Genomic DNA, 60,948 nt, shown 5'->3' with positions numbered 1-60,948 from the left:
TAAAAAGGATTCTGTGGCTTCCCCTTAACCTGCAACCCAACAGTACAACATATTCCTGAAGGGATGTTAATAAACTTACCTCAAAATTCTATCATTCTGTACAAAGATGGATTATTTCTGTAGGAAATGTGCAATATTACAAATGAGTTGACAGCATATTATGTAGAATTTTTGATGAGTTACTTCTTCTGAAGGTGCAAGTGCCATGAATGCATAACGAAACATAACAAATCCTACAGCTGATTTAGCTTGGATGCTATTTTCCTTTGTTAACATAAAAAAAGAGTTTATTCACCCAGACCTTCCTTTAAGACTCTAAAACCCTCTAAGTTATTGCCAAGTTCCCAAGGAAACAGGATAAAACCATTTTTACGAAATGGGTCCATTAAGAAAGTTTATTTTAAGCCAGGTGTCCTGAAGCTGGAGTGGATTTTTCCTTTTCCCCTTTTAAATAAACCATAAAATATAGTTGGTGATATGGTTTGGCTGTGTCCCCACCCAAATGTCATCTTGAATTGTAGCTCCCATAATTCCCACTTGTTGTGGGAGGGACCCAGTGGTTATCTTTTCAATACACTCTTTAAGTACTCATTCCTATTAGTGTACGTTACTACAGACTCAAGAACAATGTTGTTGATTTTTTAATTAGAAAGCTATAAAGGTGTAAAAGGGTTCTGAAACTGAAGTGTTAAGGAACTCTGTTATAAAGCCCACAGTTAGCAGCAAGATATGGTTATGTGATTCCCACCTACCTCACCCCGAAAAACCTTTCTTTGTATCTAGATAGGTATAGAGTATTATTTATTTAATTTTAAATAATTATTTAAAATTGAGCCCCAGAGATCAAACTGATAGAGTGTGGCTCAAGTGTGGCCTTACTATATAAATTACACTGTTGATATAAGCTAGCTAGGTATACAAAGACACTCTTATCAGGCAGGACATTCCAATAGGTTAGTGGTCATCTTCCCAGAGCTGGTCAAGAGCCAACTTCTTTGGAAGCTGCAGGGTTTGAACCTCCCAGACTTCCTTGTTAGCCCTTTATTGCATAACAGTTTTAGACAAGATTGGGCATGTTCAGGGTGGTATGGCCATAGACTATTGCATAAGAGTTTTAGGATAAGAAAGCGTCATACAGGTGATAATCATGGATGCGGGCACAGATTCAGCTCTAGTTCGAGAGCCTCTGCAGCATTTCTACATTTCCTCAGAAAGGTTGTATTGAAAATGATATACAGTCTAACAATGTTTCTAACTAGAACAGAGGTTCTAGTTAAAATGAGGTAGAAAGCAGCTATAAATGAAGTTGGGAGAAAAAGATAGGAAGGTTGTTCTTTTCCACTCCTCTGTTAATTGCAGGCCCTGTATTGAGGCAGGGTGAGAAGGAATTCCTGGCAACTGTGGGACCTGCAAGGACCAGAAGAGAGGGAAAGGAGAGAAGGTACAACTCAAGTGGTCCTGAGAAGGAAGTTAAGTTCCTATAACCACCTTGCTGGGAAGTATACTCCTGTGTAAAAGGCAGGGCATATATAGTAAGAACTCAATCTACTTAAGATAGTCAAAACATCTAAACTGTGGCATTACTAAATGAATGTGCTCAAGAAAATTAGTACCCTAAGTTACTTTTTTCTAAAATGTACCTTTCAAATGTGCGTTGGCTCATATTATGAAAACAGATTTGAAATATGCTCCTAAATATTGAGTTCTTGCATATCATTACTGCTGGGAAATTTCCAACTGTATTAGCCATCTTCATGCTGCTGATAAAGACATACCTGATACTGGGTAATTTATAAAGACAAGGTTTAATGGACTCACAGTTCCATGTGGTTGGTTGGGGAGGCCTCACAATCATGGCAGAAGAGCAAGGCAGAGGAAAGAGAGAATGAAAACGAAGCGAAAGGTGCTTCCCCTTATAAAACCATCAGATCTCCCAAGACTTATTCACTACCACGAGAACAGTATGGGGGAAACTGCCCCCACCATTCAGTTATCTCCCACGGGGTCCCTCCCACAACAAGTGGGAATTATGGGAGCCAAAATTCAAGATGACATTTGGGTGGGGACACAGCCAACCATATCACCAACTATATTTTCTGATTTATTTCAAAGAGAAAAGTAAAGCAAAAAACTCACTTGTAATTCATGACAAGAATAATGTATCATATTAAGATTGAAGTCAGCTTTGAACCATAACCATCCTGGCTTTGGAAAAAAGCTTAAGATTGAATGTACTAATTTTCCTTTTTCTGCTGCTCTTAGTTTATGTGATAAAAGCTGTCACCAACCTATCAATTCCATACAACAAAACTGTACTCAACATAATGCCTAATCTCAGCAAGCATGCAGATAGTAGGGAACACAGATATATAAACTGGCAAAGTCTGACATCAAAGGAGAATTATACTACCTAAAAAAGTGGTAAGTGTAGCACAGAGGAATTTGTTTAATTCTGTAGCAGGATGAAGTAAGCTTGGTTTCGCATGATAAATAGGATTTTTCCTACTATTGAAAAAAATGACATTCTAGGTAGAGGAAACTGGAAGGTAGGCAGGGTTCAAAGTACAAAGGACTCTGCATGCTATGCTAAGGAGTGAAGGTGTTGATTCAGTCAGGAACATTGATCACCAGAAGGAGAAGAGGGCAGTGCAAAGACTGAAATGGAAGGAATCAAAATGAAAGCTACTGACAGAAACTCCTGGAATTGTTCAGATAAAGCTAGTGCTTGGAAACAGAAGAAGCAGAGATAGGAAAATTTTTCTTTAAGAAAATGAAGACTTGGTGGTTTATTGGCTGTATGGAAATAAAGGAAAGGATAGACCATAGGAATCTTTTGTTTTCTGATTCCTGGACATTCAGCTTTATTTAAGGAAGTCAAAATCCAGTTTATAATATTGATATTGTTCATGAAATTGCAGATTAGTTTCTGAAGAGCCTATTTTCCTTCGGATTGTCCACATGTATTAATGTGGATCAAAGTTAACTTACGACCACAGGAAGCAGGACATACAGGACAAAAATAATGACAAGGACAACTTAGAATGAGTCTGAAATATTAAAAAATCTTTGCAAACGAGGACTTTACAATTCTGCTATGATAGACCTTTGGTGACATTTCTCTCTTTCAATCTTGGTGAATTCACCTACCATACGTACATTCTGGTGATTACTTATAGAAAAATACATTTGGTCATCATTTTTCTTGCTTTGACACAGGTAAACAGAATGCAAAGTTTACTCTATTCTCATTTTTAGCTAGAGGGCACAAGTCCTAGTACATAAACTCAAATGAAAACATAAGCAAAAAGATTAAAGTAATGTGCACTGAGTCATGAACCCAGAATAGACAGCTCTGAAAGAAAATTAGAGTATGGGTGAGCAAAAACGTTATTTCCTAGAGATGATACCACCTTAAACACAACTTTGGAACTCTAGATTATAGACAAGTGGAATTTCAGAGTTTGCTTTTTTCAAAAGACAGAAAAATAATCTGCACAAGCCTCTACAAGAGGAGGATGAGGGGGCACACTATATACAGTCCCATCTCGTGGGGCATCTAGAAAGTTCCATCTGCTCCCACTGTTCTGCATCCGTAGCCTTAAGTTCCTTCAAGACTGAGTTCCTATTCTACTTCAACAGAGTCCTGAGACCCCCCTTTCCACTCGCTGTTTCCAGTGCCATGAGGAGTGATCTCATGAGGCAGCCCCTGCCTTCGGTCTCTGGGTCTTTCTTGCATTTCAAATTTCTGTCACCTAGAGCGTCCAGCCCTGGATGCCCGGGTTCCTGCGGCCCGAGGTTGCACATGGGGTCAGGGGGCGTCAGCTGAGACAGCACCCGGCGAAGGCCAGCGTGGCTCAATGCCTATCACAGATGCCCTTCAACCCCAAAACCCCATCATCCGCTTCAGCCCCCCTCTAAAGCGAGAATATGTGTGAGGGAGGCTAGGAGAATTCGGAGTAAAAATAACCCGAATCGGCAGCGCGTCCGCCGCGCTAGCTGCCACAAATGCTGCAGATCCGACGGAGTGGAAGCAGAAAAGGCCCTGGCGTCCCCTCGGGAAAGAATGAGGTCAGGAGTCGGTCTTGCACGCAGCGTAGAGCGACGAGACTACACCTACCTGATCACAGACGTTCCACACCAGCTCAGCAACGGTCGTCCACGCCGCTCGCTGTTTCCCCACAGCCAACGTCGAAAACACCCTCGTGCCGGCGCGCAGTGCACCGCGCCTGCGCATAGTCTCCAGCGAAAGAGCAAGGGTCTGCCAGTGCGCATGCTCCGCTCTCGACCTCCTACCCGCACACTTTGAACGCCGCGCCTGAGGCCAGCTGGCACATGCGCATGCGTGTCTCTGGTGCCTGCTCTCCCCACCAAAGCAAGAAGCGGCGGGTACTTGAAGCGGAGTGAGCCGGAAGTCGCTTTGCCTGCCCACTTCCACGCTGTACCGGCGGAAATTCAAGCACTGGAAGAGAGGTTCCGGGGCTGGGCTGGCCTGACTGAAGGCGGCGGAATGGAGACGCGGACCGAGGACGGGGGCCTCACCCGCCGCCCCACGCTGGCCTCTTCTTGGGATGTTGCAGGCGGGGCCCTGACCCACAGCCTCCTCCTCACCCGGGCCGGTCTCGGCCCCGGTGACTTCGACTGGGAGGAGCTGCTGGCACCGCCTGCTCCAGGGTGCGCCGGGCCGACGGGGACGGGGTCGCTACGCTCGGCAACTGCCGCGCTTCTCGGGGAGCTGTGAGGGGAGGCGAGAGGGTCTGAGCCCGGGATCCGGGAGAGCAGTTGGTACCGGGTCTCTAGTTGGGGAGGGGAGCTGCGAGGTCGTCCGGGGTGGGCGGAGGCGGGGTGGGTCCGGCCGGGAAGGGGCCGAGGCTCCTGGGCGTGAGCGGGGGAAGGTGACCCGGACTCGGAATTTCATAAACGTCCCCATCAGGCGTGACAGCTCCTCAGGGCTGCTGTCAAAGTCAGTCCGCCCATCTACCCTCAAACAAGCCACCTCCTGTCCACCAAAACAGGCTGTGTAAAAAGTCCAGCTATAGATGATCGCTGTCGACTTAATTTCGAAAAAGATACACTTTTGTCTTTCATTGTGCCCTGCACCCAGTAGGTGCCCAGTGATTTATGTAATTATCCGAGAGTCAGTTGCAGGGGATTGAGTAGAATGTTGATGATTGAGGAAAAAATAGAGTTTGGGAAAGCCCTGATGTGTGACACCTTCATTTCCGTATGAATTCTGCGTTGAGCGCTTCTTGGATGCTTGGGAAGGTGCTTGGACCTCAAGGGCAAGTGGAAGTGAGTTAGAAGAAAGAAGCCCCGGCCGGGCACGGTGGCTCACACCTGTAATCCCAGCACTTTGGGAGGCCGAGGCGGGCGGATCACGAGGTCAGGAGATCAAGACCATCCTGGCTAACACGGCGAAACCCCGTTCTACTAAAAATACAAAAAATTAGCCGGGCGCGGTGGCGGGTGCCTGTAGTCCCAGCTACTTGGGAGGCTGAGGCAGGAGAATGGCGTGAACCCGAAAGGCGGAGCTTGCAGTGAGCCGAGATGGCGCCACTGCACTCCAGCCTGGGCGACAGAGCCAGACTCCGTCTCAAAAAAAAAAAGAAGAGTCATGTTCAGAGAACTATACTGTGTGATGTTTCCACCAATTTTCTTCTCAGTCAGGATCTGGTGATTTTGAAGAGAAACCTCAACAACAAAGATGAAAACCCCTGCTTCCTTTACCTGAGGTGTGGCCCTGATGGAGGTGAAGAAATCGCTTCTATTGGCATTTTAAGTTCAGCAAGAAATATGGAAGTGTACTTAGGAGAGGAGTACTGTGGAACCAGTAGGGGCAAGAATGTTTGTACTGTCCTGGATGACAGGTGTGTGGCTTGTACACGGGAAAGTGTTCTTCTGAATTGGTGTTTTGCTTTTTCTCACTTTTTGCAATAATTATTGATTCTCTGATATTGATACCATATGTTATGGGAGAGAAGATAAAAATGTGCCAGTAGGCATAGAAGTTTACAACTTTAGAGATCTTAAAAGACAGTGTAGATCAGCCTAGTTATTTTTATAAATGTTGAAATTTAGAACTAACAATCAAGGTGAATTGGTAGGAGGTCATAGCTAGTTAGTGGAAGAGTTTTATTAGAATGAAATTTTGAGAAGTGTGTCTCTTTCCTTAAACTCACAGCAGTCTGTCTTCCGAAAGTTAATTTGGTAGTCAGTCTGGAACTTTGAATACATTTTCTTCTTGGAAGCCTATTAGAAATGGTGGAGGGATCTAAGACTGTGCTACATAAACCTATTTATTAACCTGTAACGCAACTTGTGATTTTTTTTCTTACGAAGATTTTTCTCCAATCTGTCTTTAACCCAAAATATGAACTGTTTTATATCCTGCATGTTGGAAACAATTGCTGTGTTTATTGAGCTTTAAAATACAGTCTGGCTACATGGTCGTACATATGTTATATAATGTAATTTTCTCATTGAGCCTAGTAAGTGGTAGATGTAATCATAGGCAGTGTGCTTCAGTAATGGAGCCCAACTCTTCATGCCTCACCAGGAAAACTGAATCTTAGGATTTAAATATTGTTCTGGAAACATTTATTTTTGAGTGTAACTATTAAAAGTGACAATATATGTAAGTAAAAAAAATTAATTCTTTTTTATTTTTAGTGAACATGAAAAGATCATTTTGTATAAAAAAAATCTAAAATTGGAGTCCTCCACACATGCTTGTAAAATAAAGGTAAGTTGTCAGTTGTTAACTAATTTGACAACTAAGTTGTTTTTGTACTCTGTGTATGCTTGTTTTCTTTTGGATTAGTAATACAATTAGTCCAACTTGCTTGCTTGCTTTTTTTTTTCTTTTCAAGACAGTATCTTGCTCTGTTGCCCAGGCTGGAGTGCAGTGGGACAATCATGGCTCACTGCAACGTCATCTTCCAGCTCAAGCTAACTTCTTACCTCAGCCTCCCAAGTAGCTGGGACTACAGGCATACACCACCATGCCTGGCAAATTTTTAAAATTTTTAGTAGAGATGAGCCTCAGAAATACTTAGTAAACATGTACAAAGAAATGACTTTTCTAAAAAATTATCAGCCCTTTTTAACATTGAATTAAAAAAATTTTTTTTTTAAATTTTTCACCTGGTGACCAGTGAGTAGACTTTTTCTCTTAAAATTTAACCATGAGCCACGTGCAGTGGTACATGTTTTTAATCCCAGTTACTCAGGAGGCTGAGGTGGGAGGATTGCTCAAGCCCAGGAGTTCAAGACCAACCTGGGCAACAGAGTGAAACCCCATCTCACTAAAAAAATAATAAAAATAAAATTTGACTATTTATTAACCTTGGATAATGTATTGTTAATATAGTAGTGCTATGTATTTTGAAGTGTTGGGAAATTGAGCAAAAAACATTTTTAAAAACTATATAAACTGTGATGGCAAAAACCCATAAGCAGTTTTGGCCCCCTTTATAAAAGAACAAAATTAGAGAAGTTTCAAGCAAGAGAACCAATAAGTTAAAGGGATTGGACTGTTGTCTTCAGCATGAAAAATATTGTTAAGGTAACTGTTAGTTATGTCTTCAGAGTCTAGGGATAAGGTAATGGGTTGGAAGTCTTAAGCCCTGAATGCTAATTCAGTTCTGTCCTGACTAGTGGATTAGTCTTGGGCAGATTTTGGACCTATCTCATGGGTAAAATTAGAGAGCTGAAGAAAATTCTTGGATTCTTTTTATCTCTAAACTTCTGTACTTATTATCATTACTTATAGAAGATTGAAACCTATTTTTACAATAAGAAAAAATAAGTGATTTTTACAGGCAGATAGCAAACTCACAGGACTGATTATCCCAAGATGTTGTTTTGGATAGTATATATTAAATAGCTTCTAAAACCATTTGAATAAAGTAATTTCTTCATTCAACAAAGATTTGAGTGCCTCTTAATGTCAGGTACTATACCAGTCATTTAGGAATTAGCAATAAGAAAATAAACTGAAATGCCTGAACTTACGTTGTTTGTATTCTAGTGGGCAAGACAGACAATAAGGAGACTCAATGAGTAAAATAAATACTATATTTAATGGTGAAAAAGGCTATGGGGTTAAAAAGAGAAAGGGGGATAATAGAGAGGTTGAGAGGTAGGAGATTAATAGGGTGTTTCCTTAAAATGTTGAAGACAGTCACATCTTTGGTTCAACACTTAAGAGTTCTTGGATCATGGGTCTGTATTGACCTATGTCCTTGTTTGACATATGGACCTGTGTGTCTCTCTGAAGGTGAATGTTTTTTTAACTGTTCAATGGAGGTACATGGGAGTGCAAAGGGTTCTTTCAGGGAAACGCTAGGATTGATATGAAAGCTTGTTCTGAGGCAATAGTATATGAAAGTTCAAACAGAAAAATGGTTACTTATACAGGTTTTTGAGCACTTACTTACTGGTAGCTACTAGAAATTTTAACATATAATCCTTGCAACAACTATGTGAAATCATTGCTACTGTCTTCTCTCATTTTTATCCTGACTCAGATTTAGCATTTGCCCAGGGTCACACAGGTTGTTAAGTACCAGAGTCATAATTTAAACTTAGGTTTGTCTGATTCTAAAGCCCGTTCCCTTTCCATTTTGCTACTCTGTTGTCTGTACCATACATGAAATGTCTCTTGTTTCAGAAATATGGACAGGATAAAATGTTGGATAAACTACAGGGATAGAAGCCAGAAGAGATAGGTTTCCAGCTGGTTCTTTACTAATTGAGTGTCCTTTAACAAGTTAGAAAATCACCCTTGAAGTCATCATTTCTATGTGTAATCCAGCAAGCTATATTACATCATTTTGATGTTCTCTTATAGTTCTGAATTTGAAAGGATTGAATTTTACTTATTTCAGTAAACGTTTTACATGAGCATCTGGACAGACTTATTTTGTGTTAAGTAGCAAGTTGTGGTATGTTAAGGTCTCAGATTGGTATATAGCGGTTCCCCTTTATCTGCAGTTTTACTTTCCACAGTTTCCATTACCCACAGTCAACTGAGGTCCAAAAATATTAAATGGAAAATTTCAGAAATAAACAATTCATAAGTTTTAAATTGTGCTTCATTCAGAGTAGTGTGATCGAATCTCCTGCCATCCTGCTCAGTCCTGTCTGGAACATGAATCATCCTTTTGTCTAGTATGTCCCTGCTGTATATGTTACTGCCCATTAGTCACTTACTAGCCAAATGTATCATCAGAAGGTCAATAGTAGCCTAATGCTGAATTACAATGCCTATGTCATTCACCTCACTTCATCTCATTATGTGGGCATTTTATCATGTCACGTCATTACAGGAAGGGTAAGTATTGCACAGTAAGATTTAGAGAGAGGAGACCATATTCACATAACTTTTATTATGTTGTTAAAATTACTCTATTATTAAACTCTTACTATACCTAATTTATAAATTAAACTTTATCATAGGTATGTATGTATAGGAAAGAATATAGGGGTTGGTACTATATGCAGTTTCAGGGAGCCACTGGAGGTCTTAGAACATATTCTCCACAGATAAAGAGGAACTACTATAGTTCATTTTTAGTTCTTTAAATAGGTAAACATTTATTTAATCACCTCATTTGTTATTTTACATGAAGTCTTAATTTTTGAAAGGACTCTTTTATTTAAATAGTTCATCTGAGCCTCATGATAACTTGGAATTTTTCCTGACTATTGCTGTTCTAGAGAAAAGTTTAAAATATACTTGAAGTTAATTTTTAGATTCTTGAATACTTCACTCTTGTTTAGGTCATACCAAGAAGTGACATTAAATGATTATTGTTTTTAATATCATTCTTTTCTGGAACTTCTGTTTTATAATAGTTGCTCTCCTTTGGCGAAAGGCAGCGTGTGTTCATCAGTAAAGTTGTGGTACACATGAGATCAGTTTTTGCAAATTCTTCAACAAGCTCTCCTGCTCTAGGATCAAGGATAGACCTTGACAAGGTCCAAACCATAATGGAGTCCATGGGGTCAAAGTTATCTCCTGGAGCTCAGCAGTTGATGGATATGGTTAGGTTTCAGCAGCGGGTAAGTAGAAATGGATTTCTTTCCAGATAACATTAACGATTTCAAAACCATTGCTTTTAGTAAAGAAATGTAGTGACTTAAAATTTTTCTTTCATACTGATTTAACTGTTATCTTTTAGTTTTATAGAAGTTAACATTTTTTAGATTTGCCCTTCTACAAAGTGTTTTGACTACACATTTTCACACTTTTTATGAATGCATTCATTCATTCAGCAAGATTTTTTTCTTGCAGTAAACAAGGCACTGGTTTGAGCAATTTTGAGTGTGCGAAGATGTTCAGTTAGTCTGTAGACTTTAAGAATTTTTACATTCTGGAGCATGTAAGTGGGGAATGATGAAAACACTAAGGAAAGGCTCACTAAAGGAAGTGGTATTTTATCTAGGCCTTTAAAATGTAGGGTGGGATTAGACAAGTAAATTTGGAAGAAGGCCATTTCAGACAAAAAAATAAGGTGAATAAAATCTTCAATGCTAGAAGAATTTGATATAGCTGGGAAATGAATGGTAGTTCATTTCTCTGAAGCAAAGAAGTAATAGGCAAAGTTTAAAGTAGATTTCAGCTAGATCATAAACAGCTTGGGATGCAGGTTTAAATTTGTAGATGTTTTTGACTTATATTTCAAGAAATTTTAAGCCACTGTCAAGTGTAAGGTGAATCTGAAGAAAGTGAGACTACCAGGAGAAGATGAGCTGCACGTTATTCCCCTCGTCCAGATGAGAGTGAGTGAGGTCTAAGATTGGACGTAGTAACATAATGCTGGATGCTAAATGATGCTAAAATGATGGAGCCATTGGGACTTGACAGCTAACTTAATATTGGTATTATGATAGAAAAATCAAGTTAAACATGAAATTGAGGCTTTGAAGACGGTGATACTAATAATATAAATGCAGCCTAAAGGGGAAGGATGCTTGGAGGAAAAAGGAATTTAGTTTTGGGAACATTGACTTTATTGACTTTTAGCTGTGAATAAGACATTCCCTGGAAGGATGTTGCAAACATCTGGAAACAGAGGATTGGGAGAAATGGAATGAACCTTCAGTGGCTGGAAGGGAAGTTTAGGGGTGTACCCACAGTAGCTGACGGAGGGTGGTGAAGGGAGAGGAAAAAGGAACCAGAAACATAGAAGGCAGCAGTGTGATAGAGTAGCAAGAGAAAGGATTTGATGTCAGGTAAAGTGACTTCAAACTCTTGTCCTGCCTCTTCTTAGTTCTGCATCCTATGGCAAGTTGATTAATATTTTTTTCAATATGAATTCCTCATGTACAAAATCTAAATGATAACACTGTAAGGATCACAGAATTGATGTGAAAATTTAAAATAAATAATGCAAGTAAAGAACTCCTTGTAGATGTTGTGTGGTTCACAAATATTAATGTAGTACCAGTATTTATTATAATATGGGCTGAGTTAAGAGAACCAGGAGAGCTGAAGATTATGGAAAGCACAGAAAGAAGAATTTCAAAAACGATGGAAATGTGTACTTTACTTCCTCCCACATCATGTTCTCACCTGGATACCTCAGGAGATTCCTAACTGGCCCACCTGTCCTGCTACAATCTATTCTCCACAATGTACCGAGAATGACCTCAAAGGATAATTGGATCTCATCCTTCTCCTGTGCAAAGCCCCCTGACTGCTTGCCTCCCTTTGTACTTAGAATTAATCCTGATTCCTTACCTTGATCTCTAAAATGTAGGCCCTGCTTGCTTTCTCAACCTCATCTCCTGCCATGTTTCCTTGGGCAGCTTGCTCCAGACATTCTGATATGTGTATTCCGTAAATATCTAGATATGTTCCCACCTCCAGATCTTTGCACTCATAACTGTTCTCTGTGGCCAGAACTCCCTCCCTGTGATACTTGTGTGTCTGCATTTTTCTTATTCAGATCTCATTTTAATGTTACATCTTTAATGACACCTTTCTTAGCCAACCAGTGTAAAGTAGCATGTACCTCCAAATCCGTATCAGTTTCATCAGTGCCCTTTTGACCACTTTGTTGTTGTTTTTGTATTGGTTGCATGTCTGTCTCACTAAAGGACAAGCTTCATGCAAACAAGACTTATCTGTCTTGTTTATGGCTCCAAGTATTATACACAGTCATGCATCAATTCACAGTGGGGATATGTTCTGAGAACAAAGGTGATTAGGGGATTTCATGGTTATGAAACCATCATGGTATGTACTTGCAGAATCCTAGATCATATAGCCTACTACATACCTAGGTTACGAACCTGTATAGCATGTTACTTTACAGAACACTCTAGGCAGTTATAATGGTAAGGATTTTTGTATCTAAACATAGAAGAGGTACTGTAAAAATACAGTATACAAGATGAAAAATGGCATGCCTGTATAGGGCACTTACCATGAACTGAACTTGCAGGACTAGAAGTTACTCTAGGTAAGTCAGTAACTGAATATGAAGGCCTAGAACATTACTGTACACTACCGTAGACTTTATAAACACTGCACATTTAGGCTATGCTAAATTTTTTTAAACATTTTTTATTTTTCAATAATAAATTAACCTTAGCTTATCGTAACTTTTTTTTTTTTAATTTTTTGAGACAGAGTCTTCCTCTGTCATCTGGGCTGGAGTGCAGTGGTATGATCTCAGCTCACTGCAACCTCTGCCTCCTGGGTTCAAGCGATTCTCCTACCTCAGGCCCCCGAGTAGCTGGATTACAGGCGCATGCCACTACACCAGACTAATTTTTTTATTTTTAGTAGATACGGTGTTTCACCATGTTGGCCAGGCTGGTCTCGAACTCCAGGTTCTCAGGTGATCACCTGCCTTGGCCTCCCAAAGTACTGGGTGGGATTACAGGCGTGAACCACCATGCCCAGCCTATTGTAACTTTTTAACTTTATATACTTAAATTTTAAAAAACTTTTTGACTCTTTTGTAGTAAAGAGCTTAAAACACAAACTCATTGTATAGCTGTACAAATATATTAGGTTTCTTTATATCCTTTTTCTATTAAGCTTTTTTTGTATTTAATTTTTTTTTAAGTTTTAAACTTTTTTGCTTAAAACAAAGACACAAACATACACATTACCCTAGGCCTACAGAGGGTCAGGATCATAAGTATCACTGTCTCCCACCTCCATATCTTGTCCCACTGGAAGGTCTTCAGGGACAGTAATACCCATGGAGCTGTCATCTTGTATAATAACAATGCCTTCTTCTGGAAGACCTCCTGAAGGACCTGCCTGAGGTGGTTTTACAGTTAACTTTTAAAACGTATAAGCAGAAGGAATATACTTTAAGACTAAAAATATGGTATAGTAAATACATAAACCAGCAACATAGTCATTGATTATTATTACTAAGTAGTATACAGTATACATAATTGTATGTGCTATACTTTTATATGACTGGCAGTGCAATCGGTTGGTTTACACCAACATTGCCACAAACATGTGAGTAATGTGTTACTATGATACCACTTGGGGACTGGAATTTTTTAGCTCCATTATAATCTTATGGGACCACTGTCATATGTGGGTCCATTGTGGACCAAAACATTGTAATGTGACAGATACCTATATCTATATATACATACATATATATATATACGTATATATACACGCATATATCTATATACATATATATATATACACATATATATACACACACACCTATTGGATTGATCAGCTATTTCTTGGAGATCCTCAGGGAGTAAGTTTGAATAGTGATGAGACGTAAACCAAGTTGTGAGGGATTAGGTAGTAACCGGGTATTTGGGATGTGGAGTTACTAAGTGCACACAGGTTTTTTTTTTTTCAAGTTTAGAGATAAAGAGGAAATTAGATACTTGTGTAAAGGAATATTGAAGATAAATAAGGAATTTGAAAAGCTTGTGAGATTTGAGCTTTATTAAGAATTTATTTAAGGCAGTGTATTTTTTCAAGTACACTCCATTGAACACCTGTGTCAGAATCCTTTGGAAGGTCTTCAAAATGCAGATTCCTGGCCCTCACTATCTACTCAATCCCAGAGGGTGGGGTCCAGGAATCAGTGTTTTAAACAGTCATGTCTAAGTGAGTTTTATGTACATTGTGATTTGATAATAACTCTTTTTTTAAAATTATTATTATACTTTAAGTTTTAGGGTACATGTGCACAATGTGCAGGTTCGTTACATATGTATACATGTGCCATGCTGGTGCACTGCACCCACTAACTCGTCATCTAGCATTAGGTATATCTCCCAATGCTATCCCTCCCCCCTCCCCCTACCCCACAACAGTCCCCAGAGTGTGATGTTCCCCTTCCTGTGTCCATGTGTTCTCATTGTTCAATTCCCACCTATGAGTGAGAATATGCGGTGTTTGGTTTTTTGTTCTTGTGATAGTTTACTGAGAATGATGATTTCCAATTTCATCCATGTCCCTACAAAGGACATGAACTCACCATTTTTTTATGGCTGCATAGTATTTATTCCATGGTGTATATGTGCCACATTTTCTTAATCCAGTCTATCATTGTTGGACATTTGGGTTGGTTCCAAGTCTTTGCTATTGTGAATAATGCCGCAGTAAACATACATGTGCATGTGTCTTTATAGCAGCATGATTTATAATCCTTTGGGTATATACCCAGTAATGGGATGGCTGGGTCAAATGGTATTTCTACTTCTAGATCCCTGAGGAATCGCCACACTGACTTCCACAATGGTTGAACTAGTTTACAGTCCCACCAACAGTGTAAAAGTGTTCCTATTTCTCCACATCCTCTCCAGCACCTGTTGTTTCCTGACTTTTTAATGATTGCCATTCTAACTGGTATGAAATGGTATCTCATTGTGGTTTTGATTTGCATTTCTCTGATGGCCAGTGATGGTGAGCATTTTTTCATGTGTTTTTTGGCTGCATAAATGTCTTCTTTTGAGAAGTGTCTGTTCATGTCCTTTGCCCACTTTTTGATGGGGTTGTTTTTTTCTTGTAAATTTGTTTGTGTTCATTGTAGATTCTGGATATTAGCCCTTTGTCAGATGAGTAGGTTGCGAAAATTTTCTCCCATTTTATAGGTTGCCTGTTCACTCTGATGGTAGTTTCTTTTGCTGTGCAGAAGCCGTTTAGTTTAATTAGATCCCATTTGTCAATTTTGGCTTTTGTTGCCATTGCTTTTGGTGTTTTAGACATGAAGTCCTTGCCCATGCCTATGTCCTGAATGGTAATGCCTAGGTTTTCTTCTAGGGTTTTTATGGTTTTAGGTCTAATGTTTAAGTCTTTAATCCATCTTGAATTGATTTTTGTATAAGGTGTAAGGAAGGGATCCAGTTTCAGCTTTCTACATATGGCTAGCCAGTTTTCCCAGCACCATTTATTAAATAGGGAATCCTTTCCCCATTGCTTGCTTTTCTCAGGTTTGTCAAAGATCAGATAGTTGTAGATATGCGGCGTTATTTCTGAGGGCTCTGTTCTGTTCCATTGATCTATATCTCTGTTTTGGTACCAGTACCATGCTGTTTTGGTTACTGTAGCCTTGTAGTATAGTTTGAAGTCAGGTAGTGTGATGCCTCCACCTTTGTTATTTTGGCTTAGGATTGACTTGGCAATGTGGGCTCTTTTTTGGTTCCATATGAAGTTTAAAGTAGTTTTTTCCAATTCTGTGAAGAAAGTTATTGGTAGCTTGATGGGGATGGCATTGAATCTGTAAATTACCTTGGGCAGTGTGGCCATTTTCACAATATTCATTCTTCCTACCCATGAGCATGGAATGTTCTTCCATTTGTTTGTATCCTCTTTTATTTCCTTGAGCAGTGGTTTGTAGTTCTCCTTGAAGAGGTCCTTCACATCCCTTGTAAGTTGGATTCCTAGGTATTTTATTCTCTTTGAAGTAATTGTGAATGGGAGTTCACTCATGATTTGGCTCTCTGTTTGTCTGTTGTTGGTGTATAAGGATGCTTGTGATTTTTGTACATTGATTTTGTATCCTGAGACTTTGCTGAAGTTGCTTATCAGCTTAAGGAGATTTTGGGCTGAGACAATGGGGTTTTCTAGATATACAATCATGTCATCTGCAAACAGGGACAATTTGACTTCCTCTTTTCCTAATTGAATACCCTTTATTTCCTTCTCCCGCCTAATTGCCCTGGTCAGAACTTGCAACACTATGTTGAATAGGAGTGGTGAGAGAGGGCATCCCTATCTTGTGCCAGTTTTCAAAGGGAATGCTTCCAGTTTTTGCCCATTCAGTATGATATTGGCTGTGGGTTTGTCATAGATAGCTCTTATTATTTTGAGAAATGTCCTATCAATACCTAATTTATTGAGAGTTTTTAGCATGAAGGGTTGTTGAATTTTGTCAAAGGCCTTTTCTGCATGTATTGAGATAATCATGTGGTTTTTGTCTTTGTTTCTGTTTATGTGCTGGATTACATGATAATAACTCTTTTAATGGAAGATTTTAAAAAGGAAGCAATTGTTTGTGAACAAATTTTGGTAACGATTAGAGGATATTAATTAGTTTACTGTCTGATTTCTCTATTTTAAAATCTTGACTTTAGGAAAAAATGAAACTAGATACATTTTTATTTTGGCTGTGTCTTTAAATTTTTATAGTTTTATTTATAAATAATTTTTCTTTGCCATGAATTTTAACCAATACAGAAGTGTTAGGTAAAAATTAAAAATGTTTTCCAGCTGTCATTCTATACCCCAGAGGATACACAGCTAACAGTTTGGCGTGTATCCTTGTAGAGTTTTTTTATGTGTGTAGCAACATAAGGCTCTCCCCTATGCCACCCCACCCTCAGCCAACACTCATGGGTTACTGCTATGTACACTGTACTATAACTTACTTTCTTCTCACCACTAATGCAGGGACATTTCTGGGACACCCTGGGGAAGAAAGAAGGTGATAAACAGTTCTGTGTCCTTTTAAACATGCTAATGGAAGACTTCCTTCCTAGTAAAAAAAGTCCTTATTTATGGAGTGATTCTTACAGGATGTACCTGGTTCTCTAGGATTGCTTATTGATGACAAACTAGGCATCTATACATTCTAAGGCATAGAGAATGTCATATAAGCTGTGTAACTTTCTGCACATAAAATGGGGATGTTTCATGACCAAATCAACTCCTTCCGTGTAAGTGGTGTGATCACACATGTTGTTTGGGCAGGACTTCTCTTGGGGGAAAGGAAGGACCTCAGAAGTTTTGGCTTCTCTCTGGCTTACCTGTGCCTTGGAATTACTTGTTTTCTCTAAAGTTTGATTAAAGTTCAACACGCCAAGTTTTGTGAGTCTGAAATAAAATCCAAACCTTTGTGATTTCTCAATAAGTATTAAGATTATTTTTTATTTCCTTCTATTTGAAGTTCAGGTTGCTGGCTTTGATTTGCTTTTGCTTTAGCAATTTAGAATTCTTGAATAGGAATTCTATATCAAAGGGTGTAGCATATGGTTGTCATTTAATGTTATCTGAATGAAAGGATATGACCCATTTTCTCAAAGAAAACATATTCAGTTATTTAGGAGTTATACTCTTGCTTTTTTCTCCTTCAAAATAAAAATGACTTTATTATTTAATTTCTTTCTGATTATTAAAGGTGATACAAAAAAATTAAAAAGCAAAAAGGTATAGGAAATTCATACTTTCCTAAATCCTACAATATATTTAAAGATAAACTATTATTTTTTTCAGAAATCTCTATTGTGTGTATCAGAATATATGTAGTTATACATACACACATACACATATCTTTGTAAGTATATGGACACAGTTCTCTCTAAATGCTTTCATACTGCATATGTTGCTCAGGAACATTTTTCACTTGAAAGGATATCAATAAATACAGCTTTCTATGGTTTTATGAATATTATGCAGTTACCTATTCATGGATATTTAAGTTTCTTCAAAATTTTTAGTAGCATGTTAGCAGTGGAGGCTCACATAAAGAGAAATAAAGGATTAGCTACCAGGCACCTGAGATTTCTTCATTTCCTATAGTGGCATGTAGACATATCTGAATTTCTTGATATTTATTCCAAAGAGAAAAGATCATCTAAAGAGCTCTCATCTCAGAAAATGTGACCTTTTTTAAATTGTGGTAAGAATACTTAACATGAGATCTACCCTCTTAACAAATTTTTAAATGTACAATATGGTGTTGTTAACTATAGACACTGTTGTACAGAAGATCTCTAAAACAGATTCATCTTGTAAAGCTGTAACTTTATACCTATTGAATAGCAATTCATTTCTCCTTCCTCCCATCTCCTAGCAACCACCATTCTACTCTCTGTTTCTGAGTTTAACTATTTTAGATATGTCATGTTAATGGAATCATCCATTATTTATTCTTCTGTGCCTGGCTTATTTCACTTAGCATGTCTCCCAGATTGATCATATTGTCACATGACAAAATATCCTTCTTCTCAAAGGCTGAATGGTATTTCATTGTATGATATTCATTCAATGATATTTCATTTCATTTTCTTTATCAATACATCAGTCAATGGACATTTAGGTTGTTTCTGTATCTTGGCGGTTGTGAGTGCTGCTGCAGTGAACATGGGAGTGCAGATAATCTTTTTGAGATCCCAGTTTCAGTTATTTTGGATATATGCCCAGAAGTGGGATTGTTAGATCATATGGTAGTTCTATTTTTAATTTTTTGAGGAGCCTCCATACTGTTTTTCATCACTGCTATACTATTTTACATTCTTAACCAATGACTAATTTTCATGATCAGTGAATTCTTATAAACAGAATATTATATGTCAGAAAGGAAAAATTTACATAGCAAATACCTTTACATTTAGATTTTTCTGTTTAAATGTTCTGCCTACCTAATGTTCACCCATACTTTTGACATTGACTGTAGTGTAAATATTATTACTCTTAATGTAGTTTTCCACTGTACATTTTGTTCTGAAATGTCATAGAGAAATAAATGGGCTTTCCTGTTATGACTGAGTAACTTTCTTTGAGCTTATGGGGAGTTGTCCAGTGTTAACATTTTATAAATATAATTTTACATAATTCATCTTATTCCAGGAATATTTAAATATTCAGGTTTATTCAAAACTTGCATTTTATAAAACAAGATAAACTTACAGTAGGTTAACATTTCTCTATAAAGAGCACTTTTCCAAAGTGCAGTTTGGTAAAAAGTTAGATGGGGACATGACATTACAAATCTTCCCCCAGCTTCCCTGGCCCTTATTATTCTCCTTTCTCACTTTATTTTTCCCTAAAGTATTTATCACCATCTCCATTTCATGATACATTTTTTTCTTTCTTTTCTTTTCTTTACTTTTTTCTCTTATTCCTTCTTCACTTCTTTTTCTCTTACTTTCTCTTTTTCTTTTCTTTCCCCTTTTTCCTTCTTTTCTTTTGTAGTTTGTGTCTCCTTGTTCCCTTGTCATATAGGCTCTGTGAGGTCAGGGATTTTAATTTATTTTGTTCGCTGCTGTATTTCCAGTGCTTGAAACAATACTAGCACAGAGTAGATTCCTGGTAAATATTTGTTGAATAAATTAATGTTGTTCTGGCTTAGTCTAATAATAACTTTTTAGAATATCTATAAGTATATGAACTGAGTTTCTTCAGCTAATTTACATATTGCTTTTTCAGTCTGTTTCACCAGCTGTTGAACAGCAATAAGTGTGGGATGATATCCCCTGATAAGAATCTATAGTAGACTTTTATGTTTTGAATTTAGAGTGGAGCCATATGCCTTAAGACTTAGGCTAGAGATATTTTCTTTTATCTATGGAAAAATTAAAGAGCATAAAAGGGAGATATTGTAGTCATCCCTTCAAGGTAAGCCAGAATCTTCTCAGGAAATAATACTGCATAACCAGTTGAATTGAGGCTGCAAAACAACTTTCATTATCCTGGAAATTCTTAGAGCAAACACAACCAGAAGTAGCTAATTTCAGTCATTGAAAATATCACAAATGTACCCATAGAGCATCTAACTTTAAATAGCGTGCCTATCTGTGTAGTTTCCAGGAAAAATTCATTGCAAAAGATATTACTAGGTGAAAGTGAGTAACTTACCATATTTTGACAATTGGGAATGATATAATTGAATTTTAAGAAACTTACCGGTTCTTGTGACTCAGTTGAGAGTAGTACATTTTATTATCATAAAGAGACATTTGTAGTGGAAACATTAGTGTCAGTGCAGTTTGACTATTCATGCTAGTATTTATTTAATTTCTTTTGGGAAAAACTACAATGAAATGATTGAAAGTCATTACTGTGGAGTTAAGTGGCCTGCGTTCATGTTCCAATTCTGCCGCTTACTGGCTGGTTACCTTGGCTAGGTACCTTTAGCCTTGGTCTCCTCAGCTTAATATTGGGATAGTATTAGTGGCCTACTTTATAAGGATGTTTTGAGGATCGGATGAAACAATGCACAGTGCCTGACTCATAATAATTACTCCAAAAGTTAGCTGTCAGTGTTATTAATATTAACATTTACTTGTTTACCTTGTTTAGAATTGTATTCCCATTGGAGAGCAGCTTCAGTCGGTGTTGGGCAATTCTGGATACAAGCATATGATTGGACTACAATCCTCATCTACCTTAGGAAACTTAGACAAGCCATCCTCCACACCTTTTCCTTTTAGAACTGGATTGACATCTGGGAACGTGACTGAAAACTTACAAACTTACATTGATAAAAGTACACAACTGCCTGGTGGAGAGAATTCTACCAAGCTTGATGAGTGTAAAATTATGCCTCAAAACCATTCCTTTCTTGAAAATGATCTTAAAAATGCAATGGCCTCTTTCTTACCAAAGAAAGCAAGTGACAACTCAAATATACCCAACTCTGAGTTGCTGCCTTTTCTCCAGAATTTATGTAGTCAAGTTAATCATCTCCATGTGGGAAATAAGACCGAGTATCAGGAAAACATCACCAAGCATGATGAACGCATTCTTGGTGTTGGGTAAGTATTATTTTAAGACATATGAGTTTCGATTTGGTAGGTGGAAGAATCAGATGAAAGGAAACAGATTTGTCTCAATGAGTACTGCCTAAAATTTGTTTCCAGAGAAAATTTTAGCAACTTTTACATTTTACCATTAATACACTTAAAGGGGATAACTGCAGAGTAGAATGGATTACTTTGAAAGAAGTCCCTATAACTGGAGGTGTTGCACACTTCCCAGGCGTTTTGTGGAAGGGTCACAAGTATTAGTTCACAGTTGGAATAGAAAGTGATTTGCATGAATGGAAAGGAGCTGTGGGAATCATAATCTTTATGTTGTTTTTATGTATTTGTACTATTTTGTGCCTGGGTATGTTAAGCATGTCATTGTGACATTTTCCTTGAAGATTATGTTTGGTCTAGGCAAATTCCTGATTATTAAAAACTATATTAGGATAATAATCACTTGTAGTTTACAGGCTATTATCCCCAGTCTCTTAATCCCTTATTTTGGCAGTACATATTTGATTAAGAGATAGCTAAGTATTGTGTTCCTAATTGCTTAAGTAGATATAGTATGTCAAAATGGTGTTCTAGACTAGAATTCAGGACTCTAGATGTGGTTTTGGCTTAAACATGTTGCCACACTGTTTAGTATTCTTTAGCCTAAGAGATTTTATTTGAAAATGAGGTAGTTGGATTATTTTGTAACTAAACACCACCATCAACCAACAGGATTGAGTTGACATTTATAGAGAACTCTACCAACAATAGCAGAATATACACTTTTTTCAAGCATCTATGGAAGATTTGCAAAGACAGATTATATCTTGAGTCACAAAGCAAATCTGACCAAATTCAAGAGGATTGAAATAATACAATGTGTGTTTTCTGACCATAAATGAATCTAACTAGAAACCAATAAAAGACAACAAAATTTCCAGATTTTTGGGTATTACACAGCATTCTTAAATTTATGGTTCAAGAAAAAGTCTTGACAGAAATTAAACGTATTACACAGAAATGAATGAAAATACAACACATCAAAATTTGTGGGATGCAGTTAAAGAAGTATTGATGAGGATATTTATAGCACTAAATGATTACATTAGAAAAGAGGATTGTTCTCAAATCAGTAGCGTAAAACTACCACTCAACCAAAATAAAATAATCTGAATAGTCCTATAACCATTAAAGAAATTGAATTTACAATTTTAAAGCCAAGCAAACTGAACTTAAAGCAAGCAGAAAGAAGGAAATAATAACAGAAATCAGTGTAACTGAAAACAAGCAAACAAAATCAATGAAGCCAAAAGCCAGTTCTTTGAAAATTTCAATAAAATTGATACACTTCTAACAAGACTATCAAAAGATAAAAAGAGAGAAGATGCAATCATCAGTATCTGGAATGTAATGAGATGTCACTACTGATCCTAAGGCCATTAAAAGATAACAAGGGAGGGAATATTACAAACAAATTTATGGTCATAAATTTGACAACTTAGGAGAAATGGATTAATTTCCCCAAAACCACAAACTACCAACCAAACTCAACCAACATGAAATAAGTAATAAAATAGTCCTATAACCACTAAAAATATTTGATTAATGATTGGAAAGCTCATGAAAAAGAAATATCCAGGCCCAGATGGCTACACTGAAGGTTTCCACTGAACATTTAAAGAACATCAATTTTACATGCTTTTAAAAACTAGAAGAGGAGGGAAGATGTTCCAACTCATTCTGTGAAGTCAGTATTAGCCTGACACCAAACTAGATTGCCCCCCCCAAATTAAAATACACAAAAATGCATGTAAATATATGTGAAATATGTAAATCTATAAAAAATACTTATAAAATATATGAAAAAATTTATAAACCTAACAAAATATATACAGGATATGTGAAATGAAAATTATAAAATACTGACAAAGGAAAAGAAAAGCCCTAAAAACTGGAGAGACATAGCATATTCATGGATTTGAAGACACAGCATAGTAAAAACGTCAATTCTCTCCTAGTTGATATATAAATTTAATGCAATTCCTGTGAAAAATCGAGCCATGATTTTTTATAAATAAGAATGAGATGATTCTAAAATTTAGAAATGGAGAATTTTTTAAAATGGGAAAATAAAGGAACTATAAAAAATTTTGAAAAAGTGTAAGAGAAATCACTACTTGATTTCAAGACATAGCCACAGTATTCAAGACTGTGTTATTGTCAGAGGCATAGACTTATAGATGGATAGCACAGAAATAACTCTGCACAAGTACACCAACTGACGTTTGACAATGCAAAAATAATTCAATACAGGTAGAATTGTCTTTTTAACCTGTGCTGGAGCAGTTGGATATCCACAGGCAAAAAGTGAATTGTGACTTAAATCTTATACTTTATGCAAAAATTAACACAAAATTACTTATAGACTAAAATGTAAAATATAAAACTATAAAGCTTTTCTACAGGAGAAACTCTAGGGACCTAGGACTAGGAAATGAGTTCTCAGATATGACATCAAAAGCATGACCCATAAAGTAAAAAACTGATATATTGGGCCCCATCAAAATGTAAAACTTTTGTTTGTGAAAGACCCTGTTAGGGGAATTAAAATACAGACTGGGAGAAATTCTTTGCAAATTAGAAATCCAGCAAATGACCTGTATCTGAAGTACATAAAGAACTCTCAAAACTCTATGTTAAAAGAAAATAAAAATAAAACCTAACAATCCAATTTAAACCATGGGCAAAAGAATAGTCATTTCAACAGACAGGATATACAAATAGCAAATAAGCACAAGGAAAGTTGATCAACATTGACTTAATGACTATTAGGGAAATGCATATTAAAACCACAATATATCACTACATATTTGGATGGCTAAAATTTAAAAATGGTAACAATACCAAATGCTGACAAAGATGTTTGGGAACTGGATCTCTCTTACATTGTTGGTAGGAATATAGAACGGTACAGTCACTCTAAAAAATATTTTGGCAATATCTTAAAAACTAAACATACAGTTACCGTACAACCCAGCAATTATACTCCTGGACATCCCAGAGAAATGAAAGCTCAGGTCCACACAGAAACTTGTACACAGTTATTAATAGAAGCTTTCTTTGTAATATCCCAAAAGTCCCAACTAAAATGTCTTAGCAATAGGTAAATGGTTAAACTGTGGTACCTCCTTATCATGCAGTGCTGATGAGCAGTAAAAAACAACTTGGACATCTCTCAAAGGCATTTTGCTGAGTGACAAAAGAGAATCTCAAAAGGTCACATACTGTATGATCTCACTTTATAATATTTTCAAAATAATAAAACTGTAGAGATGAACAACATATTGATGGTTACCAGGTATTAGGGAAAGAAGACTTTAGGGGAGTAGGTATGACAATAGAGGGGTAGCAGGAAGGAGATCATTGCAGTTAAAGAATGGTTCTGACCTTTTGAATGGTTGGGACTTTTGGGATATTACAAAGAAAGCTTCTATTAATAACTGTGTACAAGTTTCTGTGTGGACCTGAGCTTTCATTTCTCTGGGATGTCCAGGAGTATAATTGCTGGGTTGTACGGTAACTGTATGTTTAGTTTTTAAGATATTGCCAAAATATTTTTTAGAGTGACTGTACCGTTCTATATTCCTACCAACAATGTAAGAGAGATCCAGTTCCCAAACATCTTTGTCAGCATTTGTTTAAATAAGTATGTGTACATGTGATAAAACGGCATAGAACTATACACACACATGATATTAATATCAATTTCCTGGTTTTGATATTGGATTATAGGTAGATAAGATGTGACCATTGGGAGGATTGGATAAAGGGTACTGAGAAACTAATATCTTTGCAACTTCCTGTGAATCCATAATTATTTCAAAATAAAGAGTTTCTTAAAAACTCTCTTTGGTGTATTCTAGAGTAGTGGCTCTCAGACTTTTGGCCTTTACACTCTTAAAAATAATTGAGGACTCCAATAAACTTATGTAGGCTACATAAAAATATTTGTTTAAAAATAACAATAAACCCACTGTATATTAACATAAATAACAGTCTTTATGAAAAAAAGCCAGATTTTCTTTTAAAATTTTATTGAGAATAGTATTATTTTAAATGTACATGAATCTATACATAATAGCTTTTGGCTGCATTATCATGTATATTGAATTATAGCATGTATAGTGAAATATAGCTAGTAAGAGCACAGTAGGAATACTGAGAACAGAGTGGATTAATCTCTGAAAAAGCATATATTTATACACTAAATCTCTACTACTTTGAAATTTTAGGAAAGAAGAATACACAACTACAGATTCTGTTAGTCATCAGGGCAATAACATAGATTTTGTAGCCTCTGGAAAATTCATGAGTATGAGGATGAAAAAGTCGAGTAACATCTTAGTATAAACATACTTCTGACCTCAGTGAATTCCCAAAAGAATCGTGGAGACCCCAAGGTTCTGTGGACCACATTCTGAGAGTTACTGTTCTTGTTTTGAGACGGAGCCTTGTTTTGTCACCCAGGCTGGAGTGCAGTTGCGCAATCTCAGCTCACTGCAGCCTCTGTCTCCCGGGTTCAAGCAATCCTCCCAGGTAGCTGGGACTACAGGCGCCCACCACCATACCCAGCTAATTTTTGTACTTTTAGTAAGAGACAAGAGTTTCACCATGTTGGCCAGGCTGGTCTCGAACTCCTGACCTCAAGTGATCCACTCACCTCAGCCTCCCAAAGTGCTGGGATTACAGGCGTGAGCCACCGTGCCTGCCCTGAGACTTACTGTTCTAATGTTCATTGTGAACGTTAGAAATTGGTGTGCTTTTTATTTATTTTGTTAGTTCGCCCATTCTAGTTAAATTCTGAAGTGTTTTTATATCAGGTTAAAAAAAGAACCTTCCAGTAGTTTAGTAAGGTTGTTTGTATGAAGGAAGAAAAACTTTATAGAGTTGGTTGGGGAAGTATTTGAAAATATACATGTTGACTTTAGAAGAAAATTGGGCCAGATCAGTTTTGATTTGGACCTCAAAATCAAAAAGACCCTTTCTAAAGACTTGCTCTTTGAGGGTTCCTTTTCACTTTTACATTTCTGTTCAATTGTATACTAAAAAAGAATTAATAATGTGTTGGGCATTTAGGGCTGTGGTTGCCTATTGTGGATGTGTATTAGAACCTAGAAATGCATTGTAAGAAGACAGAGCACAGTTGTGGAGACAAATCTCAGCAATATATGTTGGCTGCTTGTTTTATAAGCTTGGTTGTTTTTGTTATTAGGGAAAATTTACACATTCTTAAAAATGTATTTTTAGAATGGAAGAGCAATCTATTTGCTCCTACTTGGAAAAGATTCTTTCTAAAAATATGGAACTGATGGAAAAGAAACTTATGGATTACATTGATCAGCGAATACATGAACTCCAGGAGCACATTGATGATAAGATTGCTTTGTTAATGGATTTGCTGCAAAATCCTAACTCCCCACCCACTGGGATACCTCTAAGACATTATGACTCTGGAGAAAGACTTTCAAATGGAGAAAGATAAGCTCTCAACATAAACAGTGTACTGCAGATATTTATTACATATTTATTACAAAGCCAAAACCCAAAAATATTTATAAAAAGCAAGTATTTAATGTCCTTTGAGGGATCGTTGTCTTACACAAAGTGACCTCAGTTTTCGTTTTTACTACACTTGTTATTTTAAATCCAGTACTGTACACTGAGTTAATATGATACAGTCAAATTATTTTTGCTCACGATATTTTTCAGTCTTACAGAAATGTATGTATACTTGTGTTAAGAGTTTAAAATGCTTGAGGGTTTCTAATACAGTTCATTAGTTTGTATTGTATATGTGTTTAAGTATAATTTTTATTTATACAAAGATCTTATAGTCTTAGAAGTATGAAAAATAATGCTTAAGAGTATTTGATTTTTTTTCTTTTTCTAATTATCTTGGAAAATTGGATACTTAAGACTTGGAGCCTTTACTTCAGATTACCAATTTACATTTTGTATTGCTTGTGTGAGATAATGAATAAGTTGTGATATTTGGCATGTGTAAACTTAGTTCACTCTGGGGTTGTTAATATTATTTGTTTCATTACAGAGTAGCTGTAGGTAGGAAAGTAAACATCAGAACTAGCCTAGTCCTTGTTACGATTAGTACTTTGGATTTGATTTTTCCTGTAAAACAGATGCAGTCATCTTGTTTGACCTCAGTAACCCCAGACAGTTTAAGAAAACCTCTCCTTTTGAGCTGATACAGGTTTTCTCCCCAGAATCCTTTTCTGGCTTGTTTATTGTATGAAATAATGAGGCTCTCCATGGAAGGATGAACACATATGAGTCAAGGGATTGCAATTCTCTCTGATAGACTTAGTTTTCAGATCTTGTAACTATTGTATATGCATTGAAGGGTGATATATTTGCATATAAAAATAAATGCACCTGCTCTGGGAACTACTTGTCTTTAGTTAGTAGAACTGTTTTATTTCAACTAATCTTTACTTCAAATGTCTTATTTTTTAGAAAAAGGGTATCTCATACTCATTTAATATTTTGGCAAATTTCTTCTTTAAAAATGTTACCTGATGTAATTCCTGCGTGACATAGCTGAATTTTTACCCTGCCCTAACTCTGCTTATCTTTAAGAAACAGGATGCCTGTGATGAAAAGTTCCTTTTGTAACCAGTCCAGAGGAGACTGGTTACAACCACGATAGCTGACCAAACGACTTTAAAAAGACCTCAGCCTTTTTATAATCTTATTTCTGTGCTAAATGACGCTCCTGCTAGCTCCATGACAGTTGACAATCGCCATGACAGTGACCAGAAGAAGCCATGAAGGGACAAAAAGGAAGGCAGCACTCTGGTTTTAGGAAGTTCACTGCCCATTTCTGAAAAATCCAGGAATATTCCTCCCTTTGCTTTAATGTGAAACACCTTTATTAGAAAAATTATATTTTAACCCCCTCACTCCTCATTAGTTGAAAAGTTGATTTATGAGCCATACTCCTGCTTCTCAATTCAGTGGCGATTGAATAAAACCTGCAGTGTTTGTCACTCTTTTTTGGTTTCACGTACTGGCTTTGTGACACCCATCAGGGAAAGACCCCATCTTTTGGAGGACCAGCTTTGTTGGTAACAAAAGGAGGGCTAATTTATATGTTGTTTGTTCATTTTTATCATACTACAAAGGTGACACAGTATATGGAACAAACTGTGACCGTAGTAATGTCAGGATTTGCATATCCCTTTTGATAGTCCTTGAAGGGCCATTATTTATGGGACATTCATAACATATATTAGATAGTATCTCTGTTCTCATTGAGAAGTCTGTCTCAAGTTTGAATCTGTTAGTTAATAGTCCTGCATTAGTTAATAGTCCTGCATCTTCTGGTAGTTGTGGTCTGTTCATTGATTCACAAAGTGCCTCACTATGATGTAGTAGCAATTACTGTATTCCAAGCAAGGATGATAAATGAAGTTAGGGGCAGACAGTACAAAGGCCAATTCTGAGTTCTTTCTGCATGTATCTGATGATGAAGTAATTGGGAAGCAAGATCACAATCATTTTAAAGAGTAATATTTGGCAATTTGAAATTTGATAAATATGTGATTTCTCTACATACTCTGCATTTGTTATTTGGAACAGTGCCAGCATAACATAGAGGAACTGTTATTGGAATTAGCTTAGTGTTTATGTTAAAAATCAAAGACAAAATATCCCTGAAAGTATTTCTTTTTATTTATTTATTTATTTATTTATTTTGAGACAGAGTTTCACTCTGTAGCCCAGGCTGGAGTGCAGTGGTGCGATCTCATCTCACTTCAACCTCTGCCTCCTGGTTCAAGCAATTCTCCTACCTCAGCCTCCCGAGTAGCTGGGATTACAGGTGCAGACCACCATGCCTGGCTAATTTTTGTATTTTTAGTAGAGACGGAGTCTCACCCTGTTGGTCAATCTGGTCTTGAACTCCTGACCTCAAATGATCCACCCACCTCAGCCCCCAAAAGTGCTGGGGTTACAGGCGTGAACCATGTGCCCGGCCCCTAAAAGTATTTCTATTTCAAGTGGCTAATTTAGTTTGGCTTCCCAGTGTGAAGTAGAAAACTTGTGAAATTAAAGTATTATAGTCTGGCTGGACATGGTGGCTCACACTTATAATCTTAACACTTTGGGAGGCTGAGGCAGAAAGATCACTTGAGGCGGGGAGTTTGAGTCCAGCCTGGGTAAACATAGTGAGGCCCTGTCTTTACAGAAAAAAAAAAGTGTTAAGAGTTAAGGAGCCATGCAGGGTCATTTATTAAGGGTCAGTATTTTTCATAGTTGTCAAAACATTTGATTAACAGGGAAATTAGTGTTCTTCTTTGAAACTGGAAAACGGTATTTTACTAGGATGTTTCCATATTGACATTCACAAACATTCAACTGTTTTCAAACTTAAAGATGCATTATGCAAGTCTTTGTAGTGAATGTGTTTATAGAAGTTAATACGTTTAATTTCTTGATTTAAGACTTAAAAAGCCATTTTAGGTTCACAGCAAAATTGAGAGAAGTTACAGAGATTTCTCGTATATTCCCTATCCTTACGTGTGCATAACCTCCTCTACTATCAACATCCTCACTAGAGTGGTACATTTGTTACAATTGATGAGCCTACATTGACATCATTATCACCTGAAGTTTATAGTTCATATTAGGATTCACTCTTGGTGTTGTACAGTCTATGGGTTTGGATAAATGTATAATGACATGTATCCACCATTATCGTATCATATAGATTAGTTTCACTGCCCTAAAAATCCTCTATGCTCCACTTATTCATCCCTCTGGCAGCCACTGCTCTCTTTACCATCTCCATGTTTTTCCTGTTTCCTGAATTCCATATAGTTGGAATCATGGTCTGTAGCCTTTTCAGATTGGCCTTTTACTTAGCAATATGCATTTAAGTTTCCTCCATGTCTTCTCATGGCTTTTCTCTTTTTGTTTTGTTTTGACATAAAAATAGTTGGTTATAAACCAGAATTATAATTCTTCATAGTCTATATAAATAATGATATAAAGCTAGGCATCACAGGACTTCTTGTATACCAGGATCATTTTCACCTAAGATAAATTATTAAACAGTTTCTATTTAATTGTGACTTATCCTTAAAAACAAAACATCTATCAAGCTCAGTACATTCAGTATCAGATATTTAGGTAATGTGGAGAAAATGACTCAATTTAGCCAACATACAGTTATCACTGAATGCATTTGCCATTCCTTCTGTCCCATGCAATGTCAGAATTCAGATTCCTGACCTTTAAAACTAAGGATTCTTCTGTGTTAAGATAGTATTTCTCCATTTTAAAAAACCCCATGTCTCATTTGCTGGCTCTGGGTCTCTTAGGCCTCTTGAACCTGGTACCATCTCCACAGGAGTCTATAGGGGTTTGGCACAACAGACCACCATCATATATGCAGTCTGTCATTGACTGGAGCATCCTTATGTGGTGCATAACTAGTTTTGAAACAATACCATGGGAAGACTTTGAAAGCTGCTTCTCCTGGTGCCAGGGAATCACTGAAGAACTACGCATGATGTTTAAGAAAGAGAGTGACATCATCGGCTCTGGATCTTGGAAAGAAAACTGGAGTGGAAGTCTCATCATCCTGATACAGGTGAAACCCCAAATTGGGGCTCAGCTTGGGAGGGTTATTGGCTTCAGCTGAAAGAATTCACACACTGGGGCCTGTTGTGGGGTGGGGGGAGGGGGGAGGGATAGCATTAGGAGATATACCTAATGTTAAATGACGAGTTAATGGGTGCAGCACACCAACATGGCACATGTATACATATGTAACTAACCTGCACGTTGTGCACATGTACCCTAAAAGTACAATAAAAAAAAATTCAAGAGTGAGGCAACAGTGAAAGACAGCACATTTATGGGAGCAACAATGTACAGTGAAATGGCTGCTCCATAGACCCAGCAGAGCTATCCCATAGGCAGAGTGGCACTTGTGGACTGCTGGCTAGCTATATTAATGCCTATGCCTAATTATACGCTAAGTAAAGGGTGAGTTATTCTTGAACTTTCTGAAAAAGTGGCAGCCGACTCTGGTGGGTGAAGTCAGTCCAGGGCAGGGTGTGGTTGGCCTGAGCTTGAGCATCCCTCTCTGCTCCCAGGCTGGGAATCAGGAAGCTCTGGCTCTTGCAGCCCATGTGTAAGTCCTAGGTATTTTATTTGTAGCTATTATAAATCAGATTACTTTTTTGATTTCTTTTTCAGACTGTTTACTGTTGGCATATAGAAATGCCACTGACTTTTGTATGTTGATATTGTATCCTAAAACTTAACTTGTTTTTCAGTTCTAGTAGTTTTTTGGTGATGTCTTTAGGTTTTTTCCAAATACAAGATCATATCATCTGCAAACAAGGATAATTTCACTTCTTCCTCTCCAACTTGAATGCCCTTTATTTCTTTCTCTTGTCTGATTACTCTAGTTAGGACTTATAGTACCTATTCTAGTACCTCTTCAATAGTACTTCTATTCAATTATTGTTGAATAACAGTAGTGACAGTAGGCACCCTTGTTGTGTTCCAGATCTTAGAGGAAAGGCATTCTGTTTTTCCCCATTCAGTATGATACTAGCTGTGGGTCTGTCATATTGGCTTTTATTGTGTCAAGGTATTTTCCTTTGATACTCAGTTTTTTAAAGTGTTTTTATCATGAAGGAATGTTGAATTTTATCAAATGCCTTTTCAGCATCAATTGAAATGATTATCTGATTTTTGTCTTTTATTTTGTTGATATGATGTATCATATTGATTGATTTAAGTGCGTGGAGCCATCCTTGTATTCCTAGGATAAATCCCACTTGGTCATGATGAATAATCTTTTTAATGTGTTGTTGAAGTCAGTTTGCTAGTATTTCGCTGAGAATTTTTGCGTCAATATTCATCAGTGATATTGGCCTGTAGTTCGTTCGTTCTTTCTTTCTTTCTTTCTTTCTTTCTTTCTTTCTTTCTTTCTTTCTTTCTTTCTTTCTTTCTTTCTGTGTCTTTGTCTGGTTTTGGTATCAGGGTATTACTGGCCTCATAGAAAGAGTTTGGAAGTATTCCTTCCTCCTTTATCTTTTGAAATAGTTCAAGTAAGATTGGTATTAGTTCTTCTTTAAATGTTTGGTAAAATTCAGCAGTGAAACCATCATATCCTGGAATTTGTTTTGCTAGGAGACTTTTTAGTACAGCTTTGATCTCATTACTTTTACCAATCTGTTCAGACATTTTCAGGTTTTGGATTTCTTTCAAGTTTAATCTTGGTAGGTTGTATGTGTCTAGGAATTTATCCATTTCTTCTAGGCTTTCCAATTTATTGGTGTATATTTGCTCATAGTAGCCCCTAATAATCCTTTGAATTTTTGCAGTGCCAGTTGTAATATTTCCTTTTTCATATCTGATTTTATTTATCTGTTCTTCTCTCTTTCTTTTCGGTTAATCTGGCTAAAGTTTTGATGATTTTGTTTATCTTTTCAAAAAATGGCTTTTCATTTTGTTGATCTTTTTTGTTTTCCTCATTTCAAGTTCATTAATTTTTGCTCTTATCTTAATTATTTCTTTTCTTCTAATTTTGGGTTTGGTTTACTCTTGCTTGTCTAATTCTTTTTTTTTTTTTTTTTTTTTTGACTGAACTAAGTGGCTTTTTTATTAGAGAAAGCCAGAATTACGAAAGACTTAAGAGTTGGCATTGGGGCCCTTCTTCTTGCCAAAGGTGGGCACTACGTTGACAAAGCGCCGGTTGTACTGCATCCGCCGCTTAGCCCGACCTGTCTTCTTCTTCTTCTTCTCCTGTTTGGCCACCTTAGGAGTCTGACCTCTCACTTTTCCAGCACGGGCCAGGGAACCATGGACTTTACCTCCAAGCATGCGGCCTGCTACTTCCAGGGTAGTCAGGGCCTCCACCCCGCACTGGCCCAGAGTGGCCTCATCCTCCAGGGTCGCGCCTGCCAGGAGCACGACTTGATCTTCCGGGGCAATGCCCTCCAGTGAGGCTACATGAGCCTTGATCTGGGCGACCGTTTCCTGGCTGGTCACCTCGAAGGTGTGTAGCTCCTGGGCGTGGACAAAGAGCTGCATATTGGCGACTGAACGGCGGTCCCAGCTGCCTCTACCGCGAAGATGGAGTCGAGAGCGCTTGTCTAATTCTTTAACTTGCATGGTTAGGTTGTCTATTTGAAGTTTTTCTACTTTTTTGATGTAGGCTTAAAGGTATATGCTTTCCTCTTAGTACTGCTTTTACTATATTCCATAGGCTTTAGTATGTTGTGTTTTCATTATTTGTTTGAAGAAAAATTTCACTTTCCTTCTTAATCTCTTCATTGACCCACTGGTCATTTAGAAGCGTATTGTTTAATTTCCATGTGTTTGTATAGTTTCCAAAAATCCCGTTGTTATTGACTTATAGTTTTATTCCATTGTGGTCAGAGAAGTTACGTTGATATTATTTCAAGTGTTTTAAATTTTTAAAGACTTGCTTTGTAGTATAACATAACGTCTATCCTTGAGAATTATCTATGTGTTGAGGAGAAGAATGTATATTCTGAAGCCATTGGATGAAATGTTCTGTAAATATCTATTATGTCCATTTGGTCTATAGTGCAGATTAAGTCCAATGTTCATTGATTTTTTTTTTGTCTGGGTGATCTGTTCAGTGCTGAAACTGGGATGTTGAAGTCTCTAGTTATTATTGTATTGGGGTCTATCTCTCTCTTTCCCTCTAATAATATTTGCTTTGTATAGCTCAGTGGTCCAGTGTGAGGTGCATTTACAGTAGTTATAGCCTCTTGCTGAATGTATCCATGTATAATTATATAATGAACTTCTTTGTCTCTTTTTATAGTTTTTGTCTTGAAATATATTTTTTGCATCAATCTATTCTGCTCTTCTTTGTTTCCATTTGCATGGAATATCTTTTTCCATCCCTGTATTTTCAGTCTGTGTCGTGTCTTTATAGGTGAAGTGTGTTTCTTTTTTTTTTATTTATTATTATACTTTAAGTTTTAGGGTACATGTGCACAATGTGCGGGTTCGTTACATATGTATACATGTGCCATGCTGGTGTGCTGCACCCACTAACTCGTCATCTAGCATTAGGTATATCTCCCAATGCTATCCCTCCCCCCTCCCCCCACCCCACAACAGTCCCCAGAGTGTGATGTTCCCCTTTCTGTGTCCATGTGTTCTCATTGTTCAATTCCCACCTATGAGTGAGAATATGCGGTGTTTGGTTTTTTGTTCTTGTGATAGTTTACTGAGAATGATGATTTCCAATTTCATCCATGTCCCTACAAAGGACATGAACTCATCATTTTTTATGGCTGCATAGTATTCCATGGTGTATATGTGCCACATTTTCTTAATCCAGTCTATCATTGTTGGACATTTGGGTTGGTTCCAAGTCTTTGCTATTGTGAATAGTGCCGCAATAAACATACATGTGCCTGTGTCTTTAGAGCAGCATGATTTATGGTCCTTTGGGTATATACCCAGTAATGGGATGGCTGGGTCAAATGATATTTCTACTTCTAGATCCCTGAGGAATCGCCACACTGACTTCCACAATGGTTGAACTAGTTTACAGTCCCACCAACAGTGTAAAAGTGTTCCTATTTCTCCACATCCTCTCCAGCATCTGTTGTTTCCTGACTTTTTAATTGACGAGTTGAGAGAAGAAGGCTTCAGACGATCAAACTACGAGCTACAGGAGGAAATTCAAACCAAAGGCAAAGAAGTTAAAAACTTTGAAAAAAATTTAGACGAATGTATAACTAGAATAACCAATACAGAGAAGTGCTTAAAGGAGCTGATGGAGCTGAAAACCAAGGCTCGAGAACTACGTGAAGAATACAGAAGCCTCAGGAGCCGATGCGATCAACTGGAAGAAAGGGTATCAGCGATGGAAGATGAAATGAATGAAATGAAGTGAGAAGGGAAGTTTAGAGAAAAAAGAATAAAAAGAAATGAACAAAGCCTCCAAGAAATATGGGACTATGTGAAAAGACCAAATCTACTTCTGATTGGTGTACCTGAAAGTGACGGGGAGAATGGAACCAAGTTGGAAAACACTCTGCAGGATATTATCCAGGAGAACTTCCCCAATCTAGCAAGGCAGGCCAACATTCAGATTCAGGAAATACAGAGAACGCCACAAAGATATTCCTCGAGAAGAGCAACTCCAAGACACATAATTGTCAGATTCACCAAAGTTGAAATGAAGGAAAAAATGTTAAGGGCAGCCAGAGAGAAAGGTCGGGTTACCCACAAAGGGAAGCCCATCAGACTGACAGTGGATTTCTCGGCAAACTCTACAAGCCAGAAGAGAGTGGGGGCCAATATTCAACGTTCTTAAAGAAAAGAATTTTCAACCCAGAATTTCATATCCAGTCAAACTAAGCTTCATAAGTGAAGGAGAAATAAAATCCTTTACAGACAAGCAAATGCTGAGAGATTTTGTCACCACCAGGCCTGCCCTAAAAGAGCTCCTGAAGGAAGCACTAAACATGGAAAGGAACTACCGGTACCAGCCACTGCAAAAGCATGCCAAAATGTAAAGACCATCGAGATTAGGAAGAAACTGCATCAACTAACAAGCAAAATAACCAGCTAACATCATAATGACAGGATCAAATTCACACATAACAATATTAACTTTAAATGTAAATGGACTAAATGCTCCAATTAAAAGACACAGACTGGCAAATTGGATAAAGAGTCAAGACCCATCAGTGTGCTGTATTCAGGAAACCCATCTCACATGCAGAGACACACATAGGCTCAAACTAAAAGGATGGAGGAAGATCTACCAAGCAAATGGAAAACAAAAAAAGGCAGGGGTTGCAATCCTAGTCTCTGATAAAACAGACTTTAAACCAACAAAGATCAAAAGAGACAAAGAAAGCCATTACATAATGGTAAAAGGATCAATTCAACAAGAAGAGCTAACTATCCTAAATATATATGAAGTGTGTTTCATGTAGGCAACAGATCATTTGGTCTTGTTTTTGTTTTTTAATCCATCAGCCACTCTATGTTTTTTGATTGGAAAGTTTAGTTCATTTACATTCAATGTTATTATTGATAAGTAAGGACTTACTCCTGCCATTTTATTTGTTTTTGGGTTGTTTTGTGGTCTTCTCTTCCTTCTTTTCTTACTAATGTCTTCATTTTAATGAAGGTGATTTTCTCTGGTGGTACATTTTAATTCTTTGCTTTTTATTTTTTTGTGTATCTGTTGTGTGTTCTTTGATTTGAGGTTACCATGAGGCTTTCAGATAATATAATATCTCATTATTTTAAACTGATGTCAACACTGATTGCGTAAACAAAGAGAAAACTAATAAAACTCTACACTTTAACATTGTTCCCTGCTTTTTAATTTTTTGTTGTTTCTATTTTTATCTGATTGTACTGCCTGTCTTGAAAACTTGTTGTAATTATTATTTTTGATCAGTTCATATTTTAGCCTTTCTACTCTAGATATGAGTAGTTTACATGTCACAGTTATAGTGTTGTAATATTCTGTGTTTTTCTATGTATTCACTATTGCCAGTGAGTTTTGTACTTTCACATGACTTTTTATTGCTCATTGATGTTGTTTTCTTTCAGACTGAAGAACTCCCTTTAGCATTTTTTATAGGACAGGTTTCATGTTTAAATTTCTCAGCTTTTTTTCTTGTCCGGGAAAGTATTTCTCCTTCATGTTTGAAGGATATTTTTGCTTGATATACTATTCTGGAATAAAAGTTTTTTTTTCCTTCAGCATTTTAAATACACTGTCTTCTGGCCTGTAATATTTTTATGGAGAAGCTTGCTGCCAGATATACTGGAAGTCCATTGTATGTTGTTTCTTTTCTTTTGCTGCTTTTAGGATCCTTTCTTTATCCTTGACCTTTGGGAATTTGATTATTAAATTCCTTGAGGTAGTCTTATTTGTGTTAAATATGCTTGATGTTCTGTAACCTTCTTCTACTTGAATATTGATATCTTTCTCTAGGTTTGGGAAGTTCTTTTTTTTTATTATCCCTTTGAATACACTTTCTATCCCTGTCTGTCTACCTCTTCTTTAAGGCCAGTAACTCTTGGATTTTCCCTTTTGAAGCTATTTTCAAGATTTTGTAGGCATGCTTCATTCTTTTTGCTTTTGTCTCCTCTCTCTTTGTATTTTCAAATAGCCTGTCTTTAAGCTCACTAATTCTTTATTTTGCTTGATCAATTCTGTTGTTAAGAAACTCTGATGCATTCTTCAGTACGTCAATTGAATTTTTCAACTACAGAATTTCTTCTTGATTCTTTTAAATTATTTCAATCTCTTTGCTAAATTTATCAATAGGATTCTGAATTCCTTCTCTGTGTTATCTTGAATTTCATTGTATTTCCTCAAAACAGCTATTCTGGATTCTCTGTCTGAAAGTCACATATCTCTGTCTCTCCATGATTGATTCCTTGTGCCTTACTTAGTTCATTTGCTGAGGTCATGTTTTCCTGGATGGTCTTGATGCTTGTGGATGTTTGTTTGTGTCTGAGTATTCAAGAGTTAGGTATTGATTGTAGTCTTCACAGTCTGGTCTTGTTTGTGTCTGTCCTTCTTGGGAAGGCTTTCTAGATGCTCGAGGGCAAGTGCCTATTGTGATCTAAGTTTTTGGCCACTGCAACCATATCTGCATTAGGAGATACCCCAAGCCCATTAAGGCTATGGCTCTTGCAGACTCATAGAGGTACTGCCTTGGTGGTCTTTGACAAGATCCAGAAGAATGAAATGGATTACCAGGCAGAGACTCTTAGTCTCTTTCCCTACTTCCACCCAAACAAATGGAGTCTCTCTCTCTCACTGCTGAGCTGTCTGGAGTTGGGATGAAGTGACACAAGCACCCCTGTGGCCACCAGCAATGGGACTGTGCTCAGTCAGAACTAAAGCCAGCATAGTATTGGATCTCACCCAAGGCCCACAGTAGCCACTGTCTGGCTACTGTCCATGTTTGCTCAAGACCCTAGGGCTCTACCAGCAGGTGGTAAAGCCAGCCAGGATGGCATCCTTCTTTTCAGAGCAACAACTTCCCCCAAGTCCTCAGCAGGTTCAGAGATGCTGTCGGGGAGCCAGGGCCTAGAGTCAGAAATCTTAGGAATTTACTTGGTATTCTATTCTACTGCAGCTTATCTGGCACCCAAGCCATAAAACAAATATCTCTTCTTTTCATAAGGAGAGGAATCTCTCTCTATGGCCACCACTGCCCTAGGCCCATGGTAGTCAGGCAGACTACTCCCAATGTTCATTCAAGGCCCAAGGGCTCCTAAGTCATCTTGTAGTGACTGCTGCCAGGCCTGAGGCTCTCTCTACAGAGCAGCAGGCTCCCCTCTGGCCCAGGGCATGCACAGAAATGCCGTCCAAGAGGCAAGCCCCAGAACTGGGGACCCCACGATCCCACTTAATGCTCTACCCCACTGTGGCCGAACTCGTACCTAAGCTGCAAGACAAAGTCCCCCTACTCTTCTTTCTCCTTTTCTCAAGCAGAAGGGGTCCATCCCCATGGCCACCACAGCTGGGAATGTGCTGGGTCACACCTGAAGCCAGCATGTCTCTTGAGTTTCACCCAAGGCCCATGGCAAGTACTGCTTTGGTACCACGGGCTCTTTAGTCAGTAAGTGATGAATTTTTCTGGGACTAGGTCCTACCCGTCAAAGCAGCAGACTCCCTTGTGGCCCAGATTGTGTCTAGAAATGTCATCTTGGAGTTAAGGCCTGGATTGGGTGCCTCAGGACTCTCCCTGGTACCCTATCCTATTGTGGCTGAGCTAGTATCCAACATGCAAGACAAAGTCCTCTATACTCTTCCCTCTCCTCTCCTCAAACAAAGGGAAGGAGTCTCTCCCAGGGCTGTGAGCTGTGCTGCCTGGGGTTGGGGGAGGCATGGTGCAAGCTGATCACCCCAGCTGGTATCTCACTGGGTCACATCCCCCCCAAGTCCACTGGCTGCAAACCCAGCACAGCATCAGGACTTGCCCAGGAATTGCAGTCATTGTGGTTTAGACACCCATTCAAGTTTATTTAGGACCCAGAGCACTTTAGCCTGCAGTGTCCAGGCTTGCCAGAACCCAGGTTCCAATCACTGGGAGGTGTGATTCCCCTCTGGCTGTGGCTGGTCTAAATGCTCCCTCCATGGGCACCGGCTGAACTCTGCCTGGTGTTGCTTCCTGCTGTGACAGAAAAGCACTGAGTTTCAATGCAAAGTCCCACAATCACTGCACTCTCCCTCCCACCAGGTGCACAGATTTTTTTCTCCATACCATGTAGCCACTGCAAGGGGATAGGGGAGGGAGTGGTGTTGGCAATTCAAGACTGTCTTTCCCATCCTCTTCAGTGCCTCTTTCAGTGATATGAAGTTAAAAACAGGTACTGTGATTACTCACCTGATTTTTGGTTTTTCTTAAGATGCTTTTTTGGTGTAGATACTTGTTCAGTTTAGTGTTCCTGTGGGGAGGATGATTGATGGAGGCTTCTATTCTGCCATCTTTCTCTGTTTCCTCCTCCTGGATCAGTGTCCTTTAAAAACTAAAATCCACACAGTGTTCTTTGTATGTATTTACCATAAGATTCATAATAAATGGAGATTTTTGTTGTTTCTTACATTTATTAATATAGTATAATGAACATGCTTGTACATACATCTTTGGACACTATTATAGTTGTTTCCTAAAGCTAAGTGTTTAGAAATAAAATTACCTGGTTAAATTCCCTGTGCTTTTTATATTTTATATGTATTGCAGTATCACCATGAATGAACCTGATACTAACTTAATCTCCCACTAATAATATTTAAGAGTAATTTTTTCCACACTGGGGCCAGCAGAGGACTCAAAAAGTTCTAAAATCTCTGGCAGGGACCTTTTGAATGACAGTATTTTGACTAAAAAAAAAATGTGTTTTACCTTCAGCCTCCATCAACATCAACTCTGCCAATCAGGCGACAATTAAAAAGGCCAGAGGCATGAGCCTCCTTACAAGCTCCATCTTCGCCAGAGGCTGGGCAGCCTTAAGGACCAACAGCTTTTATAGGCTCTCTGTTTCATCAGCTGTCTGGACACCTCCAGGGAAACATCAATTTCATCCATACAAGAGGTAGATTTGTGTGAGAGCAGCTGTGTGACTGTTTTTTGTTGTTGTTGTTTTTTAATTTTATTATTATTATACTTTAAGTTTTAGAGTACATGTGCACAACGTGCAGGTTCATTACATATGTATACATGTGCCATGTTGGTGTGTTGCACGCATTAACTCATCATTTAGCATTAGGTATCTCTCCTAATGCTATCCCTCCCCTCTCCTCCCACCCCACAACAGTCTCTGGTGTGTGATGTTCCCCTTCCTGTGTCCATGTGTTCTCATTGTTCAGTTCCCACCTATGAGTGAGAACATGCTGTGTTTGGTTTTTTGTCCTTGCGATAGTTTGCTGAGAATGATGGTTTCCAGTTTCATCCATGTCCCTACAAAGGACGTGAACTCATCCTTTTTTATGACTGCATAGTATTCCATGGTGTATATGTGCCGTATTTTCTTAATCCAGTCTGTGGTTCTTGGACATTTAGGTTGGTTCCAAGTCTTTGCTATTGTGAATAGTGCCGCAATAAACATACGTGTGTATGTGTCTTTATAGCAGCATGATTTATAATCCTTTGGGTATATACCCAGTAATGGGATGGCTGGGTCAAATGGTATTTCTAGCTCTAGATCCCTGAGGAATTGCCACACTGACTTCCACAATGGTTGAACTAGTTTACAGTCCCACCAACAGTATAAAAGTGTTCCTATTTCTCCACATCCTCTCCAGCACCTGTTGTTTCCTGACTTTTTAATTATCACCATTCTAACTGGTGTGAGATGGTATCTCATTGTGGTTTTGATTTGCATTTCTCTGATGGCCAGTAATGATGAGCATTTTTTCATGTGTTTTTTGGCTGCATAAATGTCTTCTTTTGAGAAGTGTCTGTTCATATCCTTCACCCACTTTTTGATGGGGTTGTTTGTTTTTTTCTTGTAAATTTGTTTGAGTTCATCATAGATTCTGGATATTAGCCCTTTGTCAGATGAGTAGGTTGCAAAAATTTTCTCCCATTCTGTAGGTTGCCTGTTCATTCTTATGGTAGTTTCTTTTGCTGTGCAGAAGCTGTTTAGTTTAATTAGATCCCATTTGTCAATTTTGGCTTTTGTTGCCATTGCTTTTGGTGTTTTAGACATGAAGTCCTTGCCCATGCCTATGTCCTGAATGGTATTGTCTAGGTTTTCTTCTAGGGTTTTTATGATTTTAGGTCTAACATTTAAGTCTTTAATCCATCTTGAATTAATTTTTGTATAAGGTGTAAGGAAGGGATCCAGTTTCAGCTTTCTACATATGGCTAGCCAGTTTTCCCAGCACCATTTATTAAATAGGGAATCCTTTCCCCATTGCTTGTTTTTCTCAGGTTTGTCAAAGATCAGATAGTTGTAGACATGCGGCATTATTTCTGAGGGCCCTGTTCTGTTCCATTGGTCTATATCTCTGTTTTGGTACCAGTACCATGCTGTTTTGGTTACTGTAGCCTTGTAGTATAGTTTGAAGTCAGGTAGTGTGATGCCTCCAGCTTTGTTCTTTTGGCTTAGGATTGACTTGACAATGCGGGCTCTTTTTTGGTTCCATATGAAGTTTAAAGTAGTTTTTTCCAATTCTGTGAAGAAAGTCATTGGTAGCTAGATGGGGATGGCATTGAACCTATAAATTACCTTGGGCAGTATGGCCATTTTCACGATATTGATTCTTCCTACCCATGAGCATGGAATGTTCTTCCATTTGTTTGTATCCTCTTTTATTTAAAGCACTCCTCAGCAAATGTAAAAGAACAGAAATTGTAACAAACTGTCTCTCAGACCACAGTGCAATCAAACTAGAACTCAGGATTAAGAAACTCACTCAAAACCACTCAACTACATGGAAACTGAACAACCTGCTCCTGAATGACTACTGGGTACATAACGAAATGAAGTCAGAAATAAAGAGGTTCTTTGAAACCAACGAGAACAAAGACACAACATACCAGAATCTCTGGGACACATTCAAAGCAGTGTGTAGAGGGAAATTTATAGCACTAAATGCCCACAAGAGAAAGCAGGAAAGATCGAAAATTGACACCCTAACATGACAATTAAAAGAACTAGAAAAGCAAGAGCAAACACATTCAAAGCTAGCAGAAGGCAAGAAATAACTAAGATCAGAGCAGAACTGAAGGAAATAGAGACAGAAAAAACACTTCAAAAAATTAATGAATCCAGGAGCTGTTTTTTTGAAAAGACCAACAAAATTGATAGACCGCTAGCAAGACTAATAAAGAAGAAAAGAGAGAAGAATCAAATAGACGCAATAAAAAATGATAAAGGGGACATCACCACTGATCCCACAGAAATACAAACTACCATCAGAGCATACTATAAACACCTCTATGCAAATAAACTAGAAAATCTACAAGAAATGGATAAATTCCTCGACACATACATCCTCCCAAGACTAAACCAGGAAGAAGTTGAATCTCTGAATAGACCAATAACAGGCTGTGAAATTGAGACAATAATCAATAGCTTACCAAACAAAAAAAGTCCAGGACCAGATGGATTCACAGCCGAATTCTACCAGAGGTACAAGGAGGAGCTGGTGCCATTCCTTCTGAAACTGTTCCAATCAATAGAAAAAGAGGGAATCCTCCCTAACTCATTTTATGAGGCCAGCATCATTCTGATACCAAAGCCTGGCAGAGACACAACAAAAAAAGAGAATTTTAGACCAATATCCTTGATGAACATTGATGCAAAAATCCTCGATAAAATACTGGCAAACTGAATCCAGCAGCACATCAAATAGCTTATCCACCACGATCGAGTGGGCTTCATCCCTGGGATGCAAGGCTGGTTCAACATATGCAAATCAATAAATGTAATCCAGCATATAAACAGAACCAAAGACAAAAACCACACGATTCTCTCCATAGATGCAGAAAAGGCCTTTGACAAAATTCAACAACACTTCATGCTAAAAACTCAATAAATTAGGTATTGATGGGACGTATCTCAAAATAATAAGAGCTATCTATGACAAACCCACAGCCAATATCATACTGAATGGGCAAAAACTGGAAGCATTCCCTTTGAAAACTGGCACAAGACAGGGATGCCCTCTCTCACCGCTCCTATTCAACATAGTGTTGGAAGTTCTGGCCAGGGCAATGAGGCAGGAGAAGGAAATAAAGGGTATTCAATTAGGAAAGGAGGAAGTCAAATTGTCCCTGTTTGCAGACGACATGATTGTGTATCTAGAAAACCCCATCGTCTCAGCCCAAAATCTCCTTAAGCTGATAAGCAACTTCAGCAAAGTCTCAGGATACAAAATCAATGTGCAAAAATCAATGGCATTCTTATACACCAATAACAGACAAACAGAGAGCCAAATCATGAGTGAACTCCCATTCACAATTGCTTCAAAGAGAATAAAATACCTAGGAATCCAACTTACAAGGGATGTGAAGGACCTCTTCAAGGAGAACTACAAACCACTGCTCAGTGACTGGTTTTTTATCAGCAGTCCCCACAGTGAGGGTTCTCTCTCCCCAACTCCTTTCTGGAAGGGTTGCCCCCCAGTGGAAGATCTTTGTGGGGATCTCTAGCAGCTGCCACCCAGGAGGCAATGAGAAATTTGCTGTGGAGATGACAGGAAGCTGGACCTTTACACTGTTCCTGCAAATCATGAACTGGCATTTGAGGCCTTTGACATTTGAGGCCTCAGTGACATCTGAGGCCTTAGGGGCTCTGGCCTGGGAAGGGAAGCCTGTGGGAGGCCAGAGGATCAGTAGGGCAAGGTGGGGGTGTGGCACCTGGGCAAACTCTGGGTCCAGCTGGGTCACTGTCCTGCCAAACGCCTATCAACTCCAATGGAGATGACACTAGGTTCAAGAGGCCAAAGAAGAGACTCAGCCAGAAAATGAGACATGGGATTTTATTAGGGGCTACATACAGGGGACAGAGTTCAGCATGGGCTGGACAGAATAATTGCATGGCCCAGTGGAGATGGGCTGGGAAGGAAAATCGCAGCTGCTGGCAAAGAGCATGCAGTTTATATGGCATTTTCACTTAGCACCCTCCCCCTAACAGTCTCTACCTGGCAACCTTCACTTAACCCAAAACTCAGGGCCTTGGTCTCCTGGTTGGCCTGCAATTCCATGGGATGGGATGGGGGCTCAGATGTTCCCGACAGACAAGAAATGAATCTCAGTGCTGACCACTCCTAGATTCACCATCTCTGAACATACATTCAGTTGCATCTGCCACACAGGGTCATTCTCAGGGTATGCTTCAATTATTGATGTCAGGTGTGTTTACCTTACAGTCACTCAGATGCCCTGCCAGACAACTGAGGGGTGGAAAGAGGGGGCAGAGCATTGTGAGGAAAAGGGAGAGCAGATCCAGGTTCCCCTGCAAGGATTTCTAACAGGTTATGTCTGGAGAGGCTGCAGCAGTTAGCTTAGTCCCTTGGGCACTGTGTTTTGCGGCCAAGAGAACGAAATCCTGGTGTCCATAATGAGACTAGGAATGGCAAATGTGTGTGTACTAGGGAGGGTGGGGGCTGCCCTCTTTTCATTTTCATTCATTTATTCATTTATTTAGCAAATATTATGTAACATTCTAGGTCCTGAGCAATACAGAATTGAACATGAGAGGCACAGTCCTGCCCTCATGGAACTTGAATTCTAGGCGGAGAATTAAACAAAAATAAATGAAGAATTCAAGTAGTGAGAGGAGCTCTGACTGCAATGAAATAGGGTGACCTGTTTTATTAATAGACAGTGGCTGCCTTGGGGTGGGGAGAACATATGAGGGTGGGAGGGAAGGTGTCTTGAGAGATGAAATCTGAGCAAAGACAGAAGGATAAGAGGGAGGCATTCATGTGTGATCTGAGCTTGGGGGTTGCATTTTAGGCAAAAGAGAGGGCAAGTGCAAAGGCCCTGAGGCAGGGACCAGATGGGCACACCTACAATAGTAGAGATGAAAGAACAGCTTGGCTGGACATGAGTGGGAGGAGCGAGCTGGGAGGGAAGGATAGAGAGGAGCAGGTAAAGGTCAGATGTGGAAAGGACCTGTAGGGCAAATGAGGAGTCTGAGTTTCACTCTAAGTTCAGGTGGAATATTTTGAGTGGACAATGCCAGGACTGGCTACTTTTTGAAGAAACTCTGTGCAGCTCTGTGGAGGTCTGACGCTGGTGTAGGCTGTGTCTCCTGAGGTGAAACCCTCTGGCTACCGCCAACTCCTCTTTATTGTTCTGACTGTGCTGCAGCCCAGGATGCCTCCCTGGGGAGACATGCTGTGACCCAGGGGATCCATTCCTTGTTGGGCCTGCACCTATTGCTGCAGGGGAAAAGCAGCACCTGAGATGCTGGGATGTGGTGCTCAGGAGGAGCTTAGACACTCTCCAAGGCCCCTGCCCAGCTCTGCTCCATTCCTGTCTGCTCAGGCTGGCTGCGGATGAGGTGGGACTGGGTGTCCTGGGGTGAGTGAGCAGGGTGCAGGCATTTGAGAGGGGACCCTTCTGATTACTAAGTGCTGCTCACTCACAGCTGTGTCCATGAACGCCCACCCCCACCCTGGGCTCTCCCTCTGAACCCCTCTCTCTCTCCCATGGCCAGGATCTCAAACATCACTGATCCATCCCCACTGAGTGCAAGAGTTTCGTGACCACACTCTGTTGGGGGGTAGGGTGTCTGATAAATGATCCAGGCTTCCGGGTTCAGTCAGGAGGGAAGCCACCTTCAGGCCCTTGGCAACTTTCTGTGGATCATGGGGTGCTGTGAGGTCACCCGGCCTCATCTCGCTGCCTCTTCCCTGTCACCTGTGCTAGTCCCCACTTCACATCAAGGACACAGAGGCTCAGATGGGTCAAGGGACTTCCCCTAGTGAAGGCCGAATTGGGATGGGAACCGAGTCCATAGGGCTCCAAAGCCCATGTGTGGTGTTCTGCCCTCCTGCTAATGGGGGCATCCTGAAGACCCTTGTCCCACCTGCCTCCCTCACGGCCCCTGCGATGCCTGCACCAGGCATAGTTGCCCATATAGGGAGGCCCTGGCACAGGCCTTCTGGGTCCAGGCACTGGGCTGCCCACTGGGTGGGGTAAGAGGGGACTCATGGGTGCTCTGTCAGCTCAGAGCTTGCTGGTGACAAGAGTAAATCTGTGTCAAAGGATGAAAACAGTGCCCAGAAACTCGAGGGTGAGAGATCACTTCCAGGACGAGGGTCTCAGGGCAGCCTCCAGGGAGTTGCTCGGCTCCAAGGGCAGCCCCTCCAGAGCTGCTTGGCCTGCCTGCCTCTGGCCTGTTTCCCCAGCACTAAGGTTGGGGGAATCCTGAATATTCCCAAGACTCCCACACACTCTGCCCAGATCCCTGGAGTTCAGCCAGCAGGCAGCCCCCCAGATGCTTATTTCCACCCTTGTTCACCCATCACCTGGAAGCCACAGCTGTTTCTTTCGTTTGCTATTCCTGTTTTCCTGTTTACCCCTTTAGTAGGTAACCAACTGTTACTAGTTAATAATTATTATTTTTTATTTTTATTTTTTGGAGACAGAGTCTTACACTGTTACTCAGACTGGAGTGCAGTGGTGAGACCATGGCTCACTGAAGCCTCCACCCCAGGGCTCAGATTATCCACCTCAATGCCTGCGGAGCTGGTACTACAGGTGTGGGACACCACATCCAGCTAATTTTTTTATTTTTATTTTTGGTAGAGACGGGGCCTCACTATGTTACCCAGGCTAGAATAATTCTTTATATTGTCTACATGTGATGTTCACAAGCAAGGGTTTAGTTCATGAGAGGAGTATACATGATGGTTATGCCTTTCTCGTGCTCGAAAGCAGTTCCAGGAGGCTTAGGGGAAGGAGCCGGAACAGAAGGCAACTGGGAGCAGAAGAAGCGAGGGAGGGCTTCCTGCTACCTGTTGCTGTCCTTGACCTAAGGAAAGAAACTGAAACAAAATTAACATAGAGAGGTTATTTGGCCCAAGGTTGAGGACCGTGGCCAGGACGCACTTCCAGGTTGCTTTGGGAAGTGCTCTGCTTGGCCTGTTACTAGTAGGTTCTTAAAGGCAAAGGGAGCAGGCACAGTGGTTCATGCCTGTAATCCCAGCACTTTGGGAGGCTGAGGTGGGTGGATCATTTGAGGTCAGGAGTCTGAGACCAGCCTGGCCAACATGGTGAAACCCTGTCTCTACTAAAAATACAGAATTTAGCCGGGCATGGTGGCACATGCCTATAACCCCAGCTACTCAGGAGGCTGAGGCAGGAGAATAGCTTGAACCCAGGAGGTGGAGGTTGCAGTGAGCCAAGGTCACACCACCGCACTCCAGCCTGGGGGACAGAGCAAGACTGTGTCTCAAAAAAAAAAAAAAAAAAAGGCAAAGGTGATCAGGAGTGGCTAATACAGGAATTCCCAGTGGTTTACAGAGATGACATTGGTTAGTGATTGGTTCTACAGGGTTGGATTATAGGGTATGAGTTTTGGTGTCCAGCGTATGGATTTTTATGGCTTCTTGGCATCAGTTAGTCCAGAGCCCATATAGCAAGTGGCTTCAGGAGGTAATTATTTAGCTCACAGGGGCAGTGAGACATGACTACTGTTTCATTTCAGTTCCTCTCTGGGAATGATAATTAAAGGGGGCTCACATTCCTCATGTTTACCTGCTATCCTCAGATAAAATTTCTTTGCTTTCTCACTGTGGTCCAGAAAGTCTGGGCTTTGGTGGAAGATGCTGATGGCTGGATCAACGCACATCAGTGTTATCGTGATCCACAAAGGAGGCACCTGCTCTGACGATCTGGGGGTGGCAGCAGGAGAAATCTGGTTTTCCAAATGTGCCCCTTGAGGCCACTGAGCTCAGGACTTCTTTTACACAGATCAGATGACTTTAATGCAAGGGAGGTACTGCCTGGCTCCTCTCGCTGTCTTAGATGAATGGACCATTATCCGTGGTGGAGGAACTAGGTGCCAGCGACCACAGCTCTCAGGAGAGCCGAACGAGCTACTCCAGCTGGGTGAGATCAGCTGGGACTGACATTGGAAATGTCCTAATATTAATGTGCATTTTCCTTGTAGGGTGGGAGATGTGCTGGACACTTTCATTTTCTAACTTTCTTTTACCGCAATGTAATATTACCAGCTAGTGACCCCAAATCCCAAAGTAGGTAATACACATATTTAAATAAGCGATGTTTATAACTAACAAAAATACTGGAGGCAGAGGATTATTTCCAATATTGCACATTTATTCAAAAGTACAGAAAATAACACTGTACATTATATAATAGTATGTAAACACTCTAGAACTTGACTTGAATAATAAAACGTTCTATTAAGAAAGAAATATTGCTCATGAAGATTTTTGTGCCCAGCTTTCCCAAGTCAGAGGCCCTCATTTATGTCACAACAGCAAGGTGGCAGGGAATCAAAACTGGCATGCATTCTACATCCTTCACAGCACTGGAGAGATGGACAAGACTCCATGGTGGTGGCTTTGGCCTGGCTGTTCGTGGCCCAACACACCTTGTCTGGGTTGTGATTTTTTACAGCCACAGCATCAGGGTCCTTTGCAGCTCTTAAGAAAAGACACACACAAAGCTCAGGCTTAGAATTTTTCTTCTCAGTCCATTTGTTAGAATTGTTGGGGGTATCTGGGAAGTTTAGTGCTGAAGCCAATCAAACATGAACACCAGCCCTACATTAAGGCTCTCTCCCCTGTCTCAAATTCCTCTTGAATCCCTTCCTCTCCTACGATTGCTATAAATATAAACTCAGGTTACAAAAGTAAGGGTAAGTGAATTGCAAGCAATCACCCAGCTGGTGACTGCAGGCCCCCGAGATGCAGGAATGATGGGAAGGTGCTGCATTCAGCTGTGCCCCAGGCTCCGGGATGTGTCTCTGTGAACCCCTTAGAATGGACTGTGTCTGACAACCAACCTCTCTGGTACTTGAAGAGTCTTCTCCCCAAACTGTAATTGTCTTTTGTTCAACCTACATTCCCTTTTCTGCTGTCTCCCAGGATATTCACACATGTCAGCTGTCCCAGAGTCCTAAAGATCCACCTCTTTGTTCTCAAGGCCACCAGAAATAAATGAAGGAACACTCTGAGAGCTCCCAACTCGGGCAAGAGGAGATCAATCCAGCCCATCCTCCGCATGAGCACAAGGCAGAGGCTCATTAATGCAGTCTCCCTACAGAGTCTTCAGCCTACGGTGCCCAGGGGGGAGGTACTGGCCAAGGTGCTGAACAGAGTGAGGCACTGGCCAAGGTGCTGAACAAAGGGAGGCTTGGCCAAGGTGCTGAATTAAACACCTGATGGTAAACTCATTGAGGTCCAGTAACAGCCAAGCACCACTGACACTCACAGCCTTAAACTGAGAACATTCTACAAACCCCCGACAGAAGGGAAAAAGATTTTACACTCAGCTGCCATTTCTGCCTTTTCAAAACTGCTTGTTCTTCTTGTCCTCACTCACTCAGGGGTATGGCCACAGCAGAAAGGAATGACCTTGCTCAAATAGGGAGTCCAGGTATCCCATTTGAGGAGGTGTGATTCATTTTCCCCCACGTGACTCACTTTAGTGCCTTAGCTACTTTGAGGTAAAGACAGAACACAACACTTAGGAGCACCATCGTGGCAACCAGTAAGCTGCTTCCGATGCCGATCATGATCTTCGTCCTGAGATCAAACATCTTTGCCATGCCTAGGGAGAAAGTGCAGGGAAGCAGAACGTGGCCTTCCTCCCCACACAGCCACTAAACAACCTTCCTTTAGTAGAGGAAGAGTGAACCCCAAACACAGATCTTTATACATGTAAACTGCAAGCAAATCTTTCCAGAGAGGCCTACGATCCTAAGCTGGTCCAGGGGTAGACAAAAGGATTTATTTATGGGTAAAAATGGACTTAAATGCAAACTCCAGAGGGCAGGAAATCATAATGACAGACAGTGGGAAGAATCTTTCCCTCTCACAGGCATGATGTACAGCTGGAAATGACCACAGGCCTGCCTTGGAGCTGATGGCTTCACTCCCCACCACCTGGGCCCTGAAATATGTTCACTCAGAGGGTCAGAAGTCACCCCTCACTGTACATTAGGTTTAAAATTATTTTATGAAACTAAGAGAATTAGTTTAAAAAGTATTGTCCAACAATACTGAGAATATGAAAATCTATTTTGTAAGTGATAAGTATTTTGGGAAAAACAGTTTTCAATTTTCCCACCAACAACTGGGTTATCTCAGGGTTTAAGGAGATTCCTGACACTTCCAGCCAAACCCTTGCCAGGGCTCAGAAATGGGACGTGGTCTGCAGAGACCAGGAGCCAGCTTATTCAGGAGCCCCTGTCCCTCATTCTGTCTTCCTAGTAGACCATAGGCCTACCTCTGCCATTTTTCCTAGTAAATACTAAATCCTCCCAGGAAACCCAATTTGTTTGGAATAAGTAATTTGCTTAATCTAACACTGTGAAATTGGGGAACAGTGGGCCAGGAGAGAAGAATAACCAATCTGATAGCTAAGCATACTTACTACAGTTCAACCATCCAGAGCTAGATGAAGGCCAATTGTAACAATAAAATTAAGGGAAAAAAACCTTTAGGGCATGGGATATTTGGAACTTCTCAAACCTGTAATCTGAGAAAGAGGGACCTAATTATCCCTGCTAGGAGTAATTAAGATCCAAGGTTGAACAGCTCAGCTCACTTTTGGAAGCTCAGGCTCAGCCAGAGCTGGTAGAATGGGCCTATTCTGACATTCATGCCACAGGCTGTGTGACATCAGCTCTCTGGACACCAGCTGTCTTTCATGGAGTTCTGAATTCTATTCCATAGGTATATTTTTGCTCTTGTGAAATATAAATACTATTTTGAATCACTTAATTCTAAGTCTTTTACCTTTTCAGGTCTTATTTCCCTTCCATTAATTTTTGGAGTTTGACTGCTAATCAAAATCAAGTTTGAGATTTCAATTTAGCAAATAAAAGAAAAAGAAATGTGGGAAGGGTAAAATAATCTTACATTTAAATTTCAATTATAGAAGACTGGTTAGACTTTAGGTTTTAGTTGCACAATGAAATAATATGGAGCCGTTTACTAGGATTCAAGCACACTTCCATTGACATGGGAAGATTTTAATGCTTTATAGTTAAAAAAAGTACAAAAATGAAAGTTGAACAGGATATCTGTTCTAGTCAGGTTTGTATGATTTTAAGGTACTTATATCCAGCCAGTGTAGTAAAATTAAATGAAGAGACACCAGGTTCAAGGAAGATTGTGTAGACATGTTTCTCCCTGCTAAGCATAACTATTATTCCTGGAAATAACACATATCAAACAAAGGAGAACTCTGAAACTGGAAAGGAGAAAGCAAACTACTAGGGACCCCAGGCCTGGGTAAGCTCCACAGCAGCAGAACAGGGGAGGTAGACAGGCCTGGTGTTTTCCAATGCTCAATCTAGCTTATTCCATTCCCGGATTTAATGTGAGTCCTGCTGACAACCCCAGGCTTTCCCAGCAGCAGTGGCAAGTTGGGTGGATTGTGAACCCCACTGGCAATAAGCCTGCAGGCGAAGTGCTCATCTTCCTTGCTAGTCATGAGACTCCCCTCCTCAGACCCTGCAGGGGATCTGACCACATTCAGTGACCTAGCCCAGGAAGCACTCTGTTCCCATGTGCTAGAGACCCCCCTGGACTCCAGGTGGCTCCAGCTTGGGGACCCTCCTTCTGTCCCTCAGGCAGCACTTTCGGGGACCTAGAAGCCCCAGTGACACCAGATAAATGAAGTAGACCAAAATATCACCACAAAACCTCTGAAAATTAAATTGGAATTGGAATCTAATCCCACAAAAGTAAGCCAGGATCTGCATGCTAAACCTAGTCAGTACTAACTAATAAAATAAAATATTTAAATAGGACCTAGAGTCTCCTAGCATAAAGTCAAAATGTCCATGATTCAATGAAAATGGTATTACGGGTATTATCGCCCATAATACCAATAACCGGAAAAGTCATGCCCGAATGAGAAGAGACAATGAATTGATGTCCTGAGCATGGAATAAGTTTGGTGTGGTCAAGGAACAAGAAAAAGGCCATTTGACTGGAGATGCATAAAAGCGAAGATGGCAGGAGAGGACTTGGAAAAAATTGGCCAAGGATACCAACATGCACGGCTTCGAGCTCTAGTATAATCTTAGATTTTTTTTCTGCCTGTTACAGAACATCCTTGGAAGATGTTGATTGGGATTTTAGTAAGAAACTCATGCAACCTGGCTGGGGAGGCTGTGCTTTTAAACATAGACCAGTGGTTACAGAAGAGAAAACTGAGGTCAAGTAAGGTCAAATAATTTCTCCAAAGTTACATAACAAGTAAGTGACTAAGGTGGAAGGAGAATTCAGGTTTCTTTACCTAGTGTTTTTTCCTGTAAGCCATCTTGAGCATGTATCTTCTGAGGGTATTTGGAGAGATGATGTCAGAATGGGCAGAAAACTAAAATCCTAGGCTTCCTTGCTTGATGAAGGCATGGGACTGTCTTTCAGTATGAGGAAGTAGGGACATGGGAAAAGGAAGGGGCAACTGGGAAGATGCTAACATTTGCTTTACCTTGAGAGGCAGCCATGGAGGAAGAGTTGCTTCACCTTTCCATAGATTTCAAATGTGAAAGAGAATCAATTCTAAATAAGAAGGTTCTACACCAAAACCCAAATGGGAATGGGGAACAGGAGAGATGAAAATAGGGAGAAGGAAAGGGATCCTGGATTTCAAGCCCATCCTCACCATCTATTGATACCAAGACTAATAAAGCAGTTCACCTCCCTAAGCCTGCTGCTTCTTTTCTGAAGTGAAGGGATAATGAATGGTGTGAGGTTTGACAATGATGGCAGTGGCAGCCTTTAGTGTCTCAGAGGTTTCTACAAGGACACATGTGTCACAGTTTGGAAAATTGTGATGCCAATGTGAGTAATTAACTCTTCTGCTGTGGCTCTTCTCCAGCCACAGGTGTGTTCTGCCCACAGGCTGGATCCAGGCAGAAGGTGTGAAAGTGAGGACAAGATTTTGAGGGAATCTTTACCAATGGGTCTCTGCTAGAAAAAGTATGCAAATGACTGTTCAATTGGAATCATCACTTGGTTTCATCAGGTTTCAAGATTTCTGACTCCTCAACAAGTCAAAGAGCTTTACTACTTCTCTTCTGGATCCCACAGTTCTCATTTAAACAGCAACTTTCAGGAGCATCTCCTGAACACACAGGTTGCACAGACACCTACTCTGAGTTTTTGGAATCTTGAGTCTACTTCTTCTGAGACTTATCCATTTATTGAAGCAGCGTTTCTCTAACTTATGTGTGCGTAAGAATCATCTAGAGAGCTTGTTAAATCACAGATTCTGGGCCTAACCATAGAGATCTGATTCATTGGTTTGGTGGGGGGAGCCCATGAACTTGCCTTTCTAAGCATCTCCCAGGGGAGACAGAGGCACAGGTTGAGGGGGACTGTGTTAGAGCCTGTGTTGGTCAGGGTTCTCTAACAGGACAGAACTAATAGGATAGATGAATACATAAAGGGGAGTTCATTAGGAGAATTGACTCACACAATCACCAGGTGAAGTCCCACAATAGGCGATCTGCAAGGTGAGGAGCTAGGAAGCCAGTCCGAGTCCCAAAACCTCAAATGTAGGGAAGCCAATAGTGCAGACTTCAGACTCCAGTCTGTATCGAAGGTCCAAGAGTCCAAAATCTGAAGAACTTGGAGTATGATGTTGGAAGGCAGAAAGCATCCCACACAGGAAAAAGATGTAGGCTGGAAGACTCAGCCAGTCTAGTCCTTCCAAGTTCCTCTGCCTGCTTTTATTCTGGATGCTATGGCAGCTGATTACATGGTGCACACCCAGATTGAGGGTAGGTAGGTCTGCTTCTCCCAGTCCACTGACTCACCTGTTAATCTCTTTTGGCAACACCTTCACAGACATGCCCAGGAACAATATTTTGCATCCTTTAATCGAATCAAGTTGACACTTAATATTAACCATCACAGAGCCCAAAACAGGGACTCCATGTTCAGCCTGTTGAATAATAGCCCTGGAATCTCCTGCAATGGTTCTTCAGGGACCACACCTCATTCTGCTCTGATTCCTTAGATCTGGGTTAGGGCTGTGGAACCTTCATGTTTGACAAGTCCCCCAGATGATTCTGACAAAGACTGTCTGGGGAGTGCGTGCTGGGAGTCTCTGGCCTCATTTCTGAAATTTAAGGCTGTCAGGCAGTTGGTCAGAGGCTACATGTACAGGGTTCTGCATTCACAGCACCTACATTCCATTATGACCAATAACTTCTGCAAGTGGGTTCATGAGGAGAGCTCCAGTCTGTTTTTTTTTCCTTTAACGTTTGTTTTTTTAATAATTTCTCAAAGTTTTTTTATTATTTTTTATTTTTAAGAAATGATGAGTTCATGTCCTTTGTAGGGACATGGATGAAATTGGAAATCATCATTCTCAGTAAACTATCGCAAGAACAAAAAACCAAACACCGCATATTCTCACTCGTAGGTGGGAATTGAACAATGAGAACACATGGACACAGGAAGGGGAACATCACACTCTGGGGACTGTTGTGAGGTGGGGGGAGGGGGGAGGGATAGCATTAGGAGATACACCTAATGCTAAATGACGAGTTAATGGGTGCAGCACACCAGCATGGCACATGTGTACATATGTAACTAACCTGCACATTGTGCACATGTACCCTAAAACTTAAAGTATAATAATAATAAAAAATAAAATAAAAATTTCTCAAAGTTTTCATCACATGGTTTATCTTTTTATTAACAAAGTATTTTAATTTTTCTCAATAGGTTTTTGGGGGAACAGGTGGTGTTTGGTTACATGGGTAAGTTCTTTAGTGGTGATTTCTGAGATTTTGGTGCAGCCATCACCCAAGTAGTGTACACTGCACCCAATGTGTAGTCTTTTATCCCTCATCCCCCTACCACCCTTCTCCCTGGGTCCCCAAACTCCATTGTATCATTCTTATGCCTTGGTGCCCTCATGGCTTAGCTCCCACTTATAAGTGAGAATATAAGATGTTTGGTTTTCCATTCCTGGGTTACTTCACTAAGAATTATGGTCTCCAACTCCATCCAGGTTGCTGCCAATGCCATTATTTCGTTCCTTTTTATGGGTGAGTAGTATGAATAAACCATATTTTCTTTATCCACTCGTTGACTGAAGGGCATTTGGGCTCATTCCATATTTTTGCAGTTGTGAACTGGGTACTGTAAACATGCATGTGCAAGTGTCTTTTTCATATATTCCTCTGGGTAGATACCTAGTAGTGGGATTGCTGGATCAAATGGTGGATCTGCTTTTCATTATTTAAAGAATCTCTATACTGTTTTCCATCCCACCAGCAGGGTAGACGCATTCCCCTTTTCACCACATCCATGCCAACATCTATTATTTTTCAATTTTTTCATTATGGTCATTCTTGTAGGAGTAAGGTGTTATCACATTGTGATTTTGATTTGCATTTCCCTGATAATTAGTGATGTTGAGCATTTTTTCATATGTTTGTTGGCCATTTGTATATCTTCTTTTGAGAATTGTCTGTTCATGTCCCTAGCCCACTTTTTGATGGGATTATGTTTTTTTTCTTTTGTTTCAGTTCCTTGTAGATTCTGGATATTAGTGCTTTGATGGATGCATAGTTTGCAAATACTTTTTCCCATGCTGTGGGTTGCGTGTTTACTCTGCTGATAATTTATTTTGCTGTGCAGCAACTTTTTAGTTTAAGTCCCATTCTATTTATCTTTGTTTTTGTTACATTTGCTTTTGGGTACTAGGTTTAGAGTATAAATATTTCCTTTTTAAAAGATCAATTCAGTTTGTTTTGAGTAGTTATATTGTGCTTTTATGCTATATTGGACTATATGTACTATAATGCAGAAGCAGACATGAGCAAGTTAATACAGATTTGTGTAAATTTAATACAATGTCATTCTTTTCACTGATTTTTTGAAAACAAGATTGTTTTTAATAAAAGCTATTGTTTATATGTATATGCAAATAATTACTATTTAAAAATAAATACAAATTTTAATATAGTCTATATAAACAGATATTCTTTGAGTTCTTCATTTTTGAGATTAGAGATCCTGAGATGAAAACATTTGAGAACTACAACTCTAGAAATTGCCAAGCAGGTTAAAAATTATTAAATTAAAAAAATTGAAATACAAAATTATAGATTCACCAAAAGTTGCAAAGATACTGTGGAGAGTTATCCAGTACCCTTCACCAATGATCTCAATGGTTACATCTTACATAGCTATGGTACAATATTAAAACTAGGAATTGACATTGGTACAATGTATGCATATAGTTCTACTTCACATGTGTAGATTCATGTAACTACCATTACAATCAAGACAGAGAACTATTCCTTAGCCACAAAGATTATCCTTGTGCTAAACCTTTACCATCACAGTCACCCCTCTTTTCCCTATCATCCTTATTCCATGGCAGCCATGATGTTCTCCATTTCTATAATTTTATTTTGAGAATGTCATATATGTTGGATACTATAGTAGGTAATCTTTTGATTTGTTTTCCACTTGTCATAGTTCACTTGAGATTCATCCAAGTTGTTGGATGTATCAATAGTTCACATTTTTTTATGAGTGTATTCCATGTTCTTACATTCACACAGAAATCTCATGTATGTAATTGTTCATAGCAGCTTTAACATAAAGCCCAAAACTGGAAATAACTAAAATGCCCTATATTAGCTGTGTGTTAAAGGGTGATACATCCATAAGTTTCAATTTCTGTGGGATACATGCTAAGGAGTATGATTGCTGGCTTGTATGGTAAGTGTATGTTTAGTTTTTTGAGAAACTGGCACTGTTTTCCAGAGTGGCTGTACATTTTACATTCTCACTAGCAATGTATGAAAGATCTAGTTTCTCTGCATCTTTGCTAGCATTGGGCATTCTCAGATTTTTTTTCTTTCATAATGGAGATTGTATTGGTTGTGTTGAGGATCACTACACAGACATTTCAATTTCTGCACATCTCAAATGTACGTACTGAAAATCTAAAAAGCCATGCATCGTCATTCTTTTTTGAAGTTATTTCAGTGACTTTTTAGCTTAAAATTTAGAGACAAAATTTCCTTGAGGATATTAAGTGCCCATATTGTTAAATGTTGTAAGCTGTTATAAAATCCCACCAATTCACAATTTAATATTATATATATAACATAGTCAGATTTTCAGTCTTTCACAACACATTAACAAAGTTATTAAGAAAACTGGACTACTACATGACCAAAGACACTACAGAGTACACATTATTCTGACAGGGACAGGCAAGATCGAGGAGTAGTTTTTAGTAAACAATTCTGCTAAAAAACATAGGAATAGAAGTTAAAATGATCAAGACATATTAAATACACAACTGTGATTCAAATTGTCAATTATGCCTTGTATTATAAGATATAACCTACACCCTCATGGAATGTTAAGCTAACACTCCAAAAAGTCAAATCTTCCCATAATTCAATATCCCACTATTTTCTGGTTTTACCAAAAATGCAACCAGAAAGTGATTTCTCCTCTTAAAAAGAGCATTTAGGCCAGGCACAGTGGTTCATGCTTGTAATCCCAGCACTTTGGGAGGCTGAGGCAGGGGGGTCACTTGAGCTCAGGAGTTCGAGACCAGCCTGGCCAACATGATGAAACCCCATCTCTACTAAAAATACAAAAACTAGCTGGATGTGGTGGCAGGTGTCTGTAATCCCAGCTACAAGAATCCCTTGAACCTGAGAGGCAGAAGTTGCAGGGAGCCGAGATTGCCCCACTGCACTCCAACCTGGGCCAACACAGTGAGACTCTGTCTCAAAAAAAAAAAAAAAGAGCATTTACACTTTAAAAAGTGGGATAAGGTGGTATTCCCTCCTTTTCAATGCTTCCTAGAGCTACTAAAAAAAGTGTAGTTACAAACTAGTAACTTGAAAAAAAAAAGTGTAGTTACAAACTAGTAACAAGAAGGGAGATGGGGACCACTGATAAGACATGGTACCGGACATGAATCAGACGTGGCTTCTTTCTTTCCTGCTTCATCAGATGCTGGACTCTTCTCATTTTCGGTCTGTCTGTTTTCTGCAGGTAAATCTTTAAATCTTTAGTTTCTTGTTTATCCACTTTGAATCTGCTTTCCCTTTGCTCCCCTTTTCCCTTTTATTTGCACTTTTTTTGTCTGAGGATGATTCTTCCTTGCTGCCTCTTTTGGTTTTGTTTTCACTTTTGCAGGAGCAGGTTTATCTGACAACCTCATGGGCCTCCTCTTGGGCCTTCCTTCACCGCCCCTTCAGCTGGGCTGAGCTTCCTCTGGTGCCTGAGGGCTGAAGTGCACCATGAGCCTTCATGAAGCTGGGCTGCTGGACTGCCTGCACACTGCCACTTGTCCTGCCACCTGAGCTTTTATTTTAGCTGTTCAAATAGGTGTGCTGCAATATCTCATCACGGTCTTATTTTGAATTTCCTAATGGATAGTAATGTTGAATATCTTTTCATGTTCATATGCTGTTTGCATATTCTCTTTGGTGAAATATCTCCTGTCTCACCCATGTTCTAAATGGATTTTTTTTTTTTTTTTACTGTTGAGTTTTGAGAGTTCTTAATATATCCTAGGTATGAGTCATCTGTCAGATTATTTGGTTTGCAAATAATATATTCTCCCATCTGTAGCTTGTATTTTCATCCTCTTAACTGAGTCAGAGGGCAGAATTTTTTATCTTTAATGAAGTCAAATTTATTAATTTTATTTTATGGATTGTACTTTTGGTGTCATGTTTAAGTACTTTTCTGCAATTCTTAGTTGCTAAAGATTTTCTCCAGTTTCCATCCAAAAGATCATTTAAATCTATGACCCATTTTGAGTTAATTTTTGTGTTGGATGTGAAGTTTAGGTGAAAGAATTTGGATATCTAATTGCTCTAGCACCATTTTTGGAGAGTGCTATCCTTTCTGCACCACCCCCCCGCCTCCTTTTTTTTGTGACAGACTCTCACTCTGTTGCTGAGGCTGAAGGGCCTCAGTGGTACGATCTCAGCTCACCACAGCCTCGACTTCTTGGGCTCCAGTGATCCTCCCACCTCAGCTTCCCAAATAGCTGGGACTACAGGCATGCGCCGCCATGCCTGACTAATTTTCATATTTTTTTTGTAGAGACAGGGCTTTGCCATGTTGCCCAGAGTAGTCTTGAAATGCTAGGCTCAAGTGATCTGCCCGCCTCGGCCTCCCAAAGTGCTGGGATTATAGGTGTGAGCCACCACCCCTGGCCAGTTTTGCACCTTTATCAAAAATCAATTGAGCATATTTGTGAGGGTCTATTTCTGGCCCTCTATTATGTTCCATTGATTTATATTTCAATCCCCACATAATACTAAACAGTATTGGATACTCTACACTGGGAAGAGTGATTCCCAATCATTTAATTCTTTTTTTGAAAGTTGTTTTAGGCTGAGCGTTTAATCCCAGCACTTTGGGAGGCCAAGGCAGGCGGATTACTTGAGGCCAGGAATTCAAGACCAGCCTGGCCAACACGGTGAAACCCCATCTCTACAAAAAATGCAAAAAATAGTCAGGTGTTGTGGCAGACGCCTATAGTCCCAGCTACTCGGGAGGCTAAGGCATGAGAATTGCTTGAACCCAGGAGGTGGAGGTTGCAGAAAGCTGAGATTGTGCCATTGCACTCCAGTCTGGGTGACAGAGCAAGACTCCATCTCAAAAAAAAAAAAAAAAAGAAAAAAGAAAAACAAGTTGTTTTAGCCATTCTACTACTTTTGCCTTCTCATATAATTTTAAAAAGCCTTGTTTTTGTCTACAAAAAGTATTGGTGGGATTTTGATACAAATTACATTAAGCCTGCATATCAATAGGGAGAACTAACAATTTTACTATGTTGAGTCACCAAGCCATAAACAGGGTATGTCCCTCAATTAGATCTTCTCTGATTTCTTTCATCAGCATTTTACAATTTTCAGCATATATATCCTGCACATGTTTTGTTAGATTCATACCTAAGTATTTAGTTTTCTTTGGAGCAACTATAAATAGTATAGTGACTGTGTCTCTTTTAAGTTGAAAAGCTTACGTTTATTCTTACAATTTTCTACTAGGAAGCCAACATTTAATTTAATAATTCATTGTTGACAGGTGAGTTATAAAAAGAAATTGTTTTTAATTTTGGTTTCCACACATCATCATTTGTACAGTTAAGCCTCAGTATTTGTGGGAGACTGGTTCCAGGACCTCCCTCCCCAAACCCACCCTTGTGGATACCAAAATCTGCAGATGCTTAAGTCCCTTATATAAAATGGCAATACTTAATAAAAGTAAATTCTATGTAAATACTTGTTATACTGTATTACTTAGACAATAAGGACAGGAAAAAAGTCTACATGTTCAGCACAGACACAATTATTTTTTCTCTATTTCTGATCCACAGTGGGTTTAATCCATGATGCAAAAGCCATGGATATGGAGGGCCAACTGAATATAGCTAAGCAACTGATTTTGATCTTTCATCCTGTGACTTTTGCTGAACTCATTTATCAGTTTTAAACCTTTTTTAAAAAAATATTCCTTGGGATGTTGTACATAGACCATCTTGTCATCTGTAAATAAGGACAGTTTTCTTTCATTGCAATCTATATTTAATTTTTGTTGTCTTACTGCAGTGGCTATAACTTCCAGTACTATGTTGAGTAAGAGTGGTGATGGCCGGGTACGGTGGCTCATGACTGTAATTCCAGCAATTTGGGAGGCTGAGGTGGGTGGATCACGAGGTCAGGAGATCG

The 60,948-nt window shown here is 39.4% G+C and overlaps 3 protein-coding genes across 4 annotated transcripts; 1 reads left to right on the top strand and 2 right to left on the bottom strand.

The window, feature by feature from the left end:
• The first annotated feature begins 3,998 nt into the window (after positions 1 to 3,998).
• C8H10orf88 (chromosome 8 C10orf88 homolog) lies at positions 3,999 to 27,432 on the top strand. Its single transcript, XM_019034909.4, has 6 exons — positions 3,999 to 4,671; positions 5,661 to 5,864; positions 6,667 to 6,739; positions 9,856 to 10,062; positions 20,528 to 20,982; positions 26,275 to 27,432. The coding sequence occupies exons 1-6, from the start codon at positions 4,508 to 4,510 to the stop codon at positions 26,507 to 26,509; spliced, it is 1,338 nt and encodes a 445-aa protein (XP_018890454.1). The 5' UTR covers positions 3,999 to 4,507; the 3' UTR covers positions 26,510 to 27,432.
• A 5,187-nt stretch (positions 27,433 to 32,619) lies between these two features.
• Positions 32,620 to 33,145, bottom strand: LOC101136911 (ubiquitin-like FUBI-ribosomal protein eS30 fusion protein). Its single transcript, XM_055352279.2, has one exon. It carries the CDS (start codon positions 33,094 to 33,096, stop codon positions 32,695 to 32,697), a length of 402 nt encoding a protein of 133 aa, XP_055208254.1. The 5' UTR covers positions 33,097 to 33,145; the 3' UTR covers positions 32,620 to 32,694.
• A 15,175-nt stretch (positions 33,146 to 48,320) lies between these two features.
• On the bottom strand, positions 48,321 to 50,873 carry FAM24A (family with sequence similarity 24 member A). 2 transcript variants are annotated; one of them, XM_031015535.2, is made up of 3 exons: positions 50,625 to 50,873; positions 49,673 to 49,799; positions 48,321 to 48,670 (listed from the first exon to the last, which is right to left on the bottom strand). In XM_031015535.2, the coding sequence occupies exons 2-3, from the start codon at positions 49,795 to 49,797 to the stop codon at positions 48,478 to 48,480; spliced, it is 318 nt and encodes a 105-aa protein (XP_030871395.1). In that variant the 5' UTR covers positions 49,798 to 49,799; positions 50,625 to 50,873; the 3' UTR covers positions 48,321 to 48,477. The 2 variants fall into 2 exon arrangements, with proteins under 2 accessions (XP_030871395.1, XP_018890053.1); XM_019034508.2 differs by having other exon boundaries at positions 50,723 to 50,873.
• Between the last annotated feature and the right edge of the window lie 10,075 nt (positions 50,874 to 60,948).

The sequence above is a fragment of the Gorilla gorilla genome, chromosome 8 (assembly GCF_029281585.2).
Source record: "Gorilla gorilla gorilla isolate KB3781 chromosome 8, NHGRI_mGorGor1-v2.1_pri, whole genome shotgun sequence".
Lineage (NCBI taxonomy): Eukaryota > Metazoa > Chordata > Mammalia > Primates > Hominidae > Gorilla > Gorilla gorilla.
Note: the sequence above shows the minus strand (reverse complement) of the source record. Positions and strands in the feature narration are given on the sequence as shown.

What these genes read in the sequence shown, in the direction of transcription:
- C8H10orf88 (XM_019034909.4), top strand. Translation starts at nt 4,508, where the DNA reads ATGGAGACGCGGACCGAGGACGGGGGCCTCACCCGCCGCCCCACGCTG. An exon ending in TGTACTGTCCTGGATGACAG is followed by an intron (nt 5,865 to 6,666) that starts GTGTGTGGCTTG and finishes TTTTATTTTTAG; the next exon opens with TGAACATGAAAAGATCATTT. An exon ending in CACATGCTTGTAAAATAAAG is followed by an intron (nt 6,740 to 9,855) that starts GTAAGTTGTCAG and finishes GTTTTATAATAG; the next exon opens with TTGCTCTCCTTTGGCGAAAG.
- LOC101136911 (XM_055352279.2), bottom strand. Translation starts at nt 33,096, where the DNA reads ATGCAGCTCTTTGTCCACGCCCAGGAGCTACACACCTTCGAGGTGACC.
- FAM24A (XM_031015535.2), bottom strand. Translation starts at nt 49,797, where the DNA reads ATGGCAAAGATGTTTGATCTCAGGACGAAGATCATGATCGGCATCGGA. An exon ending in AAAGTAGCTAAGGCACTAAA is followed by an intron (nt 48,671 to 49,672) that starts GTGAGTCACGTG and finishes TCTTTTCTTAAG; the next exon opens with AGCTGCAAAGGACCCTGATG.